At 34.2% G+C, this 72,089-nt stretch overlaps 3 protein-coding genes and 1 long non-coding RNA gene across 5 annotated transcripts; 3 read left to right on the top strand and 1 right to left on the bottom strand.

The window, feature by feature from the left end:
* Nucleotides 1-16,949: 16,949 nt before the first annotated feature.
* On the bottom strand, nt 16,950-20,584 carry LOC132059426 (uncharacterized). 2 transcript variants are annotated; one of them, XM_059452053.1, is made up of 3 exons: nt 20,269-20,584; nt 17,530-17,782; nt 16,950-17,251 (listed from the first exon to the last, which is right to left on the bottom strand). In XM_059452053.1, the coding sequence occupies exons 1-2, from the start codon at nt 20,485-20,487 to the stop codon at nt 17,534-17,536; spliced, it is 468 nt and encodes a 155-aa protein (XP_059308036.1). In that variant the 5' UTR covers nt 20,488-20,584; the 3' UTR covers nt 16,950-17,251; nt 17,530-17,533. The 2 variants fall into 2 exon arrangements, with proteins under 2 accessions (XP_059308036.1, XP_059308037.1); XM_059452054.1 differs by having other exon boundaries at nt 17,654-17,782.
* Nucleotides 20,585-30,642: 10,058 nt separating this feature from the next.
* On the top strand, nt 30,643-31,515 carry LOC132060697 (uncharacterized). The gene is made up of 3 exons (XR_009415982.1): nt 30,643-30,732; nt 30,922-30,980; nt 31,370-31,515. It is a non-coding gene; the product is annotated as an uncharacterized LOC132060697 (long non-coding RNA).
* Nucleotides 31,516-35,192: 3,677 nt separating this feature from the next.
* On the top strand, nt 35,193-36,262 carry LOC132060696 (protein MIZU-KUSSEI 1). Its single transcript, XM_059453662.1, has one exon. It carries the CDS (start codon nt 35,326-35,328, stop codon nt 36,028-36,030), a length of 705 nt encoding a protein of 234 aa, XP_059309645.1. The 5' UTR covers nt 35,193-35,325; the 3' UTR covers nt 36,031-36,262.
* A 29,375-nt stretch (nt 36,263-65,637) lies between these two features.
* Nucleotides 65,638-68,181, top strand: LOC132061165 (secreted RxLR effector protein 161-like). Its single transcript, XM_059454023.1, has 5 exons — nt 65,638-66,179; nt 66,292-66,390; nt 67,316-67,374; nt 67,928-67,998; nt 68,173-68,181. The coding sequence occupies exons 1-5, from the start codon at nt 65,638-65,640 to the stop codon at nt 68,179-68,181; spliced, it is 780 nt and encodes a 259-aa protein (XP_059310006.1).
* Nucleotides 68,182-72,089: the final 3,908 nt, after the last annotated feature.

Raw genomic sequence — 72,089 nt, 5'->3', positions numbered from 1 at the left:
GTTGACAGAGCAGAAATGCGCGTTACGGTCCTTGTGCCCCTACGATGAATGAGCTTTCTACATGAACCGAAGACTCTAAGTCGGTCCAAACCGACTCTAGAGCTCTAGAAAAGGGGTTTTACCCTTATTTTTTTTTTCCATCCAACACGTCTAAAACATTCCTCAACCCTCTAGAATATTTTCCCAACTTCTACCCACGAAATTTCAGCCCAAATCAAGTGGAAACAACCAAATCTTCCATCAAGAAAGTTAGAAACTACAAGAGTAGCAAAACTATGGTGTTGTCTAGTGATTGAGGGTGAAGTTGAACTGATCCAGCCGTGATTCTTGGGTTCTATGCACTGCTTAAGGTATGTATAACACCCCTTTGGTTGTGTGTTAGCTTAAATTGATGTTGGTAAAGTTGTTTGAGGCTAAACGCCGCAAGACTACATCGAAATAAGTTAAGTTAAGCCACTATTTTGTGGGGGCTATTTTGAATGTTTAAATATGACTTCTAATGGTTGTAAATTATGAATTATAACTTGAATATATGATCACTACGATTGTTGGGATTATTCATGTATTAGTGGGAAAAATGAAGAAGAAAATATATGAAATCTACGAATAGAAAGTAAAGGATGAGGCGTAGGAGTATGGATTGTTTTGGAATACATTTAAGGATATTTTGAGCTAACTATGGTATATATATATATATATATATATATATATATATGTGTGTATATATATATATATATATGTATATATATATATATATATATATATGCATGTATGTATATATATATATATATATATATGTATTTATATATATATATATATTGTTATGAAAGGATGAATTATGAAAGGAGAGTTAGGGTTGAATGACGTTTGTTATTCGTTAAACGAGCTTGTCGCTCGATATAATTCTTAAAGTAATCGAAGAGGGTTATATTGGATTATATTGTAGTTGTTGCCATTGTTGAATGTTGTTGTTGTTGTTGTTGGGCTGTTTGATGACCCTTAGTAATCTTTGGGATGTAGTATAAACAGGGGACGAATTTCGGCAGATTCTAAAAGGGGTTTAATTTGAAGGCTTAAGATAAACATATGACGATAAGCCTAACAATAACATGATTTCTCTTGAATGTAGATTTACGAGCTCGAAAAAATAAACATTAAGTAATACAAGACCGAAAAGGTATGTTAAGGCTGCTCCTTCTTTTCTTGGCATGTTTCCATATATGATAAGAGCGTGATAAACCTTATGACTCGAGATTTGTCAAAGTAGAGCTTGTCATATTGTTGTCTAGTCCCGGGTGTTATGTTATTCTTTCTGAGGGGCCACATCCCCTCCATATGTCCTTGAGTTTATAGAGAGATAGAAGAGACATATTACAGTATCAGTGTTTTTAGCATATGCATGATATACTGCATGATATACATATATATTTTTCTTTAGCCTGGCCACTTGGTCAGTGAGACATTTATTTCGCACCTGGCTATGGGTCGGAGCCGAGACAGGTATATGCCCGACGACGGGTCGGTGAGACATATTGCCCCGGCTACTTGGCAGTGAGATTTTATGGTTGCCCGGCCACTTGGTGGCCGAGATACATAGAATATTATTATATTGCATTTCATATGAGATAGGTCTGGAGAGATGTTCAGGGTACGTCTTTGGCCTCTAGATTGTATAGTTTCCAGTTCAGTTTCAGTTATCGTTGCCTTACATATTTGGTACATTATTTCGTATTGACGTCCTTTTTTAAAGTGCGTTCTTGCGTTCATGCTGGTACCGATCGACGAGCGCACCTCTCGAGTAGGTAGTACCGGAGATCAGCTAAGTGGTGAGCTCCCTTTTTGTTCGGAGTTGTCAGGTCCTTGGAGTCTCTCCTTTGATTCTGATTGTATGGTACCGTCACATATATCCCTAGAGGCTTGTAGACGAGTCCTCGTACATACCATGTCGGGTGATAGCCTTGGCGGCTTGTATACGTACGTTGGATGCTTTGTTGGTTTTGTACGATTAAAGCCCCCCCCCTCGGCTTGCTCGCTATATATATTTTGGTGTGCACCCGGGGGCCTCGTATGAAAAAAGTAAGCATTTTTATATATCTCCAGATTGGACATTATCAGTTTAAGTTAGGGGTCACTCGCCAGAGTTTCAGATGTAGAGCGGTTTGCTCGGGCCTAATTTGGCTTCGGGTGCCGGTCACGTCACTCGAATTTGGGGCGTGACATTATTCTTATGTGGATGTGTAGGCGCAATCATTTTACAGTGAGATAATAATTAATGAATAACTGTTTAACCTAAAAGGTTATTCAATACTTGAATGAAATAGATTCATGGAAAAAAATAATATTGAGAACTCGTATAACAAACCCAGCTTATATAACTGAATTCACTAAATTTAAATGTTAATTGAATGACGCAAAACCACCATCATTATAAATATCAGTGCCTTACAATTTACAAATATATAAATCACGTTATAGTTCATTAATCCTTACAACGGGCTTGAAGAGAGTGATACTTAGAGTTGTCAAAACGGGCCAGCCTAGCCTTAGGGGGTCATGAAAGATAACTGGTTAGGACGGACAAACATATCATGCAAGTGAAAGAGCCTTAAAATTCCAGCCCAATCTGACCTTAAATAGATCGCAACCGAGTGTGAAGAGTTACGTTAGGTGGAATGACAGATGAGAAGGAGTAGGTTACATTCCCTCAAATGCGCAGCAAGTTGAGTCCAATAGCTCCCACATTTGTGTCTAGTCATGCCAAGGTAATTCCACCGCTAGCCTCGAGACAACTTATGGCTCAACCGGATGCTCCAAATAGTAATATTATGAATAAAGATCTTCTTAATGAACTGGTAAGTACTCACTCTGTCCAATTTATGTGGTACCCTTTCCTTTTTAGTTTGTCCCAAAAACAATGTCACTTTTCTATCATTCGAAACAAGTTAAACTTAAAAATTCAGCTTTTTACCCTTAATGAAATGATTTATAGCCATACTAAGGTTTGTTTTACACCACAAATTTCAAAAGTCTTCCTTTCTTTCTTTAAAATTGTGCCAAGTCTAACAGTGCCACATAAATTAGGACCGAGGCAAAGAACAATATTGAAAAGTTTAACTCTCGTACTCCTATTAAGACTAGTAAGCAATTACAAGTTGCTGGAAGTAGTTCTTTTTCTCCACATATTCTACAAGATGTAGATATTTTTGTGGAAGGCGAGAAGGATGAAATGCTAGATATCTACTTTGCAAATGCCGGTAGGGACACCGACATCTCTCCTAGGCAACAAAGAAGTGGAACGCGCAAAAGTAAATCTCATGATAGATATCATAGTTGGGTGCTAAAGTGTCTGAGGAGTTTGTCCCAAGACATGACCAATGATAGTGGCAGAGCAGAAGGTGACAAGGTTTAACTACATCAACAAGATTCAACAAATCTAAGAAGAACTAATGTATTTTCAAGAACTCTTGAACATGTTGGAAGAAGGAGACAAGGAGAAGAATCAAATTGATAGAGAGCTACAGATTTTAGAATTTGTGACAAGTAAAAAGAAGAGGGGCGCCACTCTACTTTCTTTCTTATTCTATTTATTACTTTACTAGTATCTTTATTTGTAATATCATCATAGAGTGTGTTTTAAACACTGTGATGATCATAGAGTGTCTAGTTATTTCAAGTTCTTATCTCTTACATGCTTTCTACTAGTAGTAGAGGTGTTTAACCTCATTAAGATTTGTAAGGTAAAGCTTAGCCCTCATTACTTGTACTTATTCTTGTTTGAGGTTCTTTTATTATTAATAAAAAGTTCACTCAAGTTAAATAGCTGAGTGGTCCAATAATCTTTTAGAAAAAATAAGGTCCACATCAAAAGTCGAAGTGAAAGTCGCCCGTAAGTTAAGTTTTCAGAATGCATTTGAACAAGGTCCAACTTCCAGTGACTGTTGCGACCTATGTGTTTGGGTTTTGGGTATGCTTTACCTATCAAATTAAAGGTTTCTGAGTCTAGTTTTCAGTGCGGCAAACTGTTCGTCAATACGACGTCAGAGAAAAAAGTTATATATGTTTTAATACGGACCTGCGCAGTACCCAACTGCATGCGGACATGTGGCAGCTCTAAAGTTAAGTCAGCCAAACTTGTCTTTCTGAGATAAAAAACTTGGGAATTCATTTCATAACTCATTTGGCCGAAATTTAGACAGTTTACTCTCAAATTTTTCTCAAGTTCTCATCATCTTCTTCAATGAAACTTAGGTAAGTTTAAGCTCAGGTTCTTCTTTCCCGTTAATCATGTGGTGTTTGTACTTATTCTTCTCTGATTATATTTGTTCAAAGGTGAAGTAAATTAAGAAAATCATAGGGTTTTGGCAGCCAAGAGATGATCCTTCGTCTACGATTTTCTACGAGCTCGTGCGAGCATCTAAGGTATGTTGTCGGTAGGAACTCACAGGACGGTGATCTGAAGCTGTGGATTCAAGTTATTATAGCTTATAAAAGTGATTAAGAGGTTGTTTCTTGTGCTATGGCGTTTGGGAAGGGTTTGATAGCTCGTGTTTAGCTTGTATGTTGTTAAAAAGTGGTCGGTGTGGAGTTCACCATCGAATTATAGCTTCGAGAGCTCGTCGCTCTTCGATTGCTTGATGATATTGTTGGTATAGTTGTAGTCTATTGTGGGGATGTTGGTACAGTTGTTGTGTGCCATTGAACTATGATTATGTTGATATTAGATGTCTTAAACAAGTTAAGCGTTTATCAGAAGGATTGGCTGGTTGTAGCCATTCGAAGGTTGAATCAAGGTACGCAAAGTTATTCCTTCCTTTGCAGCTACGGTATGACCTGCAATTTATTGATTATCAAAATATGTAATTTCGTGCTAAGTGCTTCACGAGTCAATAAGGATTATGTTACGTACCTGCGAGTCTGTACTTCACTTAGATGTTCCGCTCAAAGGATTGAGTTCTCAGATGATCGATATGTGGTTGTAGTACCTTACCTAGATGAATCCTAACAATAGGCCTTCATATGATTATTATTGGGTTATCGTACCTCCTTAAGATGAATGTATCAATATAGTTCTCCTAAGTCTATCACAAGACCAAGTTTAATTAGAAAATGTTGTGAAACATTCATAGGATGATGTTGTACTTCAGATTACGAATAAGCTTCCAGATTTCACAGGTTCATGATAGTAGCTCCCTTGATGTCCATCTATGTATATATATGTAGCTGAGACCTTATTCCAGGGTTACACTCCTAAACGATTTTCATATGAATCATGTATTCCCTGAAGCTTTGAAATCTTACATATAGACATGGGTGGTCAGTTCCGATATGTTAGGCACATGGGTCATATCTGGCCGATTACAGAAGATAGTCCTAAAGAACTTAAGAAAAGAACTAATGTTCAGATCCCGATAGCATTGAGTGATGGATCATAAGCATAGTAAGTATGAAAGGTCTATTTCCTATTTGCCTCCATTGTCCTGGATCCTATCATATGTTTCCCTCCTAAATAAGGTTCTAACGAGTTAATGTCGTGAATCATCCACTTGAGTCTAGAACTCCTATTTGATGTATATAGAGATTACAGGTAGGTCGGGGCCCTGTCCCGGCAGTATGACAGTTGTACAATACTAGTTATTCATAGGCTTCATAGACATGCATATAGTCACTTGTCTACATTTGTATATCAGTCACAGGGCTTCAGGCCTGATGGCCCACTCATATATATATATATATATATATATATATATATATATATATATATATATATATATCATTTGATTGAAGTTCACAAGTACTTGCATAGTTCACATATAGATGGTTCACTAGGTCAGGTTAAGGCACTAGGTGCCAGTCCGCCTCATCAAGGTTTTGGGGTGTGACATTTAGCCTCCTACATTAAATAAATAAATTTAAGAAAAGAAAAGATATATTATTATATTCCTATTTTACCCTCATGGCTCATGGTAAATATATAGAAATAGTGATTATATTATTTTGCAAGAATATAAATAGATTAGAGTTTAAATCATAAAGAAAAATACGATAGGATGCAAGTCACAAAAGAGAACACACATTCAACAACATACTCAGTGTAATCCTACAAGTGGGCTATGGGAGGGTAGAGTGTATGTAGACCTTACACCAACCTTGACAGGTAGAGAGTCTGTTTCCGATAGACCCTCGACTCAAGTGAAGCAGAAACAACATCAGGATAGAAAGAAAACTAAAGCAGAAGAGACAAAAAGTAGTAATGGAAAACTAAGAATAAGAAATATGCAAATACTAAAACAACAATACAAGAAAATGTTGGAAATAATACTGATCCCACAAGAATGGAAAATAGTACTAATCCTACTACTAGCCTTCTACCTTAATCCTCAATCTTCACATCCTCCTATACAGGGTCATGTCCTTGATAGTAAGCACATATTAAGAGTGCAAAATGCAACGGACTCCATAAAGATCCCTTATTCCTTCTTTCTTCTCTTTTGGTGGAAGCTCTCTCAAAACCCGCTCTTATGTGCTAAAGTCTTTCAACGACAAATATCAATGAGCATAAACACAATTTTCATAGTTATTTTATTTATAGCTAGTGCCTAGTAAGTGGTGCTTTAATTTGTCTTAAAGCCAAAAACTAAATAGGAATAAAAAACGAAATATAATTGCAAATAGAAATGAAAACGCAAAAAGAATAGGATTAGGCCAGTGAGCCTTTGGCTAGTAAGCATAACGGCCCAACACTTACACGATTTTGAGCAATACTCAACTTTTGAGCTAACTTTCAGAGTTGAATTATACTCGAAAGTTCTTTTCTTTACCGAAAGTAGAAGCATGCATGTGGAAAAATGGGGATAACACAATTGACGAAGACAAGACGTCCGTACATAGTTGAGGAGACTAGATTTGTAGTCTTTCATGGCCAAATCACCGACACTTGTATTATCCCAATGCACCTATCTTTATCTTGTTTGGGATTTCAACATTTGGATAGATGTAAAAACAAAGAATTCCCACCGATGGTATATATAATCCCTCTTCTGTTCAAACTCTTGTTCACTTCACACATGCTGACAATTTGATAAGGTGAAAAAGTATAACAGGTGGTAAAATTGAACACTGGCACATGCATAGGTAACTTCTTAAGTTCTTATTAAATTGGAGAAACGATGGAGAAAGAGAAGGGAGGTTGTGAAAATACAGCACAGGATTTCTATGATAAGACTCTCACCAGTAGGAATGGGGGCGCAAATATTTAATCTAGGTCTCAAAGTAAGTATCTAACACTAGATGAAATTTTTTATCCATGTTAACGTGATAATAAAAATGTGTGCAAAACGGATATCCTTAGTATGGGCAATTTGAATGAACGAGAAATAGTGACAGATGAAGCAACATCTTGGACATGAAATATAATTCTATTTCCAACGTAAACATTACCTTGTCTTTGATGTCAAAATCAAGTTGTAACTTTTTGCACATTAAAAATTAAAGGAGCCTCAGTTTAATTTCCTTTTTGAAAAAACATTACCTTGTCTTGTCGATAACCAAATAGGCATTTTCAGAGAATAGAAAGAAGAAAAGTAAGTACGAAAATCAAACTACAAAAGTTCTGTTAAAAATTTGCTTAGTTGGCCCTCTAGTGGTTAGATTAGGCCCTCATAATTATAATCTTAATCATTCAGATCTCATTAAGTCTGTTTGTCTTTTTAGGTCTGATTCATAATTATTCAGATCTTAATCATTAAGTGTATTTATTTTTCTTATTTTACAATCACTTAATGGGTCTGAATAGTTATGAATAATCAAGATATATAACCGTCTTAATATCATTAAGATGTATATTTAAAGATTTCTACAAAGATAACAATTCTTTACTACGCCATCTACTTTCACCCACCATCCTCAGCCATAACTATCACCACCTCCAATTACCAACCACCGTTGATCTACTAGTCATCATTACTATTAGCCACCACCATATATCGCTAACCCACCATCATCATTTACCAGTGCCACTAGTCATCACTGTCTCATCGCCCTAATTATCAGCCGCAACTAACAACCATCATCATTAGTCACTACTGGCATCCACTATTTATACCACACACTGTTACTCACACCATCATCATCAATCAGCACCATTGCCAATTGACATACCTAATCACCGTTACCAACCGCCATATAATTTTCTTAAAATACTTTGTTAATATAGTATTAGATCAATTTAGTATTTTAGTTGAATTTTATATTTATTAAGTTTTAAATAAAGACACATTTTATACAATGTTGAAAAAATAAAAAGAACAATCTTATTTATTTTGTATTCAAAGCTTAATATTTAGGTCTGCATTCAGAATTCAGAATTCAGAAATCTAAATCTTAATGCACATATTAATATTCAAATACGTATTCAGATTTAGACGTCTTAATCTTAATAAATAGAAATAAGGCCAGAATCCACTCATACATGCAAGCTGACAATTCTAATGTTTGTCAGAAAGAGAAAATTATACTTCTCCACCCTAATAACTGCATTCCAAGAATGTAATCTAGTTAATTAACTCCATAAGATTCTCTGGATATATAGAAATATCCCTCTTAGACTAGAAATATTCAACAGAAATACCCCAGATGATTGTTATCTAAAATAACAAAAAGAAATTCAGAAGACTTAAATAAAAGAAAAGAAACAAAAAGATATTCAGAAGACTTAAATAAAAGAAAAGAAAAAAAAGAAACTAGTAAGAAGAATAGTTTGTTTGACCACCTCCTCCAGATTGCACTGGTGGCCTTGGAGGCCTTCTTCCTCGAACTGAGTTATTCACACTTTTCGACCTTGTTGTGATGAACCCTATATCTTCCTGCATCAATAATATTCCCAAAAAAAATAATAAATAAATAAAAAAAAATCAAATAGTAAACTAAAAGAATACTCCCTCCGTTCCACAATTTATGTTATAGTTTAACTAGGCACGGAGTTTAATTTATTTTTTTAAAACTTGTGGTTTAAAACAAATTATAGATATATGTGTGGCTCTAAATCTTTTCGTTAAGGATAAAAGACGAAGTTTTAAGTTAAATTATTTTTTAGATATAGAAACTATATTATTTTTTTTGAGACAAACCTAAAATGAACGTGTATCATATAAATTGGGACGGAGTAAACAATTCACCATTAACAAAAAAAAAATGTTTATGTGTGGGAGCAGTCAGATTAAACCTCTAGACAGTCAAAAGTTCTTATTTTTTTATTATAAGAATACTTATTTAACAGAATTGAGGTGTTTGATAATCTTCTAAGAAAACTAATACGTGCTTTTGAATAGTAGTAGAAATTATTGCCAGAAGCTGGATAAATAGGTTTTACACAAAAAACCCTTTTGGAACTTTAATCAAACACAAATCACTGCTTTAATATCAACTATGTGCTTTTAAATTGATTAGCTAAACACAAATGACTAATACTCAAAAGTATATTCTAAAACAGTTATGACAAAAAAATAAAAATAACGGAATAATAATGAGTAGGAAGAATCGTCAAAACTCTGTAATTTGGTACGAAAAAATAAGTAAAAACTTAAAACACCAAATTTCAATTCTAAATTCACTTTTGGCATATATACCGTGGATCTCATTTCTTCTTCTTCTTGGTGAGAATATGTGGCGACAAAGCTAGAGCTGTGACCATGACCATAACCAAAAAAGTTTAGTGTGGATTTAATCAATCTATCAAAAATATTGCAAGGATTCTTTTCCATATCTTTCTTATTTTTGATGATGATGAGTAGTATATGGTCTTCTTTCTGCACAGTACTGTCTTTATATGGTGGTTAGAGAATCTTGTATTGTTGTAGAAATTGGAAGTACTGTTAGATGAATGACACGTGTGTCTGACTCATGACATACTCTAATTTAGTAGTAGTAGTGTCTAGTCCTCAAATGTTCTTACCTTATTTTACGCTTTATTATAGTTTTGACAATTTTATTGAATTTTGACCAAAAACTTATGTATCCACGTTCATTCGCACGGAGGAGAGAATTCAACATATGTAGTTAGAAAATGGTATTTCTATTTACAGCCTGTCTGGATTAGATGATTGCAAATTGCGATGAATTTTAAGTGCTGAAATTTATTTTATAAATAAGAAGTTATATTTTTGAATAAAAGTGTTAAAACTGATAATAAGCAATTATGTTTGAGAAAAAAATATTAATAAACTATTATTTTGTTAGAATTACTAAAATACTCTTAAAATAGTTTGCAAAAGAATTACAAATTTAAGAATATCCTTGTAAAAAATAGGGAAACGTCGGATACAGAGTGAAAAAGAGGTTAGGAGCTTCGTTTTAGGAGAAGTAGGTTCTTTTTTAAACAGTAACATGATTGAGTGATAGAAAGTGAACGACAAAGGGAAAAAATACTTTGAGAACTAGAAAAAAGATATTGGATAAAATCGTAAAATATTTGATTAAATTATTTATAAGTAGAAAATTATATGTTGGGATGATCATGTTATGATTCTGACTGATTTTTCCCTATAAGTACTTTTGTGTTTACAAAACGCCTAGATAAATTAAAAAGTGCTTATAAATCAATTTGATCAGCTTATAAGCTTAGACACTCTCTCTTAGTCAATTACGTTATAACATGCCTTCTCAAATGCGAGATCAACATTTTTTATCTTGACATATAAACTCCAAAGCATTACAATCATTTGCAACACCATTAAATTCAAATAAATACCAATTTTATAAAACTTGATTCTCGAATTCAAAACTTCGGAGCTTTTTAATGGTTGTCAATAAAAATTTTAATGGAGTTTATAGCTTTGCGTGTTTAACGAGAAAGAGAGAGGGAGAGAAAATGAGGAAATATTAGAGCCTAAAATGTGAAAGATTTGGAGCTTATCCCTTTCTTTTCCTATTATTTTATTATAATTGAAAAATATTATTATATTTTACAATTAAGTATAGTATCCTGGGTCATTTAATTGTTGGTTAGAGTTTATTAGTAATGCAGGGACTAGTTATGTCATTATTAGAAATATAGGTTTTTTCCACCGATAATCAGTGCGAAATTTGTGTTATAAAATATGATTTTCCACCACGCTCCCACCGAACTAGCTCACTGGGAAAATGCATGGTGGGAAACAGGTTCTCATTGAAACGCAGGAAAATTTTCCAACTTTTCAATGTGAAACACTACTACTATTATGTATTTTCTCACTAATTCAATCAAAATATCCGTGGAAGCGTACCACGAACATTTTTCAGTGGGAAACTCATGGGTTTTTTAGTAGTGTGCAGGGATTAATCATGTAGAGTTTAGTTATTCATGTATTAGTTCCACGTTCTACCCTGCATCATGTAATTTATAGATTCTCTCATAAATTATGCAATGTATTAGTTATGCGGAAAAGAAATATATGAACCAAACACTGTATTAGCAATTTGTATTAGCAATAATATATTTTGTTTTAAGAGAGAAAACTAACCAAATATTATATAACTTATTCTAGATTCTATGAGGGTATTACTTTTACTTTTTCTTGTATCCAAATTAATCATTGTAAAATGTTATGCTATTTTCAATACATGAATAATCCTATCTAACCAGCAACCAAACGGGCCCTAAATAATTATAATTAAAACTGAGAAATAACCAATCTGTGTAAAATTCACCCCGGGTTTATATCAACCTTTTGGAAGTATCAGTGAGCCCAAAGCTGATGTTGAGGCGTACAGCCCATAATACCTTATGATCAAGTAGTTGCGCGGTTTGACCTTCAAATAGACTGGTCTTTTGATTTTTGTCCTTCAAATGGACTGGTCTTTAATTTTGCCCTTCAAAATCTAACTTATGCCTAGCGGGACACGCGTTCTTTAAGGACGCTGTTATATTTTGTGAATATGATGATACATAATTTACTATAGGCATAAATTTGATTTTGAAGGACAAAAATTAAAGACCAGACCATTTGAAGAGCAAAAATTAAAGACCACCACAAAATAGGGACAAAAGTGCAAATGATCCCCTGATAATTAATGTAGCGTAATAGTGAGGGTTATTCTCTGTTCACTTTCCGATTATCAATCATGTTAAATTTTAACTGAGATACTTGATTTTCACATGCTTTATTTGAGTCCATGGTCTATCGGGAACAACCTCTCTACCTTCACAAGATATAGGGGTAAAGCCGCGTATACACCATCCTTTCCCAACCCACTTACGGGACTACATTGAGTATGTTGTTGTTGTAATTGCACGATAAAATGTTTCAGCTTCAATGTTTTTTCACATAATTTCTAAGTAATAATTATACTCCTATTAACTAACGAATTAATCCATACTAAATTTTACTCTTACGGTGTGTTCGCATGAAAGGAAAATATTTTCCATAAAAATAGGTGTTTTTTTTTTTTTAATTCAAGTACGCCGGCAAAAAATAATATCCTCAAAGCATTTTGCATATAATCTAGACAAATACTATGAGAGGTGAGTGAGAGGGGTAGCAGTGTGGGGTGGTGCGGATGAGGGCTTAGGGGGTGAGGGTGAAGATGAGGTGTTTTGGAGGTGGAGAGAATACAATCAATGTGGAAATGCTACTAGTGGAACTTGTTTTCCCTACTTCTACTAAGAAAATCATTTTTCTCATTTTCAAGGAACTTGTTTTCTTAAAGAAAATATTTTCTAAAATTTGACCAAACAAACATAGAAAAATCGAAAAATATTTTTCTTCGTGCCGAACACACTAAACACACCCTTAGAGTGTGTCAAGTGACGAGATAGGGTCGTCATGACTCACGAGTATCCAGACACAAAGGTCTTTTTCTTTTTTGGTTCTTTTAACTCACGAAAAACCTTGTTGAAATGTATTTGTAGCGTGTTTGTATCTTCAACAATATCTCAAGGTCCATTTCTCATGTTTTAATTGAAGCAGCTCTATACATTGTTCCAGCTAAAGAGAAAAGCAAATACTACTTTTCTTGGCTGTGTGAAAATGTATTTATGAGAGTGACGTCTGAGTGAATTTATGTGCAGTTTCGACTGTTTCACCAAATACCTGCTACCTCCTGCTATTATGTTTATGATAACTCTGATCATCAAAGCTTTAACATATGAGAATAATACCTAAAACTTTTTGCCTCGTAGGGGGATTTGAATCCTAATCTCCCATTGTTTTATCCCACTTCAATTCCAAATATAATTTGTCCACATCCCGATTAGTTTTTCAGTTACTGAACACTTAATATTAAGTAGTACTAATTGGGGAAAAAAGAGCTTAACATTTTAAGAAGAACAATAATGTAATTGTGGTGGACTAGAATGAAAACTGATCAACTATGTGATATGAATATTGATCGCAAGTTTCTGGTATAGTTTTTATAAGAACATCACATACTCGATATTGTATCATGTGAGATAGTATTGTTGGCAAGCTCATTATTATGAAGAAATTACTTAAATAGACTATGAGGAATCTAATGCCTAAAAAATGTTGGACGGAAAAAGTTCATTTGTTTCAAATCATATACAGTATTGTTATAAGTGTTTTGATACCTATTATGATATGATTGAGTAATACATAAAATTGTGAACAAGATGCTTATTTATGGTTGGCATTTGGTTGGTGGTGACCTTTTAATAATTCACCGACCCAGGCCTCAAGAGATGTCAATCTCCACTTGAGTATTAGATGTTATGTCTATTATTTCTTTATTACGCAAATGTTATATCCTCCGTCTTAATTTATATTGCGTTTTCATTTTGGAAACATTCCAAAAGGTGTCTCCATCATTCAACTAATAATATTATTTCAAACAACTCTCAAGAATTAAAATCCATTTAACTATCTAATTTTCAAACAACTTTATATACCGTTTTCTCGTGTTTCTTTAATATTCTCTTACACAACTACTAATATATTCCTTCCGTCCCAATTTATACGAAGGTTAGACCTATTTGGGGAGTCAATTTTTTTTTTTTTTTTACTACGATTTTTTCCAACTCTTTTCATATACTTGTTAATTACTAGTCTCTGGTAACGTGCGTTGCACGTATATACAAAATAACTATGATATAAAATTTGTATCGCAAATAGTAATTTTAATTGGCACACATATTTTTGAACATTTTTTAGCTTTAAACTAAATATCAAAACATGCAAAAAAGGTGATAACTTTTCTGAAGCTAGAAAATATTGTAAACTTGATATTTACCTTGTAAAAATTACTAACATTTATGCATGAAAAATAAAAATGAAACTAACACATACTTTTAATCCGATCATGATTGACCCAACGCTGTCATAAGCCATATGAATCTTCCTTTGACTGCACATGAATATTAGAAAGAAATAATAAATGTATATATTCTAGTGCCAATTGATAAAATAACTTCTCGGCGAAAGAATAAACTTAACTGTAAATTTGATAGTGCAAGTCATTTAAATGAATAAGAGGTCAGAAAACAAAAGCATAAAGCAAGAATTCAAATGTAATAATACAAATGATGCTTACCTATTTTTCAAACATGCCTAATGTTTACTAGTGATGTTTGTTATGACATTAACTCATGATAAGTTCACTTCGGCTTTCTTCGAGATCTATGAAAATCCAAAACTCGGGAGAGGTACCACATGTAGCATTTTAAATTTGTCCTGGTGAACAATGCTTAGAAAACCCATTTGGCTTAAATTTAAAAAAAAAGGCTTTATATGTTCTTACCACCAAACACTCAACTTATAAGCTAAGCCAAACGGGCTCTTAGACAAGTTCGAAGGCTTATCAAATATCAGGCATAAGCACAAAAGAACATGGAAATAATATAGCAATAGAAAACTTAAAGAATAAAGAAGAACAATCATAGTGATTTATGCTTTTCCGTTTGGTGTTGGCTTTTGTACTTTTTTGAAATGGTAGTCTGGAGGAATAGTCCTCTTAGTACGGGAAGAGAACTTGCTCCTCTTTTAAAAGTGGCAATTTGGGATGGGAATTGAAGGGGTTTAGATTAGAATGTAACGGGTGTTAAGTCTGAAACTGACGTTGTAAATTGAGGTCTAGCAGAGGGTTTACTGAAGTACTTTAATTTAATGCTTTATAATGGAAAGGGAAAAGGCTCAAAATACTGTTAAAAAAGCTCATAAATTTCTATTATCACACCTGTTTGTTTTTTGGCTCAAATATACGTTAAAATTAACTCTTTTAAAAAGCCAAATGGCATTTTGTAATTGGTCAATAATAAAATTTCGTAATTTAAAAAAAAAAAAATCGATTTTTTAAAAATTCCGCTGGTCAATAATAAAATTCCGTAATTTAAAAAAAAATTCCAGATTTAAAAAAAAAATTCCAGATTTTTTTAAAAATTCCGTAATTTAAAAATTCCGTAATTGGTCAAAAAAAAATTCCAGATTTAAAAAAAAAATTCCAGATTTTTTTAAAATTCCGAATTTAGTCAATAATAAAATTCCATGATTTAAAAAAAAATCCAGAAAAAAATTCCAGATTTTTTTTAAATTATTTTATTATTGACCAATTACAAAATGCCATTTGGCTTTTTAAAAGAGTTAATTTTAACTTGTTAGTTTGAGGGGTATATTTGAGCCAAAAACAAACCTTAAGGGTATTTTTTGGACAAATTTATGTCGTTTTGAATAGGTTAGGGGTATTTATGAGCCTTTTCCGTAATGGAAATGAACTGTTGGGTTTCTATTATCACACCTGTTTGCCAACGTTTTTTTTCCCGGTGGTTTGACTTTGTATATGGATTCTTTTAACTGCTGCTAATTCTCTTCATTTGCTCTTAATTTCAGATTATTTGAATTTAGTCATATAATTATTGAAGTGCTTTTATAAGTATCTGTAATGTATTTACCCTTTCGGACAAAATTATTAAAGGAGTAGTATTGAATCAAAGGGCAAAATAGTCGTTAACTTTTGATGGACTTTTTCATAATTCAACTTTTGGCCTAGATTCTTTCTACTTTTAGTATAGTATGATGATTAATTATGCAGATTTATAGTACTTTCTATATAATTTTTAAATATGTAAATTTTATTATAAAATACTCGAAAAATCTATGTTTGAAATAGAGTCAAAGAAAGAACTGTTTGACTCCCCCGATAGGATATAAATTGGGACGGAGGGAGTAATATATTAGCGAATTAACACCTTAAACATCATATCTAGTCAACACACTGTTACACATAAGGTACGGGCATAAATACCGAAAACCGAACCGAACCAAATTAATTTGGTTCGGTGTTTGGTGTCCATCATCAAGAAACCGAAACCGAAATAGCCGAACCGAAGTTTGATAAAACCGAACCGAAAAACCGAACGCGCACCGAAATTTAATACATTACCCAAAAAATTAAAATAGTCTGCGGTAGATTAAGTTTAAAGAAAAAAAAAAACCAATTGTAATAAGTCCTCTTTTGCATTTGTATCCCTAATTTCCACTTCAATTGAAAAAATCAAATATCCTTAACAAAGAAAGGTAACTAGGATGTCTCTTTAGGATTAATGTATGTCCTTTATGTGTTTTCTTAATTATTCTTACGGTATGTATATAACACCTAGTAATCCTATGTCATGATTATAATTTTCTATTCTTGTGTATCCTGTTTGTTTGATTTTGATTTCAATTTATCGCTTTATGTTTTATTGCTTTTGAGAATATGAATTAGTGTCAATGGAATCGCTTATAATATTATATTAAAAAACCGAATTGAAAAAATCGAAACCGAACCGAACTAAACTTTAAAAAACCGAAACCGAAAGAACCAAACCGAACTAGTTTGGTTCGGTGTTTGGTCCACCTTCAAAAAACCGACCCCGAAATAGCCAAACCGAAGTTTGATAAAATCGAACCGAAAAACCGAACGCCCACCCCTAGTTACACATGAAAATGTGACTATGAAAGTAGCAATAGCAAGCTCTTACAATGTCAAGGCAAGAAATAGTCATCAGCTCAGCTCAATATACATGGTAGAAGACAAATCAATGGAGAGTTTAATCTTTGCTTACATGAAAGAGCTACACTACATGTTAAGAAACATTTGTGGGGTTAAAACTACACCTGAACTTAAGTGCACTTTGAAAAAGAGGCTTCAAAGGGTCATGTCACTTACAAAATCTCTAAGGGACAATACACACTTTTAAATGCCTAGCAGCAACTCTTTCAAGGACCTGAATCTTTGTACATTGACTTGACACTTCTGTCTCAAGAACTAAACTATAACATGTTCCCTGCAAAACCACACAGATATCATTAAAACAAAAGCTAGAATCTCAAGATCTAAACAACAAAAAAGGTATAGGACTAGGGGAAGTGTCAATGCTGGGAAAGCTTGAGCGCACCCTAAACTATTCCACCGGCCGCTGAAATTCATACTTTTTCATCTTTAGTGGGATCTTTTTTTTTTTTTTTTTTTTTTTTTTGTGGGTTTTTTGTGTGTGTGTGGTGTGTGTGTGTGGGGGGGGGGGGGGGGGGGGTTGCGGGGGTGAACTGGTGAAGAAGATCATACATTATTAGTCTTCTTTAGCATGTCTTCTGGTGTTACAATTATCACGATCGGAATCAAAGCCCAAGCACTTGAGAAACGCTTGTTTGGCTAGTCCAAAGTAATTGCAAGGGTGCTGCGGACGTACAAGAAGCTTGAAGATGTTTGTGTCCTTTTCTGCAGATCCTTCTTTTTCCTGAAATTCATCTGCCCTTGCAATTTCACGGCTTGTGCTAGCTTCAGTTTCTCCTTTGATATGTTGGTTTTGGTTCCAATGCTGGAAAGAATAATACATTCAGACACAAGCGAATTACACTGAGAAAACAACTGCTAATAATAATCACATTAAGACTCTTTTTAATTCAACAAAAGGAAATAATCGCAATTGCATGTTACATCACTTGAACAAGTTCACATCTTTTCACAAATTATATGTACTCTGAAACACTAAGTTACAGATATATTTAAGTAACAAGTAAGTGTAACTTGTTAGTTTCAATGTTATTCCAACTGAAAACCAAGATTTTTCAGCCCAAAGATTTACTATTCCAAATACCATTTACTTTGGCTCTGATTGTAAGCAATCCAAAGAAATACATAATCTTGGAAAAAACAGCAATAACTACCAAGAGATAAATTGATCATGAATCTTTTGGTTTCCAGTTGGACAACAGTCAATCAGAGAACAATTTTATTCACCAAAAACTGAATATTTGGGTACCCGACATACCACTGTAAAAACATACTACTAACTTAAAATCACGAACAAATGAACGCATTTATTAAGTAGCACCTCGAAACAGAAACGGGCAGAAACTTGTAAAGTAAAGAAAAAGGGTTAATACAATATTATAACAGCTTAATAAAATAGCAGTAAATTTTTTTTCCTTTTTTTTTTTTTAACCACTCGTTTATATTGTCTTTTGTGGGATAAATCTTAGTTGGATCTAACAACATATCGTAAAAAAGAAGAAAGTGCCCTTTCCATACACAGCAAAGTTGTTTTTGGCGATAAAGAAGCCTTATAAAAGAAAAGGTCTCAGAACAAAAAAGAAATATAGTGCAAAAAATCAGTAGATTTATAATTTCATCAAATAAAAAAATTGTGGACATGCTGACCACAAACCAACAAAATATATCCGTGTACATTTGGCAGCCATTGTTGAACAATTATTTATGTAAAGATATTCCAGCTAATGCAAACCAAACTCTGTCTAGTTGATAAGCCAACATGTCAATGCTCTTTTTTTTTTTTTGACAATAAAGCCAACATGTCAATGCTAATTATCATAACAACTAAGATTAAAGTATTGTATGCCAAACTCAAAGTAAATGAACCGACTTTCAGCAAAAATACAACTATCTACTTCATTTTTTTTTTGTTTGATAAGGTAATAATTATTTTGCTTTCCGCTTAATTGATTATATCTAGTGGTCCAGAACAAGAATTGGTCATTATTTTCAACCTTTGCATTTGTAGAAAATATTACTATCAACCTTTGAAACAACCTCCCTACCTTGGTTGGGGTAAGGTTTGCCTACAATTTATCCTCCCCAGACCAATATTGTTGTTGTAGTAGAACTGTTATTATCAACCTTTGCAAAGTGAAAAGTGGAAGTTCAGAATTCCATGCTTTAGCTGATGGCATAAGCAAACCCTGAATAATCAATACCCAATCTACTACTCTAACTTGACAAAGACTTGTTCTTTTCTTTGACAACACCCCAACCCCACCACCCACCATCAAAAAAAAAAAAAAAAAAAGGTTCATTTTTCTGAAAGAGATATAATGGAGCATGATTTTTTTTTCCCATTATCTAATAATTAAGGAAATGGCTTCCAAACACAACAAGATGTACACGCCTGGATTGACTCAAGAAAAAGCCTTTACCTTTCCTTTACAAACAGAAATGGTTTTGTACGCCACTTACAAAATGTTTTTAGTTTTATATTTTTTTCAGAATGTTTTTAGTTTTTACTTTTTTCAGAAGAGATCAGTTAAGAGAACTGAAGAAACCTTTTTTTCTATTCAAATTGTAAGAGGGCATGATATCATTTCATCTTCAAAAATTCTTTATACTATTATCAGAATATATTATTAGAACATTATTACTCCTATATTATCTATCATCGTTTGACCTTTCCCCTTGTACATTATTGTACATTGGGCCCGCATAAAAAATAACAAGCATTTTCCAGCGCCCTATTAACGGTAATATATATATATTTTAATTTCTACAATTAAAATTGACCATCAAAAAGTTAAAAGGTAAATTAGGTAACTATTTCATTTCATTTGCAAAACACACACACACACACACACACACACACACACAAAAAAAAAAAAAAAAAGAAGAAGAAGAAAGAAGAGAAAAGAAACAAATCCTAGATGCAATTAGTTGAAACCCACTAAACTTAGAACAAAAAATAAAATTACTTTAAAATAAGTTACCATTTCCACAAGAAGAAATAAGAGAAAAAAATAATTTCATACCTACTCAAGAAAAGTGAAATTCTTTAGACCCAGAAACAAATTGATTAAAACCAACTTCAGAAAAAAGGTCCCATTGTTAACCCAAAAACAACTCAAACAAATAATCAACTCAATTGGGAAGTGAAATTTTCAAAACCCATAAACAAATTTGATAACAACCAAACAAAAAGAAATAAAAGTTCCCCTTTCCAATTTGATCACAAAATAAAAAGAACAATTACACAAATTAATCAAAACCCAATTGAGAAAAAAGTGAACTTTTTCAAACCTGAAGGGTTGAAGTTGAATTAGAAGGTGTATTTCCATGTGAAACGCCAGTAGGACTTTCAGAAGAAGAAGCAATAGAACTTGAATTATTTGGAAGCTCCAAAATACTAAACCCAAAGAAAAGAAGCAATACAAGAAGAATCATAACAAGTAACTGTATCCAAATTAACCATGGTACTTTGTAACTTTCAATTATCACTTCTTCCCCAAATTCATACATGTTTTTTTTTTTTTTTTTTTTTTTTTAAGAGGTACTGTTAATATCTTGTTTTTTTGAAAGTGGGGTTTGTGGGATTTTAAAGTGGGGTGAATGAAAGAAAATAGGTGACTGTATAAAGACTGTTGTTTTGGAAATTGGGAATGAAGGAATGAAAATTTCAAATGAAGAAATGAATTTTTATTTTTCCAGAACATCCACTAAGGGTATTTTGGTCACTGCGGCTTTCACATATGAGTGGGGTCGGGGGAATGGGGTTGTGGGCGGGCCCCTGGAGGGGGGGCGGGGTTTGTAACTGGGATTGTGATTTTGTGCACAATGACTTATTCACGTTTTTTGTTAATAGTTGGGTATAAAAATGTCACTGTTTTTATCATTTTGGTTAATATATGTCATTATCGGCTAATAGAACTTTACTGCTATCAGATTTTATCACGTAATATTATCTAAATCATTCATTATTTATCAGTTCCTACCTCAAGAAGAATCCTAATAAGTAACTGATAAATAATGAATGATTTAGATAATATTTCATAATAAGTAACTGAATCCAAATTAACCATGGTACTTTATAGCTTTTTTATACTTTATAGCTTTCAATTATCAATTCTTCTCCAAATTCATACATGTTTCTTTTTTCTTCTTTTTTAATTTCTTGTTTCTTGAAAGTGGGGTTTGTGGGATTTTTAAGGTGGAAAAGAGGTGACTATATAAAGACTCTTGTTTTGGGAAATTGGGAATGAAGGAAAGAACTTTTATTCAAGAATCTTCACGGACGCGTTGGGACTTGGGAGGACAATAGAGGACCTGTTTGGCTGTTGTTAGAAATCCACTAAGGGTATTTTTGTAATTGGAGCTTTCACATATGGGGGCAAAGTAGTGCTGCTGCCTGGTAGTTTCTCCCATCAAACAAAAGAAAAAAAAGAGAGGATGAAAGTGGGTATTTTGTTTCGTGGGGTTGGGGGTGTTTCTTTTTTTAACCCCACATTGTAATTGGGATTGTGATTTTTTCCCCATATGTGTTGTCTCTGATAATAATTAAAAAACACGCTTGAATTATTTCTTTTTTGCGAATTTCACATCGACCTATCAATTGTCGAGCAACCCTGTTCGGGTGTGCAAAGGTGTGCACCGGGTAACCCAGAAGGTAAATTCCCTGCTATCGTAGGCAGGGAGTTTTGACTTGAGACCTCTATTATGGAAGCCTCATGCTCAACCAACTGAGCTAATCTTGTGGGTTATTACTTGTTTCTTTTTTCTACCTGAACTATCACTATATATGTTTAAAACATACAAACTAACTAGGCCAAGTATCAGTTGTTCCTTTTCCTAACTGAACTGTCACCATCTACTTAATCAGATGTGTTTTATTATATAGATGATGATAGTTTAGCTAGAAAAAAGAAAACAACTGATAGTTGGGATGAACGGAAAAATAACAATTCAAGTGTTTTTTTTTTTTTTAATCAATCTCTCATAATAACAACTCTAATTGAATTACCAATGAGCAAGTCGAGCTGGGTGTCAAATTATATACAAAGCAAATATACGGGAGAAATGGGCAAATATTCGCTTTTCGAATTGCTAATTACTCCCTTCATCTTAATTTGTATGGTAGTATTTAACTGAGTTTTAAGAATTTTTTTTTAAAAATATAATCTAAAATAAGTCATAGAAATTTAGTGTGACTATAAATTATGATCAAGGTAAAAATGAAAAGTCTAAAGTTAAATTATTCCTAAAGAAGAAAGATATAATATTTTTTTCGGACAAATTATAAAAGAAAGCATGGCGCATAAATTAATACATAAGAAGTAGTGTTTAATCATTTTAGAAATTATTCAATATATAACTTTATTTTATCACGGAAATAAGATTTAGACACAGATGCTCTTAGGAGCCGTTTGGACATGATTTCATCTTATGAAATGAAATCACGAGATGAAATCATGTTTGGACATGCAATTTGGATTTCTTAAGTTGCAGTTTTTTTTTTTTATAAACATAAAAATCTCACAAGTTGTGAAAATCATCAAAATTTTCCCAATTCTTATACAATCTTACCAAATGAGTAAATTATAGTTCATAATAAAATTAATACGTTACTAGAAGGCCTTTCTAAAAAATACAACATCAATTGATCAAACTTTAGTTTAATAAAAAGGAAAATTTAACATGAATAGTAATATAACTACTCTTTAATATAATCCTCCCACATGGTACGAACAATATATCTACCAACTTATGGTTGGTAAACATGATTGGTAAATATATCTACCAACTTATAGGTCTTTTTTTACAAAATATAAACATGTGGGTCAAATTTTACATTTATATTTTTTGAAATCATGATTTCAAATCCCAAATCATGCCTTTTTGGATGATTTGGGATTTCATCTCATGAGATGAAATCAGAGATGAAATCGCATGTCCAAACGCTGATTTCATCTAATAATTTCATCTCATGAGATGAAATCGCATGTCCAAACGCCTACTTAGATAAAGTATCAATACCATCCTAGATAGCCCAAGCTCAAATAACGAGAAGAACACTACGATGATCTCGAATTATCTAGTGGACCATTGACGCGACTCACGTCATGTCCAAGAAGGTCCAAGGAATGCATGCTAGGAGCCCGGAACCAAAATGACAAAAAAAAAAAAAAACCTTTTGAATCAAAATACTTTAATAAAAAAAAATGGAAAAGTGCCAAAACCCTGGACTATTAAGAAAAGGGCCAAATATACCCTCGTTATACTTTGGGTCTAAATATACCCCTGCTGTTATACTATTGGTCTAACTATACCCCTTGTCCATCAAAGTTATCCAAGGTGGATATCCAATCCTACGTGGCACTGGCACTTGATGAGGTGGATGACACGTGGCATGCCACCTCAGCACCCCTAACTCATTTTACCCTCCTCTCTATTTATTCTTCCACCACTAAAATCTCCTTCCCTTCCACAACCATTGCCAACACTACCGCCATATAGTTAAGGCTACGGGAAAAAATGTCCTAAACATTGTCTTACTGATTAAGATTAGCAAATTAATTCTTTTTTGATATCTTATGAATTTAAGTATTGTTCTGAACATTGTCTAATAACTTCATAGAAAAAGGTAATTATTGTGTTCAGAGGGATCAAAATACTCTGATTGATGGTCATTTCAGAACATTGAATCAATTAAGAAAAGAAATTAGAGGGGTTGTAATATCTCAAATTAGGGGGACCTGAACATTTTTCGCTTACAATGAGACTGCATTCGTTTGCTGATTCATTTCTGTGGATAAGCCATTGCTTCCCTCACAACGTGGAAAGAAAAAAAAAGGACAAAAAAATTGAAAAAAGAAGGAATCTGGCCTGAGCAACAAGGATGATTTACTTACTTTAAATGGATGACAAATAAAATATTTGATAAAACTAATATAGTGTGTAAAAAGTTGAACAGTTGTTTCAATTTGCTAGATTCTGTTTGAGTTTCATTTGCTTTTAAATTTTCTAATTTGTTTTCCTGACCATTTATTTGGACCATATTAGATGGGAAATTGCAAAGCTAGCTATTTCTTGGTTAGTTATTTCTGCTTGCTCAGTTAGCGTAGACGAGGAACTCTTGTCTGACTATTGACTTTTGCAATGGATTCTTACTGTTGAATCTATTTATATCACATGAGCAACCTCATTTCTCTTTACGATATATTAGTATATTATAACGTACTATGATTAAGATTTTATATTAGAGCTCCGGATAAACTGAAGTGGAGAACTAGCGCTCTAACTATATGGCGGTAGTGGTGGCAATGGTGGTGGAGGGGAAGGAGATTTTAGTGGCGGAAGAACAAATATAGGGGAGGGGTAAAATGGGAGGTGGCATGCCACGTGACATCCACCTTATCAAATGCCAGTGCCACGTAGAATTGGATGTCCATCTTGGACAACTTTAACGGACGAGGGGTATATTTGGACCAATAGTATAACGGACGAGGGGTATATTTGGACCCAAAATATAACGAGGGGTATATTTGGCAACGAGGGGTATATTTGGCCCTTTTCCAATAGTTCAGGGGTATATTTGGCCCTTTTCCGTAAAAAAAAAAAAAAAAAAAAAAGGTGACATAAGTACTTTGCCTCTTTTTTTTTTTCCTTTCTTTTGGTTAACTCTTCTTTCTTTACACTTTTTAACGTACTTTAGCCATATATTAATCATGCTTCGGGACCCCAGAGCTTCAATATTTTATATAGAACCCTACTTATTTTTGTGCGATTAATAAGGTAGGCTTAATACATCAAGGATAAGCAAAACTTCATATTACCGTTTTAGTGGTTGAAAAGTGCACGAACTCCATTTTTGTTTGAAGACTTGGTGTCATTAGCTTTAAGTTCTTTATGTTTTAGGGTTTAGATTCAAGTGTGCTATTTTTTAGTCAAAATTGCAGCATTGATACCAATCTCAAAATAATTAAATTGCATCATTCATAACAATATGAAAATACTTAAACTTGTTCATTAATAACAAACCAAACTTTTTAATATATAATCATCAAAGGAAGAAAAAAAATTAAAAAACATTTATCAATTCATGCCCTCGAGTTGATCTTCCCCTACCACCGCGAGATGTGCCACCACTAGATCTGTCACCACTACGAAAGTTTCCTCCACCACGAGAGGTACTTCCACCGCGAGATGTAGTTTGACTACCATGCCGTAAGGGACACTTGCGCTTATCATGACCAACATAATTGCAAAATGAGCATTTTCGAGTGTATCTCCCTGGTGGAACATCCATTTCATTAGGAATACGGGAGTATGCTTTCTTTTTGAATTTACGGATAAATATTTTATTTGCAATCATGGAAAATGGATCCGGTGGCCAATAACTCTCACTACCAAGTGGGTAGAACCTTCCAGCATACGTTTTTGCATAATTTTCAAATGTATATTCCTCAGCCATGTACGTGGAGGCGTTCTTTCCCATTGCGATAAAACACTTGAAGGCATGAGAACATGGCATGTGATATGATTGCCACTTGTCACATGTGCATGTTCTTGGAATCTCACAAATTGTGTGGTCGTTGCCTCCTTCACCTTGGTGCACACTTGTTGTGAGTTCAAATATGCGCTTTGCATAGTTGTACTTCATCCGGTCATGTTGTTGAGCCTTAAATTTGTGATACTCGAACACTTTTGACGGTTTTGGCATCTATCTTAGATCGTCTGCCGCAAGTGCTCTGGCCTTTTTTGATCTATTGACGAACCGCTTCATAACCTGCTTAAAAGTCATTCTCACCATTGCGGTAACGGGTAGTCCCCGTGCAGATTTTAACAAGCCATTGAATAACTCAGAGTTGTTTGTTGTCAGCATCCCCCATCGCCTACCTTCATCCTGGTGTAATGTCCATTTGTCTTTATCAATTACATTCAACCAGTGGAAGACTTCCTCATCCGCCCGCCTAATAATCTCCATCTGTCGGTGAAACTTCTTCTCGCCTACATCCAATTGCAAAGTGCTGGGCTTCGATATGCCTTTTGGAAGTTTGCCTTCAAATGCCTAAAACAATAACGATGGTAGGCAAAGGGCGGCTGCCACCCATGCAAATTAAACATATTGTGCAATATGCCAGCATTTCTGTCTGATATAACACATATGCCCATGCGATCCTTAATTACGTGTTGCCTCAAGTAGTCCAAAAACATACCTCACATACTAATGCTCTCATTAGCTGCAAATGCAAAAGCTAGAGGGAATATAGCTCCATTTGGATCCATTCCAACTGCAATTAGCAGCTTTATGTCGTATACCCCGTACACATATGTTCCATCTATTGATATTACAGGCTGACAATGAGCAAAACCATCAATGCATGGTTTGAATGCCCAAAACACAAACTCAAAAATATTACCGGCACACCAAGCCGATTTGAGCTTCCATTCAACAACGGTACCGGGATCGAAGTGTTGTGGCAGCCGCCAATGTATCTCTCGGCAACTTCTTGAAAGAGTCCTCCCAATTATCATACACTAGCTCATGTGCATGCCTACGCCCCGAATACGTCTTTTTTTTTTGCCTACTAATAGTTTTGCGATATATAAGCTTTCGGGATTTTTTTTTTCGAGCTTATTTTAATACAATCTTTAATAGGGTACAACTTATAAGATAAGTTGAAATATCGGCATATAGCAACGAGGAACATCGTATTAACATCAAAATTAAAATAAACTTAGGCCAAGGGGATACCTTGGGCTTTTTCCTATGTCGCTAACTAACACACGAGCAATCATATTGGTATATAGATTGCAATGATCATCTGGGAGGTCACCCATATCACAAGTGTGCTTTGTGTTGAACTTTGAAATAGTCCACATCTTTTCAGCAGTCTCCTTACCACGGAGCATCTATTCGCAACCTTGATATTTTCGCTTGCAGACCAATCTCCAAAGTTTTCGAGTGGAATCGTCAACTTTGAACTCCCTCATCCCTTGGATGCAATAAATCTTAACAGCCCTTTGCAATAATTTTTTTGAGTTGAAAATCATGCCTTTTTCAATAAGAGCCTTTTGTTTTACAAGATCCACTGGCTATTTCCACAAACTTCGCCGAATATGATCATCATCCCTAGTAAAGACAAAGGCATCTGCGCGATCTTGAAGATGATCAAGATAGGGGATCTCATCGGAATGCCAACGAACCAAGGTCGACTCTTCTTTGTTGAAATTGGCTTTGCGGGCGAACACAGGTCGACTCTTGTTGTTCAAATGGGTGCTGTGAATTCAGTTCTTCCTAGTGTGCAAGACTATTCATCATGTCGTGCAACAGTTCTACTTGATGTTGAGGATTTGTTCCAACCTCAACCTCATCCTCACTTTCTTCATCTTCACTTTTCTCCGCATTAGGTATTTCCTCACTATCACTCAATGATGTCACTATATAATTAGGATAATCCGGACTATCCATAGCAGGTCTTTGCCTATAATTTGGTGCAACCACCACATTCTCCCTACATAAGAAAGTAGAGTATTTTAACTACTACACATCAAATAATACTATTGATGTTAAAAAAATAGATGTACCGATAGTAATCAACTGCACCGAAACTTGAGGAAGGACCATCGTTTTGAGTAGTTGGATAGGCTGAGGATGTTCCAACTTAATTCATCCATCCCGATTGAGAGGACTGTCCGATATGATCCATATCAGATATATAACCCCTAAAAAATATAACCAACATCATTAGTAGCATTCAAGTAATAAATATATGCCACTACACATAATAATAATGATGTAAATAATGAATATTTATCACTGCCCATCAAATTGCTGACTTAAACTTTCCAGAGGCATTTGACTCGTCAAAATTTCTTCATAAGTACTCATGTCAGGGTAATTGTGTTCATAAGTAGGTTTCCCCTGAGTGACTTCGGCCTGAATTCTAGACGAGGCTTCCCGACGAGGTCACTTTCGGGCTTCCCGAGGAGCTGTAGCCATGAATTCAAGTCGATTAATGGAGACCTTCTCTACGTACATTTCAAGGACGTTTAAAGTTATGCATTCCCTATAATCATAAGGCGCTTTCAAATAATCCGTCAAAGAACCATCGTCTTGAATGTACCACTGTCCATAACTAGTTACACCTTGCGGCGTAAATGACATTAGATATTTTCCAATTATATTTAAATCAAAATCACTCCTACTAACTTGTAGTCTATTATACAAGGCTTGGAGTAGTTTTGAGAATTTTAAGTTAAGCGGAAACTTAACATAGCATTTTGGGGGAGAATCATAACGCAAATTATTTTTCTCGAATATAATTTCTCCGTCCCCGAATAAAGAAATTCTAATTTTTGGAACATCTTCCATCTTTTGACTAATTTAGGAGTACAAAATGTAAAAGTTGGATGAAACTTAGAATTTGTGTTAAAAAATTGGATGAAAGTTAGAAATTGAGTTTTTTCTTTCATACTAAATCTGTATTAATAAGGTTTGAAGTTTGAATATTCAACCAACGCATGCATGCAATTAGTGTGTCTTGCAGTGTTACGTCAAGTCAAATTAAGTACGGAGTGTTGCATAACGCATGAATTAGCCGCGCTATGTCAGTGTGTGCCAGTATAACACAGTAAATTACTGCGTTATGTCAGGATAACGCGAAATTCTTTCTATACATGTATAGCGCGATGATTCTCTAACATAACGCAGATATATTCTTTATCTATGTATGATTGTTGTGTTGTCACCCTCAGTTGTCATACAGAAAAACGTCATAATTTGAATCCAAAATTTGTGTTTCATGCAGCAAGTGTTATATAACGTAATTTGTCGAATAACTACCAACCACACAAAATTGAGTTAGTATGTCATTTTTTAACCAATTTGGAGATATTAGTCGTGTTCTATCGTTCTCTCCAAGAGACATATTCGACGCAATGGGTAGGACACGGGAATTGGATGAAGATTTTGAATACTCGAACAACCCGAACGAGAGATACAACCAACGTTACAACAATATGATGACAGACGAGTGGAATTGGCGTGTTTCGGAAGCTGCAAAGACTGGAACAAAACTTGAGGTCACTAGGGCTTAAACGCCCAAAAAGATGTGCTATGTCAATGCCTCGCGGCACTCCACGAGAGTTGAATTTTGCTCTTAACTGTTTTCGCGAAGATAATAATCGGATGAAAATGCGTTGCCTCAGGGTAGAATATGGTCAACATAGTTACATCAGATTCAGATCCAAGTGGGATTCAGACTGTGAGATGTCCGATGAAGATGATTCCCCTTGATATTATTAATAGTTGTACTGTATTAAATAAAGTTGGTGGGGTCATAGTCATGATCCCACAACCTATTGAGTTTGATTCCTATATAGAGAGCTTTTTGCTACTTATTATCTACTTAAAATTCAATACCTTTTGCTACTTAGTATCTACTTAAAATTCAATGTCGAATAGTAGAAATATAGACTGGTCGGTAATTTTTCCACAGGATTCGAATAGCAGTGGTGATGACAACTCAAATCAAAGCAACTATTCCGGTGATTCCTCAACCGATAACAGTGAATTCGTGCTGGACTATTTCAAGCCCCACCTTTTAATAGAGCGTAATAACGATTTTCGCGAGCTGAAATATACAAATCCACGTGAATATTATTGTGGTTTATGTCGCGAATGGGCATATCGGTACGCCGAATCACAACGTCTTGTTCGTGACTTGCAAAATATCAACGCTCAAATCCCAACAAGGTACTTAATAACCATGCCTCGAGTAGGTCCAGAAACTTGCGAGGCTGCTGTACAAAGGATTAGAAAAGAAAACAACAGAATGCTAGCAAGACGTTGTAGATTTTACATGCTAAAGTTGGCCGAAGAACAAGCATCATCAACCGGTAGGGAATTAACATCTATAGAAAAAAGATATGTCTTAAGAAACCCAAAATATTGTTCTGAGGACGATATTGAGGACTTCTATTCTGATGATGATTAAGAATATTGTGATTTTAGTTTTATGTTTAATTTATGATGATGTTGCTATTTTGAAGAATATTAGTATGTTTAGTTTTTCATCAACTCAAGGGCATGAATTGATGAATGTATCTTAAGTTTTTTTTTTTTTTTTTTTTTTTTTGATGATTGTATTTTTACTACTTTCTGTTTGTTATTAATGAACAAGTTTAAGTATTTTCATATTGTTGTAACTTAAAGCTAATGACACCAAGTCTTCAAACAAAAATGGAGTTCGAGCACTTTTCAACCACTAAAACGGCAATCCGAAGTTTTGCTTATCCTTGATGTATTGAGCCTAACTTATTAATCGTACAAAAATAAGTACGGTTCTATATAAATTATTGAAGTTTCGGGGTCCCGAAGCATGATTAATCTATGGCTAAAGTACGTTAACAAGTGTAAAGAAAGAGGAGTTAACCAAAAGAAAGGAAAAAAAAAAAGGAAAAACAAAAAAAGGGGGACCCTTTAACGCAAAGAATTTACTGTGCTAAAGGAGTTAACGTCGCCGTTACAGTTAACTTCTTTAGCGCAGTAAATTACTGCGCTAAAAGTACTTATGTCACTTTTTTTTTGTTGGGGTATTTTGGTTCAAAAGGTCTTTTTTGAGGTCATTTTGGTTCCGAACTCTGCATGTTAGGGAGTTGCATGATCTTCAACAAGATCTGTTATAAATTTTGGGTGCTTTTTTCCCCTATTTGAATCTCATTCTTTTTCTTGCGGATCTCACTCTTTGTCACTATATTTTTTTTGTTACTTTTTTTTCATTCCTCTTTATTGTTTTTAATGTACAGTTCAACTTTCATTTGTAACTTATGTTGGACTCAGTAGAAGCATTTTTATTCTTCTTCTTAGTTAATAGAGAAGACAAAAAGTTTGAAACTTTATGTTCATTTGTTAGATTAGTACATTAATAATATTCTATTCATTTTTGGTTTAAGCTTTTGATAAGTGATTCAGGAGATGCTTTTGATGGAATTAATCTTGCTCTTTTTTCAAAGTAGCTGGTTATTGATTTTCCTACTTAATATTTGCAGTTTATTGAGTTGAATGAACTCTCTTGCTATTTCTTAGGGATGTTGTTTTTCATGTTAATATTTTTGTGTTTCACTGTTATCCATCTATAAATCATTCATGAAATGCTTGTTTCTTAATTGAGGTTTTGTTAGAAGAACCTCTTAGTGTAAAAAAATGAAATGTCTGTATATGAAATAATTGGAGTTTTGATATCCCTTTTAAGATTACTTAGAGTTTCTTTATGAAGATTTGTAAAGATTTTTCATGAGAATTTAATCGATATAATTTCTCATAATATATGATCAACTGTTAGATATATTTATATAGTCATTTGTTATATTTCTGATGTTTTTACTTTATCAAAATTAACAGGAAAATTTATGGAATCACTAGAGCAGCAATGACAAACTGGGGCGGATATTGATCAAATTAAGATGCAATTGGAGGTTGCGTGGGAGGAGAGAAATCAGAAAATCGTGCGGGTTCGAGCCTCAAGCAAGATACTGCTATTGTAATTGGTTTCATAGATGAATTATATATTGTGAATGTTTGAAAATTTAGATATGTAACAATGTGTAACTTGAGACCTATTTTGGAATCCAAAAATTTTGATTCGTATAGAAGAATTATTCTGATTAGCAATGCTTTGTGGCATATTCTTCAATTTGTAGCAATAATATTTTAGAATTCGTAGCTAATTGTATACATAATTGCCAAAAATAAGGTTACGCATTTCACTTCTCGTAGCAAATGAAGAAATTTTTTAGCTATAATTTTATATATTTTATGGCTAAAAGAATCGATTATTAGTTATGTACAAAAATATTTGTGGCAAATAATTTAACTCATTGCTATAGATTTTTGAACTTGTAGCTAAATGTAATTTTGTTTCCACGAGACTGAACTATAAAACTAGCCACCAAATTTGTATTTTGTGGCAAATAAATTAAACTTTTTGCTACCAAAGAACACACTGTAGCTACAATATAAAGATTGCTACAAGTTTTATTTGTCGTGGCAAAGGAATAAAATTATTTGCTATAAATATATTTTTCGTGGCAAGAACATTTTACCGTCACAGCTACAACACAAAAAAATTCGTAGCAATAAGTATTAGTCCCTAGCCACGGACTATGTAAAGTTTGTAGCTAACTTTTAGCTACGCTACATATTGCTTCAGAAAGAAATATTGTAGCTAAAGTGTTTAGCCACAGAAGTTTTCATATTTAGCTACAATGTATTTCGTAACTATATATGCATTTTGTTGTAGTGAATTGACTAGAAGATTAGAGGCATGTTGGATAATTTTGACAGTTTTAAAGTACTTCACTGTTTTAGAGAAGGTAATAAAGTTGCTGATAAACTGTCAAATTGTGATTTAGACTATAACCAAACTACTTGGTTCACAAATTTCCTACGGTTTATTAGAGATGTTAAAGGAGAATTCAACATGGACAAGCTTCAGTTTCCTTCATTCAGACATAAACACAACAAGAACAAAGTCATTCTGGATACTCAAGTTCTTAGAAACTACACTTTTGATGTTCCTTAAATTCTGCAATTTACAGGGAAGACTCTAGCAAAGAGTCGCTTATTCCCAACCCATTTTTTGAGAGCTAAAATGTGTACCTACTCTTGTAATGATTGGAGCATGTTCCAACCATGTAGGAATCTGGATTTTTGGATTACCAATCCAACTTATGTAAAGTTCTTGATTATGAAATAAAGTGAACATCCAGTCTCAATCAGATGTATGATCTTTGATTTAAAATAAATAAATAATAAAAAAAAACCCTAAAGGCGGGAGGGGGGGTTAGGTATAGATCCTAACCTGTTGATTTCATAATAAATTTGAGATTAAAAGAGGTGACTTTTTGGCCAGTCCTCTTTGAGATACATTTAGGATGAGAAGTTCATCAAAGTGAAGGAAGTGACCATGAAACATCCTCATTCATTAAGCTTTAATAGTTGAATGAAAGCGCAAAGACTGAAAGTGAACAACATGTTCTTATTTGCTTTGAAATTGAGAAGTATATGGATGAAATGTCATGTGATGCTTTACCTATGTATTTTTGCGATCTATTTTTTGGGAGACCAGGATAATATTATAATGTGTTAAATGAAGGGAGGAGTATTGCCTCAAAAAAGAGGGGTTGGGTTGTTATACAAACACTACAAACGTCCTCTACCCACCCTCTTGCCACCACAAAAAAGGAGCAAATTTCATTTAACTCCCTTAACCTTTAAGAGCTCGTTTGGTAGGTCTTAGATAAAATAGTCATGGTAGTATATGTGGTATTATTTTGTACAATATTTGGTTGGTATTTTGAGACATGTATAACTAATACATGGATTATTTAATACATCAAAGGGTGTATTATTTTATACCACCACCATCACGGGATAACTTATTCATGGATAGCTTATACATGGATAAAAAGTTAAAACGACAAACTAGCCTTGTTTTGTTAGAAATCTATAGAGGTCAAGCATTCAAGGGTATAATTGTAACAATTTTTTTTTAAATTTTAAAAATAAATAAATATTCAAATGGTTTTTTTTTATGTCCAATTTTAGTGCAATGAACCAAACGCTAACCAAAAATTATTCCTATGTTATTGATTCATGTATTACTGATCCCTACAGTAGTAATCCATGCATTACTAATTCATGTATAATTTGTCTTTGAACCAAATGACCCCTTAATGGTGTGTAAATAATATATCCTTCATCTTTTTAATGAGATTAATGATAACCCCTTTGAACAAAACAAAAATTGTAAAGTTTTTCTCTTTCTTCGAAAATAAGAAATGTTAATACACACGTGTGAAGCATTCACTTAGGCATTTTGATAGCTGGGTCCACTACCACATTGAAGTACCCTAAAAATAGGGTATATTTGAATACTCTGCCAGTGTAGTATCATTATATGTCTTGAAAGTATAACAGATAATAAACGTAGACATTGGCTAAAATAATGGAGTTTTAGCTAAGTTTTGAAGATTTGGCTGGAAAAAGAGTAATACACAATTGGAACAAATAGTCGTTGTATCTAAAGAAGAAAAAAATTCAATTGAGATAAAATATGTAATGTATATTAAGAAGAAACCTGCAAAGGTGACCGAGTTGGTTGAGAAGGGGATCTCCCAAATTAGAGGTCTCAGGTTTGAAATCCCCTGCATATATGCTTTATCGGTCGAGCTCATCGCACAATGCTTGTCTAGTGCGATTTACCTCTCCTTTACTTCACTGGAGCGATCGAGGCTTACCCTGTGCACACCTAAAGGATAGTGGCGTGGGTTCCCTTGTCATTAAATAAATGTACATTAAGAAGAAAAAGGAAAGTTGGAAAATATCCCATTTGGAAACTGAATTTCTTTATTTTGTTTTCTTGAATCCCACATGTCTAATTAAAGAGAGTGTATCTTTGCCACATCATCGTCCATGGGGATCGAAGCTATTAAATTACAAAGTTCAGAAGAGTAATTAGGTCAACGTGAAGTTTAAGAGTGCAGTGAATAAACATTGTCAAATTCAAGGGGTCCCGATCTATTCTGCTAAGAGAAAACGATAATTTGGGCTTTTAGTTAAAACTTCATTTGATTTGTGTTCCATCATCTGACCTAAATATTTTTATAGTACAAAAACATCATTTTCTGATATTTGAGCTACCAAAAGTGAAATTTCTCCTCCAAATCAGTGAGGTGAACTCCACGATTATTTTTACCGTACAATAGGCCCTTTTCCCTACCCACTTCGCATAAGGGAGAACTTTGTAGCTTGAAATTCCTTTTTTTTTAACCAACATTTGAATATCCATCCTAGCCGCACTAAAAAAATAGGGAATTTACAACGACGTTTTATCAACAACTATATTGTTGTTGGCAAAAATCGATAAATGACAATAACTTAATAAAATTGTTGCTATATCATATAAATTTTTACCACAAAATCATTTTTGTTGGCAAACACTTTAATGTTGTCATATTCTACGGTTAAGACGATAACTTTTAAATCTAAAAAATTGGCCAACATGATAACGTAGAATCTCTATGTTTTTTATCCAAAGAAAAACGAGTAATCATTATTCTATCCAACTCCGCAAATTCAGGTCCCGAATGCTATGGATCATGGAAGTAAACTCAACCCAAGAAAGCAAAAGGCAAATATACATCATTTTCAAACATCAAACCTCATTTTATCCTTTATACAAACTTAATATCCTTGCAGATTCAAACAACCCTAATAATCTTTCTTTAATGGCCATTCTTCCATTGCTGGTTCTACATCTCCAACCTTAATTAAAAAGGTGGATTAATTAACCAGCAATGGAAGAGCCACAATCAAGACCACCACCACCACCACCAACTCCACCTACAACTCCGTTATCCCTCGTCAAGCCTTCTTCGAAAAATAATAAAAAACGACCCGTAAAAATATTTAGAGCCTTCCGAAATGTGTTCCGGTCCTTCCCTATCATAACGCCCGCATGCAAACTCCCTTCCCTCCCCGGTGGCCGTATACCCGAAGCCAAAATCGGCGTCACTGGTACGTTATTCGGGTACAGGAAAGGTCGTGTCTGTCTCTCGATACAAGAAAACCCAGGAACTCTGCCTACCCTGGTCATTGACCTGGCCATGCAAACCAACGCGTTGCAAAAGGAAATGAGCCTTGGGATGGTGAGAATCGCGTTGGAATGCGAGAAAAGTCACGATAGTAATAAAGAGAAAACGAAGCTTCTAGAAGAGCCATGTTGGACTATGTTTGTAAATGGGAAAAAAAGTGGTTATTGTGCAAAGAGAGATGCCACAGAGGAAGATCTCCACCTCATGGAGGTGCTTAAGGCTGTGTCTATGGGGGCGGGCGTCCTGCCCCCAAAATCTGACGTGGAAGGACACGTGGACGATGAGATGGCGTACATGAGGGCACATTTTGAAAGAGTAGTGGGATCAAAGGACTCAGAAACCCTATATATGTTGAGCCCAGATGGGAATAGTGAACCTGAATTGAGTATTTTCTTTGTGAGGATATGAATAAGATAATATCAAGATTATGGGGTTTTTCCAAAATTAAATTAATAACAATTTGTAAAATGATTTGTTAGGGTTTAGATATATTTGTATCTTTGTAGGTGTGGGAATTGAAGGATTTGGTGTACAGGATTAAAGCATTGAAAGGTTCTTAGGACTATCCAATTTTGATTTTTTTTTTCTTTAATTTTCCTGTTGTGGTTGTTTATCGGTTATTCATTCAAAGTTTGAAGAATTTTGTTTTGTTGAGAATTTTATCAGCTCTAAATTGTTCTTCCTTTTAATTTGATAGCTTGCCAGATATTTTTTAACTCTAAAGGAATTCATTGGATGATTTTTCCTGGATTTGAGTTGTGTTTTTCCTAAATTCAAGTTTTTTTTCCAGATAAATGCGAATGAAAGCATATTGCAATATTCTTGAGTCTGTTAACACTTTTTGTTATTGAAATTTCCACAAAATTGAAAATAAATAATAAAGAAATGACATGACACAAAATTAAGAATGCAGATATATACCCTTCAATGTGTAGTTAATTAGGTTGCAATTCCTGCAGTTGCATATAAAAACCCTAGGCATTCGATGGGTTGCCTTTTAATTTGCTCCTCGCGTTTCATTTATAGTTTTATACAGTGAACCAAATATGTACCCCACATCTTTGTCGCAGTATTATCGTGAGACAGCATGGTTAATGACCAGTTACGTTGCTTGAACTTTCAAATTGAGTAATTAATTCTATGTGCATGCGGTGATCTTTGTTGCTCATTACGAATCTTATAAGTGGACTTGATCGTGCCCTTGGGCTGGTCAGACTCATGCAATGACGACGTTATTGAGTTAATGCTTCTTGTTTGTAATAAAGTACTTGAGTAGCGAGATAATGATTCCTAAATGAGAAATCCACTTTAGTACTTAGTGGAATCGGCTCCCCTCTAGTACGTACTGCACTTCCCACTTCGAATTTGTGGCATGCATCATGTATAATATTAAATGGTTAAGATTATTTCTCCTTAATTTTAATTCTAAGCACACCCCTCAGAGAAATAAACCGACTTAAAATCTCTCTTCCTCTATATTGCCACTGTCTCACGCAATGAAAGTCTTCAATATATCACACAGAACAAAAATCCATTTCTCTTCTTCTGTGAGTTCCCTTCATTTTTTATTCTCCTATTCCAGAGTGCTTATAAGTTATAACTGCTGCATGCAATCTTCTTTCAGTTTAACTCCATTTCAAATTAGTACTCCTATATGTATGTATTTTCCGACCTTCAGCTATTGCCATGGCTTCTGAATGTTACGGCCAATTTTTGACACATCAAAAATAAATAAAAACTGCACAGAATTTATTTAGTGTTTAAAATATTACACCAAAATTAGACACATCAATAGTAGATAAAAACTACACCGAATTCATTCGTTGTTTTAAATATTACACCAAGATTTGACACATGATCAATAATAAATGAAAAACTACACCAAATTTATTTAAAATTTTAAATATCACACTAAGAAGCAGAAGACAAATTTAAGAATGATCCATGATCTTTTAGTGTTTGGGCATATTATTGTAAATTTTACATAGACTGGCATTGCGTGGTACAGTGGTATTGGGAATATGGAGGAAGAGTGATTTAAGTGGATTTATTTCTATGAAGGATGTGCTTAGAATCAAAATTTGGGATAAAGAAACTGAGCCATTTAATATTATACATGACACGTCATAAATCCAAGAGGAGATTAAGTACACCGGGCCGCAGCTTGTTACCGTACTTCCTTTTTTATTCCAAATTGGTGTTCCGTGACATTGACATATTTCAGAGCAGGAACAGAGAGAAATTTTATTCTGTGAGTCACGTAACAAACACTACTTGTATGAGACTCTTTTAAAATCTGCCAAGTGGGATGCCGGTCCCACTACCAAGATTAGCTTATCTTCCTCTTTCTTCCCTGTCTAAAACCCAAAAACTACTATATACCAATTGTCATTCTGCCATTTATGGACTACAATCGACCTATCGAGAAGTCATCTTTAGAAAGAAAAGAAAAAAAAAGGCATCAAACTTTAACCGAAAAAAGTGATTCTTCTAAATTCAGTTGCAGATTATAATTAATTAAGGCGTGAAGATTCACTATCAAATTGAATAATCAACGAAGAGAATAGAAAGAAACACTTCTACCTTCATGAGACTCGAGTAGTAGTGATTACATTAATTCGTACGTAGAATTGAGCGTGGGAAACTATATTTCGATTATAAAAGAATCTCAAGATGCATTCCAAAATGTTAGTTTCATGAGTAGGGTAATATTATCCCTGAAAATCTACGAAGGTTATTCATGTAGAGGAGAAAAATGGATTTTTATGGGTTAGCGAGATGAAGAAATTAAAGCAGCAAATGTGAGAAGGTAACCCCATCATCTAGGTCTGATAATTGCAGGTCATGGTTTGAATTAGAGAGGGAGGAAGGAAGAGATGAAGAAGATAAGTTAATTTTGGTAAAATTATGCAACATTAATGTAGTGGGACCGGTATTTATTTGTGTTTGTTATGTTTGTTACGGGATTGGGCTCTTCTCTATTTCTCTTCTCTCCATTTTCCTCGTTTCAAGCACCAGTGACATTACACAACAAGTTAAAATTAATTGCTAAGATTTAATTTACTAAAATAAGGCTCTAACTATGATTTAGATAATTAATAACATGTCCATAAATATATTAAAAAAAATTTCTCTCTCTTTCTACTTTTTTTCCAGACGATACTAGTGTTGGAACTTTTTAATATTAAGTATTCTGGAATTTAATATAATATCATAAAAATAAAAAATAAAAACTATTACGGTAATACCTATGTACACTAATAGTTATCGAATTTTTGTTTGCAATATTTCATAAGTAAATACTTTCTCAATTTCGTTTAGTATTTTAAAAGTAATAGTTTTTCTCATTTTTTCATTAGAGTTAGACCTTAATCCAAAAAATTTCAAAGCACCAAAGAGAGGAAGAGAACGCAAAAAAAGAAAAAAAAGAAAAAAAAGGGAATAATACAAAGAAACTAATAAAATAAAAATACAAATAAATCCGTGTGTTAGATTTTTCTATGTGTATTATTCTTGAATTAATTTGATTATTCTCCTCTGCAATATGTTTATAGGAAATGAGACAGATTAGTATCGTCTGGAAAAAAGTCGGAAGAGAGAGAAAAACTTTTAATATATTTATGGACAAGTTATTAATTATCTAAATCATGGTTGGGGCCTTACTTTAGTAAATTAAATCTTAGCCATTAATTTTAACCTATGCCATATGTCCCTAATCCAAGCTAAAACTTGGGGAAAATGGAGAGAAGAGAAATGGAGAGGAGCCTAATCCGTTTGTTACGTGCCTCACAAAAGGATATTTATTCTAAAGCATATCAAGCTATATAAAGCGTGAATAAGGATTCAAATGATATACAACATATTTATTTCATTAGAAAAGTGTTGAAACCTAATTTTTGACCTTCCGTAAGTCATTTCAATCACTCGGGGTCCCTGGGAAATGAGTGAATAAGCTGAATATCTCTAATAGCCTTAAATGATTTTGCAAAAATGCTTGTGTCCATATTTCTTCCTTTTAAATCAGTAAAAAGATTTTTCATGCATCATGTTTTGTTTAGAGAATGATAAATGATTTTCAAAGATATTTGATTGAATTATTTTTAAAAAGGAAAAAGAGAAAGAAGAGGAATCCTTGTTTAATCATTTAAAATTATTTTGTTTAACATTTCTCTTTTATTTTCCACCTCTAAAATTTGGATAATTTAAATAGTTTAAGTAATTACTTATTTACCTTTTATTTATTACTCCTGATTATTATTTTTTACAAAAATAAGTATAATCGCCCTTTAATGATATGATTAGGCTAGTTAACTAATTAAATAATAATTATTTGTAAAATTGAACCCCTTATCAAATATATATTTCCCTTTTTGATTTTTTGCCCTGGATACAATCAATTGAATTGTTCTTCCATTTAAAGGAATTTGCTTATATTTTTGTTTAGAAATTAGTTTGTTGGTATTTAACTTAAAATCATATGTTTGTCATAACTTTCAAAATTAGAAGGCCATAATTGAAATAAGTGCGTTGGGCCAATTAATTAAATTTTTAGGCCCATCAACGTTTTAACCGTCCTCTAATTTTTTTTTTTTGTCTTTTCTTTATTATTATAAAATACGTGGCAACCTATTTTTCCCCCGTGGTTTAAGTTTTCTTTAATTATAACTAGTTAATAACTAGATATACACCAAGTATACACACATATATATTTATATATGTGTATACACTGTGTATACACGTAAAAGAGGCCCATTTTACTCCTTAGAATCGGACCGAGTCCAAACCCAACAGGGTGGTCGACTCCCCAAGGCAAGTAATAAAAGGGGTTAATTACCCCTTGATTTTTCATTTTCAGAAAAAGCAAAGGGCCAAACACCCCCCTCCCCCTTCTCTCATTCCTCTTCCATGCTTAACCCTAGCGCCGCCTATGCTCGCCTTTCTCTCTCATTGCCAAAAATGGCAAACAATGCAAAGGTCTCAGACTTGAACAACTTTTGTGTATTCAAATGCATGCAACAATTAATGGTTCGTACATTTTTCACTCAAAAATTGTTCCAAACACTGTATAGGTCACTTTCACCTTCGATTTTCCTTTTAGTTTTGAATTTGTTACACGTTTTCTGTATTTGTTCTTTATTTTCACTATTACATTGTTGTATTCTTGTTCGATTCGTATAGGTTGAGTACAAATGAGCCAGATCGAGTAGAATCGCGCTCAGATATGGCCATACGTTTTTGAATCTATCAATTTCCATCGTAGATCTTCATTTGCAAGAGTAGTTTGGACGAAACTCGTTTATCCCATATCATTATTCTTAAGTTTTCTCATAGCCTTGGGGTTCTATTATAGAACCCCAACCTTCAGACAAAAGAGAGTTTTTTTTATGGGAGCATTAAAAAATAGATAAGCTAGAATTTTGAGTCAAAAACTTGAAATTTAAGCAAAAGTATGATTTTAGACTCAAAACCTCTTTGTCAGGTCTGAGTCCCTTAGTCCAAAATTTTATTTATTTTCCTTCTTTGTGGTTGAGTTTGAGGGTGGAAGCACAAGGAGCTTTTGAGTCCATTTCTTGACAAAAGGCTGCATCGAAAAAAGGTAATATCCAGCCCCTCTTTTATGTTCTTTGTCATTTTATAAGTTAATGATTAGAATGTATTGTAAAAATGCTCTTAGTGGCTGGTTTTGTAGCATAATTGTTAAATTATGTATTATTTAGCAGGCTTAGAGTAAGTTCTTTACAAACATGATACTTTACTTGTGATTATTTGGTTTAAGGTGAGAACCCTAGATCAGTGTTATAACTTAGCAAAGATACTTCGAGGTCGTTGGAATCTCTGGAAATGGTTTGTGTGATTTTGAATTCGATAAGGGTCACAATACTCTATTAACATGTATTTTATTGAAATGAAAGAGTCTAGTTTAATAAGAAATACCTAAATTGTTGTAAGTTTGCTTAGGATATTAGTTTGGTTTACTATTTTGGTGACACTACTAAGGTGAGAAAATCATCTTGACATGTTCTCGATCAACCTTGTAATATTTGTATCATGACATGCTAATACCTGTCTCAAAAGGAATTCATGACTTAAGTATTTTTAGTTGTGTGTGAGGACCTCTTGATTTGCTTTGTTTGAACCTATCTGTGATTGTCACTAGTTTGATTTGTGAGAGTTCTTTACTAAGTAAGACTACTCCACTCCTATCCTACCATGCTTAAGTGAGAATCACCTTAAAGTTGACTTTTAAGAATCTGGGTGCAAGTATGTTATATCTTCCATGGTTGAGGCTACACTACTATATAAATGCAATAATTTGACCCTCTATGTGATTTATTCTTATTCCTTATTAAGTTTGCCAAATTTTGTAATGTGCATGGACTGTTTTGACTATGGTAATTTAAAATGGAAGCCTTTTTTTTTTTTTTTTTTTTTTTAACTAAGTAAGGAACCACTTTTTTTTTTCTAAGAAAACAGCTTGGCTTACTGTCTCTTTTGAAAAAAGCAAGCAAGATTAAAATAGGGATAACAGCTTAGAATTTGTTCCCTTTCTCCTCTACTGAGGGTTGGTGTGCTTGGAACTCTATCTAATTGTGCCTTCTTGATCAGGTCTGACTAATGAAAGTAATTAGTTGTTGTTGACAAATAAGTGTAGTGCCAGAGGGGTTGTTGAGTAGACTTAGTCTCACTAATTAATCAATATCAAGAATAGAAGTTTGAATAGGCAAATCAGGGATAGAATTATAATGAGAATAAGTCTAGGAGGGTATTAAAACAAGACTGTGTAGAGGGAAGGAAAGGCTAGATTAACAATAAACCATTGGTCTGATGAAATGTCATTACCTTATTAATCCAACTTGCTAAAACATGACTAAGGAAAATAAGGTAAGACTATTTAGACTAGATTGAATCATGTGTAGGTTAAGTGAGATTCTAATTGGAGAATGGGCTGACAAGGAAGGGAGTTTAAGTAAATCTCTTGCTAGCTAGCTAGCCTCTTAAGAATTGGATTAGAAGCCTAAAGTGTATGTCAGGGGACCGATTCATGAATTGTCACTTGTTTCTTTACACTTGTATGATATTTTCAAAATGTGCTTCACTTGCCAGATAATGCATGCCTCCCCTCTTCCTCTTATTTTCCACTTCTGTGAATCTTGTTATGTCTAAAAGCTTAAGAATCTGATCCTGTAGAAAATGGAGGAGTTTGGCCTAAAAAACACATAAATGCTTGGTTCATGGCCATTTGGTAGATGGTAGCTTGAGTTTCTTTTGTGCTCCATTTAGAGATTCTGAATGTTATCTTCTTAAAAAGAGAGTGATTGCTCCCATATCTAAGTGCAAGTTGCCCTCCTTTTGATCAGTGTTGATAGAATATGAAATGTTTGTATGGATTCTATTGGAATATGGCAAGGTTAAGTTAAAGAGGGGAGTTATCTACTGTCCAATGCCTGAGGGATTTATGTTCAGACTTGACTTTCAATACCCTGCCAAGATGTTTGATTGTATTTATCTCCTTAATTGCCTCATGTACACTTTCTATGGTCTGTCTAAGTATGGTTTGTGATACAACTCAACATTAAATACATTCCTGAGTTAATCTAGGGTTGTTCTGCAGAATGACCTAAGAAACTTGCTTATGACATTTGACTTGTCTTGTGAACCTGTATGAATTTTTTGGCCTCTAATATTGAAATTATCTAGACTCTAGCCTAAATAACCCCATCCATTTATACATTTTGGTTGTTGAACCAATTAACACACTTGGCTGTAAAGAAAGATTCATGGGAGCAAATAGCCTTCATAATTGGAAGGGTTTGAAGGCAAACTAAAAACCCCATGGCCAGGGAGAGTCTTGTCAAAAACAGGTGCTTTGAGAAGGGATCTAAAGAATGGGTGATCATACCACTGTTGGATCCACCACATCTTCCCTTTGTATACAAGGCACCATGGCATTTTCCTGGGCCTATGGTGGTGCATGTTAGCTATATGCATCCCTCTAAAATCATGTAAACTTGGCTGCTAGAACTAAAGAAAATAGGGTAAGTTAGACACACATTGATAAATGTTTAGTAAAGGCTTACTGAAGAACTAGAACATTTTTGCATGGTGTTACACCTCGTAAATTTTCGCGTCATCGTAAGCAAACTAATGTGAGTCCAGAGAGGCTATGATACTGCTAAAAGGTTAAGGAAGACTTTTAATAAGTGTTAGACAAGTATTTAAAGGTTTTGGGATCAAGCGAATCGAAAAAATTAGGTTCGTTGAAAACTTGGAAAAACTTGGCGGAATTTTGGACAGAAATTTTGGTCCAACTTGAGAGGGACGTATCTCCTAGAATACGAAGAGTTACGGAATCCATAACCTATGTAAATTGAAGTTCAGCGAGTCTTCTTTCCAATGCAACTGACAGATCGCATTTCTGTGAAGTACGGAGGAAAGTACGGCCCGTACAATAAAGTACGTCCCGCACTTTTTGGGCGTATTTTGCCAAAAATTTCCAGGAAGTTAAAATTTTTGCCTCCAAAGTACGGGATGAACAGTATCACGTAGTTTGAAGTACGTGATGAACAGTAACCCGTACTTTGCCCAAAATTTCCAGAAATTGAGTCGGTGGAATTTTTTTTTCCCAAGCTTTTAAATTCCATTTCCACGACCTGGGCCTCATTTTTCACCCAAAATCAATTCTTAATTTCTCTCTAAGCTCCTCTTAACACCCATAAACACATCAAGTCAAGAGAAGATCAACCTTGAAAACCTAGTTTAATTTATGGAAGTTGGATGTTCTTGCGGAGTTTGTGGGGATTAAGTATTGGAGCAAGTTGTGTGAGTTGAAATTCTTCAACTACAAGGTATGTTCTTCATCTCATCTCTTGTGTTAAGTGGATGTAAAGGTTTAGCAAGTCTTAAAAAGTGGAAAGCGTTATGGGAAAAAGTTCAAATATGAATTTGATGATAGTTTGAGTTGTAAATTAATTTGAGCTATAATTGCTGGCATGTTATGATTATAATCTTGTTATGAGGGATAATAATGATGTTGAGAAGGTGTTGTATACAAGAGTACAAGGGGAAGTATTGAATTTATTGTTTATGAAAAGAAGTTTTGGGGATGGAATTGAGTATAATTTGAATATAATCTTTTGATTATGGAATTGTTGATATTGTGATTTTGGGAGTTGTTTTTGAGTTGGAGAAAATAGAAGATATAAGGGGAAATGCTGCCCAATTTTCGTTAGCTCATTTATTAATTTAGTTTGACCATATAAGTGTTTCAATGACTTACCTTTAGCGCGAATCATCTTGAATGTAGATTTACAAGCTTGGAAGGATGAACGTTGAGTAGTTAAGGAGAAGATAAGGTATGTTAAGGCTAGTCCCCTTCTTTCAAAGGCATGACTCCTATGTTATGATTTCTTTTCTATGCTTCCATGATCTTCTTACATTCCAAAGTTAAAACTCTAAGATTATTAAGAGTCCCTTATGAGCTAGAGACAAGATATATTCCACGATAATGATGATGATAATGATGCTATGATGAGCTTGATATTCTTATCTTTATGATTTCATTGATGTTACTTCTTGTTGTTATCTCACCTCATGATATTAGTTCCTTCAAGGTGAGACATAGTGATGATGAATGTTCCATAATACAATCGGAGGTCACCACCTTACGTCACTCCGATATGATTGTAGCTTTGATTAGGCTCGCATGCATGCTTATTTTTATATATGATTATACCGGGCCTAGTTGGCCGGGCAGACAACACAACGTTGGGCATAAGTGGGCGGCTTATGGATGATGATAGTTACACCGGGCCTAATTGGTCGGGCAGTCACCACTAGTGGGCAGCATGAGATAACTATCCCGGACGCGGGCTAGTAATGATATATGACTCAGACAGCTTACTTATATATATGTGTTATGATATGGTTTTAAAAGTAAAAGTTAGCATGCATGGTATCCGCCTTAAGAGGCAATCCTATGGGCAGGTTATTTCTTTACCTCGGGTTCCTTGTCTCTTTATTACATCATTATTCATGCCTTACATACTCAGTACATTATGCGTACTGACGTCCTTTCTTTTGTGGACACTGCGTTCATGCCCGTAGGTAGACAGGGAGACGGTCCAGATCCCTAGAAGCATTATCAGCAGATACACAGGAGCACTCCACTTCTCCGGAGTTGTCGTTTATTGGTATATTCTTTTGTATTTATATTTGGGCATGGCGGGGTCTGTCCGTCCTCGCTTTCAGTACTCTAGTAGAGGCTCGTAGACATATGTGGGTAGTAGATATCTCGTGACTTCTTTAGTGCATGTCTTGTATATCATTTTGTCGCCTCCTGGGCGTAGACATTATACATATATGTATATTTTGAGGAGTGATTGAAGATCATTTCATGGTAAGCTTTGTTTGAGAATTGTGTTGATCTAAGTTGAATATGACGATGAGTATGATGAGTGGTGCTTGGTAGGTTAGCTCCGGGTACCTATCATGGCCCTTTAGCTGGGTCATGACACATGGTCTTATTGAGCACCAAGGGAAGGACTTTAAAAGAAGGTGAAAAACTTGAACAATTAAAGGCTAAAACTAAAATAGGGTTGTTGAGATTGTGGAAGATCATACAGTTTCTTTTTTCACCCAAAGAGGCAAACGATGTTATGTATGCCCCTTTTATATCATAAGTGTAGCCTGCACATCCTTGCATGATGTTCTCATCTTGTTTGATCCAATTGGGACCTGGACTTCACCCACCTACCTGCCATGATTCTTGTATTTCAAGCTTGAATTAAAGTTACTCCCTCTTTAGGAGGGTACCTGTCTGCTCAGTCTATACTTGACCTTTGTAAACTATAACTTAGGATGCATTTCTTTATTTACTAGGGTTTTTGTAGTTCACTATCCATGTGCAATTTGTAATTGAGCTTCGCATCTATATTTGCTATAACTGTGCATTTTATATATATGGGAACTGATAAGTTTACTTGGTATAAACCACTCCTAGCCTAAATACCATACATGATGTGATGAATCTACTCCTGTTTCCTTGATGATTAAAGGGCGGTGATGAATGTGGGAATGAAGTAGCGTCTTGTTTTTTTTTTTTCAAGAGTTATATCCGTACTTCGTCTTAGAATGAAAGGTAAAACTATTTAGTGATATCGGATCTTAGCTATGCACTTTTGCTTGATTGTGGTAAGGCTGAGGATCACTTGGGGTTGTGAACCTTCCCCCAGTGCCTGCCATGCCTGGGGTTCGATCAAACCCCTTGGATCATGTGCGACACTGGGAACAAGAAGGGTGGAAACCACCCTAGTACCACTCCAATACACCCAGCCCACACATCACTATAATGCATCATGGAAAAAATATCACGCTAGGACAGCTTGGCCATTCCTATCTCAATGTTATCGTTATATGTGTATATTTTCAGTGTATATTGTGTGAATTTTCATAGGATTCAGTCTAACCTCTTTCCTTGTTCTTTCCTCCCTACCCCCCTGACCCCCCCCCCCCCTTTACTCTTCGCATGGCCGCTTGGGTCGGGGAAACAGCCTCCCTATTGGGCCTAAGGCCCAATAGGACAATTCTTTCAAAATCTGCCGAATATGAGAAATAAAGGGAAGCTAATATATATGTCCATAAAGGCCCAACCATGGGCGAAAATGGTTAAAGGGCTTGGTACATCCCAAGCTTTACTTGCTTTATTTTTTGCGATATCATATGTATTATCTTCACAATTGTATTTGTAAAACTCACAACATTATTGGAAACCAAATGGTTGGAACTAGACATTTTAGGCAAACGGTACGTAAGCCATTTAGTTTGACCTTAGGCCCCCTTTGCGAATTTTCAAAACCTATTTTTATTCTTCTCACTTTCAAAAAGAATTGCTGAAAACAATAGGCAAAACAGGTGTTTTTCATATAGAAATAAACTGGAAATAAAAATGTGGGTAGACGCTAGCACTTAAACGATTCTCTATTGAAGTTATTCATCAATGTTTTAGCAGTAAAAGGGACATGACTCTTTTTTTAAAATAAACCCAGTTTGTAAAAAAACAGCGATAAAAAGGCTCTTAGTATTGTGGTAAACTAGAAGACAAATAAAAAATGTGTATTGTGCTTTGCTCTTGAAACTGCCATGATTTTGATAAAACCAATAAAGAATCGGATTTTGGACCATGGTCCATGGTCCATTAAACTAGACAAGACCAGATTTCAATTTCATAGTTAGTCTTGAGATCATTTTTTTGAAAATAAAGAGTTAAGTTTGAGCTAGAATTCGTCAACCTTACATCAAAGAAGTCATTATCCTTCCTCTTTTCTTAAACTTATAAAGATTTTTTTTTCTAGTTCAAAACGTATGGTGAGTGATTATCCTTCATCAATTCGACTTGTTTTATGGCCCAATGCCAAATTAAAATAATCTCCTTCAAACTTTTTTAAACATCCTTCAATAGAACTAATAGGTGAGGGGTTCTAAGCGTACGCGTTTGACCCGAACCCAGTGTGGAACAAAGCATGAACTAAGAAAATATATATACTTCATTATAACACATTTTTCTCTTGGCAAAATATTATCCACCCTCATATATAAGAGGAAACGTATTCTTTATGTATGATAGATTCAAACTAAATTAGCCCATATATAAGGGAACTGCACTAAAAAACTTTCAAGAAAAGAACTTGATATGTAAATAAAAAGACAGATTTTTGCGGGAAATGACACTAAATAAATATTTCATGCAAATACCCACACATTGGAATTCAAAGGTCACCCGTATAGTACGGCTCCTTAATACTAGGGTGCCTAACACCTTCCCTAGGGGATCGCCAGAACCCTTACTTAGAACTTTGGATTAAGAAGGATTTTTCATGGCGAATGAATAAACCCTTCAAAACCGGTTTTCCTAATTTCCTAAAAATTAAGTGGCGACTCTTTTAAAAGAAAGTCCAAAAGAGCACGAACGATTTCGAAGTAACTTTTTTTTCGAGTGCTCACCCCGCCCGCAAAAAATGCAAACCGTTACAAGAAGCAGATAAATTACTCAACAAGTTGTTCATGAAATGTTTCAGAGATATGCATACATCAGAAACAAACCTCCATATAATTATTATGACGGGGTCACAATTGTTTTTTAAGAGGAATAATAATGTTTTTATAACTAAGAAAAATAGAAAAGTCACAGATGAATTTACGTGAGTTGGTTACTATAGCTAATAAAATCTCCCCATTACATCACCAGAGCTACAAATTCTTCTGGAATCAAATTAGCTCTATCCAGTTTAAAATTTGTACCTTTCAATTGTAAAGGAATTTGTATGATATATGTTTCTCCCATATTTGAAAGATATTGATTAATTAGTAGATTGTATCTCACGCATATATCTTTAATAATTCATATCATATTCAAAACTTTTCTAGACACATATTTCCCTAAAATCCATAAATATAATTTGTCTCCAAACGCACCAGTTACTGTAATCAAGGATTTCTAATAGGTATTCCACAATTCTGAGATTTTCAGTTTTAACATCAAATGCTAATATGAACATGCCTGATCGCACTAAATTCAACTTATACATAACTCATAACTCCAATATCTGTTTTTAACCCAAAGTCATAACTAGTGATACTTTTAGTCTCGCTCATAACAATATGGATCTATGGAAAGAAGAATGGGAGAAACAGATCATTCAATTAACAATATATATAATGGGAGAAACAGATCATTCAATTAACAACGTCATAATGGATCATTCAATTAACAACATTTCTTACCTGTATTTATTTATAACCCTTTTTCAGGTATGGTAGCAATGCCTCCTGTAATTTTGCAACTAAAATCAACGAAGTCGTAACTGATAAACACAACGAAACTAAAAACAACAAATGTCACTTAACTAAACAACACAAAGCTATGATAAAATCTCAGTCTCCTCTGTCGTTGTCTCAGCTAGATGGATGGATGGATGGGAAATGAAAAATCGATGGAGTCCTCTTTGCAACTGAATTCAGTTAACAAGTATTAGGGATGGAATGATTTTTTTTTTTTTTTTAAAAAAAAACATTAATCAAAGCTAAATCAATTGTACCTTCTTTTTTCATCCTCTAAAGTAATTTCTTACAAGCTACAACTTCTCCTGACAATAGAAGTGAATCCTCATACACACGTTTCATTTCATCTTGAAGCTCTTGAACCTCATCAACAAGTTTTCCTTTCAGTCCGAATATGATATCAATTGTGAGTGCATTACAGATCGACTGGAGAAGCTTTTATTTCTAACTAGTGTAGCATTTACTATCTCAATATCCTCAAACATGATTTTCATATTCTGAAGATGATTTTCAATAATGTCAATATTTTTTTTTCGTCCTCGGAAATAGGAGGAGGCAACTTTGGAATTGTAATGAGCTTACCTCGTGATTCCAGTAAATCTAGTCAATTTTCTGGGGTACTTCTCCCTATCATTACTAGCTCTCTCCAGATCTTTGATTTCTTCTTCATATTGACTAAGCAAATCTTTAGCTCACTTACAACTTTTACGCCTCAATCTTTCAATAGCACCATATAGGTAATTCAATTGAGGAGTATTGTCTTCTCTATCATAGAGATTGTAATTATCATCATCTATTTCCTTAATGGCTATCGCAAGGTGTAAAATAATATCTAGGTTTATTGAGAGTACTGAATTAGAGGTCATTTTGGAGTTCTCATATATTTGAAAAAAAGAGTGCAAGATTTGAATGAGCCCGACTTCAACTATTTCAAATGTTTTAAATAACAGTTTTAGTCCTTATATTATTGCATATTTGTAATTTCTCCATTATCATGTTTGAAAAGGCGGGGCATTTTATATTAGTGAGGATCAATTCAAGTCAATAAGATATTAGCCATGTATTTTAAAGACATTACCTAGGATGTTATTGTAAAAAATTATTTAATAATATGAAGATTTGAGTAGTTTAGTTCAAAGTTTTGAAATATTGCTCTTAAAACATAGATAGTGTTTTTTCTTTCTTTTGTTATATATATTTTGTACTTCTTTTTACAATCTTCTATATTATCCAAAAGAAACTTAAACCATAAAATTCATTGGTAAAAATTTGGGGCCTAAAGCAAAAGCTTTACTAGCCTCACCCTCTAGCCACTGCTGCTTACGACTTGTAATATATAACATAATTTTACAAGTATAAACAATACAATGAAATAAAATATATTATGGGATACAAATCAACTTTAACATCTTAATTTTCAAACAATGAAAAATCTTAATTTCTTAAAACAATATTACTATCATACTGTTCATTTTATATCAATAAACTTTATTAGTATTATAATTAAAATGTAACTCCTTCATGAATAAAAATAATTACATTCAAATAGCGATATAATAAAATATGATAATTTTGATAGATAAGGACAAAAGACCAATGACAACTGAAGATGTACAAATTGGCTATGTATTTTTAAAAGAAATGTTAAGTGATATTCACCCTCACGATGTTCTCAAATAGTAAATATGCAATACTAAGACTTGTTATTTGAGTTACACTTAATCTTCTTATTTATGTAGATGAAAAATAATTAAGTATCATTCATTTGTTAAAGAATTATGAGGGTCTACGATTATAATTAATGAATTTAATATATAATTTGTGTAAGAACTATTAGGAGAGCACCGAGCATTGGGCGGTTGGCTTGTTTAGGGCGTACAGTCGGGCGCTTAGAGCGTAAGCCTCACTGGAACTAAGCCCCGACGTGAGCCTCAGGGTGTTTTGTTAGTGCCTCGCCCCTAGGCGAGTCCTGAAACTGCCTTTAAAAACACTGATTTAGCCTACATAACTCAACTCAAAACTATAGCTTGCAGATTTGCTCACAAAGGGTCTAGGAGTTGGTCAACATCATTTCTTATTATCCAAGCTGTGGGTTCTTGATGTGTTTCACCCACCAGCTTGAAGGGGAGTGTCAAATTATGATGTATATTTGAGCAAATATCAGTGTATATCGAGTGTAGTGTATATCCCGTGTATATCTCAGTGTATGAGAATGATTAAGTGTTAGTCGAGTTAGTTAGATGATTCACGTGTAGATACACCTGACCTTTTAGTTACAACTACATATACACAACATGCTTGTAATCATCATTGGATCAATAAAAAAATATCTTCTCTGTTCCTTCTAACTGTTTTTCCCTCCAAATCCTCGACTCACCCTGGATGAGCTTAGAGCTCATTTCATGGATCTAATTCAATAATTTCATAGATGTAATGTGATGTAATCAGTTTATTGAGTGGATTTTTTTTTTTTAACATAACATATGCCTAGGCTTGGTTAGTAAATTAAATTCTTATTTGGTTCTTATAATCTGCATTGGTTGTTTTGGTTATAATTTGAATTTTAAGACTAAATTTGAATTTTAATGTTGTCAATTATGTCATCTAACTTTTTCTTGATTTACATTTTCTAGACTGTTAGAGATATTGTGTCATATTGTTATAAGTCAAATTCTGATGAATCAGTCACTAGCTAGAAGCAAACATCTTAGTTGTGCTTTACAATTGTATTGTTTTTGGCTAGAATATTTTGGTTAAGCAAACAAGAGACACATACAAATTAGTAGAGGTCCCATGAATATTAGATAAATCTTTAAGAATATTTCTTAATTTCCCCACACACGCAATATCTGTATCAGAAAAATTATAGTATGAATCGGGCTTTTATGGAATTAGTTTGAAGTAAGATTATTTGATGTTGGAAAGAAATACAATTTCTGCTTCAGCTGTTCTTTTCTAGCATATAATGCTTATTTTCTGATAGATGTGGCCAAAGCATAGGTTGAGGGTGGTGGACAAAGTTGACACAGTGTTCAACATAAGAAAATACGAGAATAATTTTGTTAGAAGAGACGTTTGGACTGGATTGGTGTATGTCAGGGGCTATGGAATATTATCCTTTTTTAAATTTTATTTTGTCATTACACATTGACATCGTATATATTTACCTAAGAAAATATAGTTGTTTACACAACTTCATACTATTTGTTACCATTTCATGTTCAAGTGCCAAGTCAGTCGGATAAGCTCATGATTCATGAATTTTAGCTTATATATTTTCCTTTAAATTGTGTGTTCGCAAATATACTTAAATTATATTTATTCCATTTTGAAAAGCTTGTACTGATGACGAGGGATACACGTGCAACGCACGTTGTCCAAAACTAGTATTAGTATAAGACAGAGGGACAAAATATTTACGAGGTCGATTTTCATAGTTACAAAATTGCTTAACAACAAGGTCATTGTAGTATAGTGGTGAGTCTTATATTCACTTCCTCAATTTTCCAATCAAAGCATTGTTTATGCAGTGTCTTTAGATGAGCTAAAAGAAGCCACATTGCCTATTGAACGGTCGTTAATTAGGTCTCTGTTCTTGCAATAAAAATGACCTGCGCAGCCAAATTTTTTCGTGAAAGATTTATTATTGTTATTTTAAACTTATAATTGTCACTCTTTTACTATTACTGTCTTGTTGTTTTTCCTTTTCTTGCCATGGTAGGTAGCGTCATTGCTGATGTAATGCGATTATTATACAATCATCATGGATTATCTTGATTGTTATTTACATCATACTGCTATTATTCACATTAATTCTTCTCTTCTCTTGAGTTGAGGGTCTATGGAAACCACCTCTCTCTCACACAAAGGTAGGGGTAAGGTCTGCTTACATCCTACTCTCCTCGCAACCTTACGATGTGAGACTACACTGGGTATGTTGTTGTTGTTGTAATTTCTTCTCTTATCTTACTTCATTTAAAACCTCATCTTCGACTTGCATATATCGTCAAAACCCAAAACTACATAAATTAGGAAATGGGTTTCTTCTTACAATCCGTGATTAAGAGAACCCCGGACTTGTGGAGAGACAGAAGTGGCCCTTAAGAATTGCTGAAAAAATTGAAGCCATGCTGTCTAAACAAAATCATAGTGAAAGAACTTCTTAAGTACTTGTACAACTATTGATAAACTGCCTTAAGAGCATAGCCCATGCTAATTCTTGCATCAGGTGTCACTGAGGTGCAACTCAAAGCTAATTCCATGATATATAACAAAGACTGCATCTTCAAGCCGATTTGTTCTTCTCCTGGCTGTACCAGATTAGCATCCACCACTTTATGAATTTCACTTGGAAAAGAATCACTAATCCAACATCGTATGCTCAAGTCTCCGATAAATATTTCATCGCTTGGTCTCATTATTGTAAATGTTTTCATCATCAGGATGCCAAAACTATAAACCTCGCAGCTCATGGATACCCTTCTGTCTTGTCCATACTCTACAATTATGGCTAAAAGTGATCAGAAAAAGCTTCCTAGTTATCGAGGCATATGCTAACATTGAGAGTTCCAGTCTATATATAGGGGAAAGAATTATTATAGGAATTCTAAGAGTTGGAAGCGTTAGAAATTCTATTACCTGGAGCAATATATCCAATGGTCCCGATTGTCCCTGTTTGAACAAAAGCCTCTCCTGCGCCCAATAAGTTTGCAATGCCAAAATCACTTACATGGCCAACCATTTCTTGATCTAGTAACACATTGTTTGGCATCAAATCACAATGCACCACAGGTGTTGAAAAGCCAGAGTGGAGATAGTCTAATGCATAAGCTATCATTATAGCTAATCTCTACAGTAAGTCCAAGAACAAGTAAGTTGTGAGAGTATAACCATTTATCAAGTGTTTCATTGGGCATGTATTCCAGCACCAGTGCTTTGAAATGAAGGTTGGAGCAGCTAGTGATGACTTTGGTCAAATTGAGATGGCGAAGATTTCGAAGTGCCTCACATTCAAAGGTCAGAACTCTTAAGTGCACCATCTAGCTGCGTATTGAATATCTTTGCTGCTATAAGAGTGCCATCTTTAAGTTTCCCTTTGTAAACCACGCTAAAACTCCCATACCCAAGCAAATTGCTCTCATCAAATCCAGTTGTTGCCTATTCAAGTACATCATGGGATATTCTTTCATGTCTTTTCTCCACAAACAGATCTATTTGACCTGAATTCTTCTTTATTCCTCTTGGTCTTAAGAATACATATGTAAGGACTAATGCAAGAAATAGACCCACTCCCAAAAGGATGTGCAAGACCAAGATTGCCTTTTTCCTCTTTGATCTCTTGGGAGATTTGATGAAGTGGCGGCCCAAATTAATAAAGAGCGAGCTACGAAAGATTATATAGGGGACATTTCGAACCCCTTTTCTCTCAGACCCCGTATTTGTATTAGAAAAATTAATAAATATAGATAATATTTACTTGCGAACCCCATACATAAGCAAGCAAACGGTTCGGAAAATTTGATCAATTTAGTGCCTAGCGAAGTACTATCCCACTCGTAAATGCAGTTCGAATCCCGCTAGCACCCATTGCTTTCTTTTTTGTTTTCTTTGATATAAAGCGTCTCATTCTTTTTTCCCTTCTTTTTTTTTTTTTTTTTTAAATAAGGCCCCAAAAGGGGCTGATTTTATTAATATTAAAACAAAGGGTCCACAAGACAAAAAAACACAACGAGAAAGCAAAAAAAACAAATTTGGGAAAGTGCGGTTCAACGAACCACAAAAAAATGGAAATCAAAATCTATAGAAATTCTCCCATCTAAGCTGGACTATTTGAGTTTCTTTCTTCAAGCTACTCCGGATCGGTACCCATTTAGCTCGAATGTTGCGCTAAGAACCCATTTTGCGTTTGTGAAATCATCCAGGTGTGCAAATATCCAATATTTTCGTATCCATTGTTATCTTGATTTCCTCTTATTTCCCTTTGAAATTGTTGTCTTATCCAGCAATTGTTGTTCCCTTATTGTTTGTTGTAGCTCCGAATTCCTGAATTTGACTTGCATGATATTTATCTGCATATAAATTGTACCAACATAGAGTGCAATATGTTTCTCTTTAAATATGAGACCAAGCTTAAGATATTTTTTTGCAAAATAAATTACTTTAAGATTGTGAACTATGATTAATTAAAGAAGTGCAAATGCTATGAGTCTACACTAAGATTATTTGATTGTTAAATGTTAATAGCCTTTGAAAGCTATGGTGAACTACAACAGATTTATATTGCTTTTGTATGCTCTCCAAAATTTGAAGTGTAATTTGTGTTTTCTTGACTTTTAGGATCTTTAAGCAAAAGTCAAAATGATCACGAATTTCTTCAAAAACCCTCTCCTTCAAATACTATTCCTGAGCTCTCTTTTCCATTTCTCATTAAAATGCCAAGTTCTTCGTCGGTCCAATCAATCTTTTCAATGCATCGGATAATGACAAAGTGTTGGGTGATTTGGATCTTAAATCAGATCTATTTTGTTAGAAAACAAATGTTTTTGAAATTTTCTCCTAATATACGATCACCAGAGTGAGGAGATATTACATACTAAAAAACCTTTGCCATTTGAATTTCCAAGTAGAGATATTGGAGGAGAATTGCGTCGTTTTAATCCCGATTGGTTTGACGATCCATATTCTCAATGGTTAGAATATAGTGTTAAAAAAGATTGTATTTATTTTGCTTATGTTGTTACTTGTTTAAAAATGAGCTTGGAGGATATGGAAGAAAAGTAAGTGATGCTTTCACAACGAAAGGTTTTCGAAATTGGAATAAAGGTATAGGAGGGTAAAGTTATTGAGCGTTTTCTTGGTCTTGTTAAATGAAAGATACATCCGTGAAGTCATTGAAAGAATTTGATCTATTCTTTGCTTTTAGACCATTCTTTGAGTCGATCTCAAATTTCGGGGGATAAGGTTATGATGGAGCTAGTAACATGCAAGGAGAAATTAATGGTCTTAAAACTCGATTCGAAAGATAATTCTTCGGCAATTGCGTACATTGCTTTGCTCATCAAGTAATTGACTCTTGTATTTGCAAAAAAACATCATGATGTGAATAATTTTTTTGACATTCTTGCCAATGTTTTAAATATAGTTGGAGGTTCTTTTAAAAGCGTAGGAGATGCTTCGAGATGATCAAAATTTGAAAAATTAGAGGAATTACTAGTACTCGGTGAAGTTCAAAATAAAAGTGGATTAAATCAAGAACTTGGACTTCAAAGGCATGTTCAAAATATACCCGTTGGGGATCTCATTTTAAGCAAGTTTACGTAATGTTAATTATTTCATCAATTGTGCATGTACTTGGCTTGTTAAAACGGTTAATGAGGTGCAAATTATCATGAGAAAGCAATGGCAAAAAGTCTAGTGGAAGACATTAGATCTTATGAGTTTATCTTAATATTGCATTTGATGTTGAAAATTTTGGCGATTACATATGATTTGAATATGGCTTTTTTATGTTAATTAGCATGAAAAGATCAAGATATTGTTAGTGCTATGAAGCTTGTTGATTTCACAAAAAGAAAATTGCAATCAATGAGGGAATCTGAATGGAATTCTTTGGTAGAAGACGTCTCCTTATTTTGTGAAAAGAATGGTATTATGATCCACGGAAATGAATGAGAAGTATGGTCTTGGAAAGTCAAGCGTAAAAGCTCAAGTGTTATATATTCTCATCATTTGCGTGTGGAAGTTTTTATCTTGTTATTGATTTGCAACTTTCGAGCTTAACAATCGTTTTAGTGAAGTGAATCTTGACTCTACTTTTGGCATGGCTAGTTTGAGTCCCGAGAATTCTTTTGCAAATTATGATAAAAACGGGATCATGAAGCTTGCTACTTATTATCCAAATGAGTTCGGTGCTTCCAAGCTTGATGATCTTAGTTTTGATCTTGACAATTATATTTACTATGTGAGAGAAGTGGACAAAGCTTTTCAAATTTGAAAGGACTTGGAGATCTTTCGATGGCGTTGGTTAAATCAAATATGCACAAGACATGGGGACTTGTTTATTTGCTTTGTGAAGTTAAGCTTGATATTACTGCTCTTTTGGAAAGAGCTTTTCCTCAATGAAGTTTATTAAAAATGACTTGCGAAGTAGAATTAGTGATGGCTTTTTGAATGATTGTTTAGTTTGTTATATAGAGGATGAAGTATTTGAAAGTGTACCTAATGATGCGATCATTGATCGTTTTCAAAAGATGACAACTCGTCAGTGCAATTGTAATGATAATGCTTATATTTATGTAGTGTATAAGTAGTTTGTCGCCTTTTTGAATATATTAAATACCGATACTTGTTCGTTAGTTTAACGGTTGTTATACGTTAGCTTGAGATCGTTGTCTCGTCTTATGATTGAACCCCGGACTTGAAATCCATGGCTCATACGTACTGCGATGGCGGCACTTGAAATTTAGAATCAACACAGAGTGCGTCATTGGACATGAAAGATTGATTGGTGACATTTGCAGAAGAACCACCGGTGGGAATCTCTCCACTGAGATTATTGCATGATATGTTAAGGTATTTTAGATATACAAGAGCTTCTAATGACTTTGGAATACTACTGCTAATATTATTATAGCACAAATCCAAGAATTCTAAGCTCAACATTTTGCTAAATGAATCGGGAGTAGGCCCATCTAGTCTATTTTGTGCTAGAGAAGATTTGATCAATTTATCTAGACCCCCTATAGTGATAGGAATCTTACCAGAAAAATCATTTTTTGATAGATCAATGAGTGATACAGCTTTTAAATTTCCAATCTCCAGAGGAATTATCCCACTTGATAAATTGGATGTAAATTGAATTCTATGAGATTTTGAAGGCTCCACAAGATAATCTTGAATTCAATCTATTATAAGCAGATAAAGATTCCTCAAACTGGTAACATTCCCTACGCATGATGGCACTGAACCAGAAAATCGATTTTCTGACAAGTCCAATGCACCATGATTCTTTAAATTGCAGATGGCATCTGATATTGTTCCTTTTATCTTGTTTCCTTGTAGGTAAAGTTCTTGAAGGTTTAGCATGCCTTCGACAGTTTTTAGATATATCCTGTCAACTCATTGTTAAACAGACTCATATTTGCCACTCCAGTTAGATTACCAATTTCTTCAGGAATGATGCCCTTCAGTTTACAATCCTGTCCTTCACAAATTTGTAGAGATTCGAAGAAATTTGCAACCGATGTAGGAAAAACCCCATCCAATATATTCTTAGAAAAATTCAGTTCAATTAGTTTCCTAAAGTTTATTAAAGATGTAAGGAAGTTCAAAGCTGAATCACTGAAAAAACTATTCTCCTGCAAGTCTAGAAGTGTAAGGTATTTTAAGTTACCGAATGATTCAGGAATAGAACCTGTAAAACTGTTGTTTGAGAGATCAAGTCTTGTGAGTCTTGAAGAATTTGAGATAGCAGCAGAGATGACACCACTCAAATTGTTCATTCCACAATAAAACTTGTAGGAAATTTGGGTCCACCCATAAGGGGTGCTTAAGGCCCACTAGGGTAATTAAATTTAGCCATAATATTTTCTATAGAATAACACTTACGGTGTAAAATAAAAATATACTTTTGTAATATTTTTCTGCTCTTCTCTTGTCTACAATATATTATTAGGCTTTAGACTGTGGTTTAGGAGTTGCTCCAGTATAACGTGACAACCACCATCGACCAATAATTCCAGCCGCACTTCGACTTCCGCTTCCGCTACACGAAGAACACGTAAGTACTCCTTTTATGGTTTACTCGCTATCTAACTAGTATAGATTAATGTGTTATATGTATTCCTACATTGGTATCAAGAGCCATAGGCTGGTTTTCTGGTCTGAAAAAATATATAGAATTATTCTATTATTTTTGTGTAAATTAGAACCATGTTTCTATATTTTAATACAGTGCAGTTAGGGATAGTAAATTAATTTTTTGATCTAATTTAAAATAAAGTTTTGAATTAGTCTTTAATGATTTTAAATATGAAATTAAACTATATGAGTTTTTGCGGAATTTGTTTGTAAAGGATGAAAAGACTAGTTCTTTTTTTTTTCCTGCTTCTCAATCTGTCCTCTGTAATGCAACCTCGGACCACCGTATACCACTGTCAAACGGAAGGTGGCTACCGCCAGTAATGGCAGATCTGTTAAAAAAATGAAACTTTGTGCTCCAATAATGGTGATGGTGGCAGCAGTGAAGAAAGAGAAAGAAGAGAAGAGAAAATACGTTTTCTCCCTTTTATTAAGAAATGAGGTATAATAATAAAAAATAAAAAATAAAAATGGAGCTCAACAGCTGCAAATTTTTTTCTTGAGGAAGAAGAGAAACAAGTCTTTTCATAACCCTAGTGATAGCCTTTTGTTTTTTTTCACTGAAATAGAAACTTGGGCTTACGGCCCATTTCAATTTTCTAATGACATTAAAAAATAAAAGAGGGCTATAGATCTAGTAAATGGGCTAAAGGTCCAGTTTAACTATTGTTTTTTTTTTTTGGGAAATTAACTTATCATAGCTATTTCTAAGACTTATTTATGAATAATAACTATCTTTTATTTTGTTAATTATTAATAACTATAAATCATTTTTGCTTACATATTATAGCTACAATTACTAAGATATGATCAAGACGTGATTTATGGGATGTGTTATGATGTCTTCCATTTTTAAAAGATTCCATCCAGAATGTGGCACTATAATTACGCCCAAAAAAATAGGAACAACAAAAAATACATGTATTGATAAAAACAAAATACAATAAGGTTCATTAAAATACAACCTTATTGTATTTTAATGATTCCACTAAAAATACATGTGAATACTTAAATTGATTTGTGTATTATCTTCATATGTGCATATGTGGTATATTTGAGATACACTTGTATTTATTTATTTCAGTAAATACAAATGTATATTTCTGTATTTATATATGTAATTATCAGAAAAAATACATATGTATGTATATGTATTTAAAGGATTCCAGTACAAATACATGTGAATACTTAAGTTGATATGTGTATTGTCTTCATATGTCCATGTGTGTATATTTGAGATACACTTGTACTTATTTGTTTCAGTAAATACAAATATATTTTTCTGTATTTGTATATGTAATTATCAAAAAAATACATATGTATGTGTATGTATTTAAATGATTCATCCCTATTTGTTCTACAAATACATGTGAAAACTTAAGTGGATAAGTAGTTTATTTCTCATTCTTTTGATTATATTTATTTGTTTCAGTGTCATATAATTTTGATCTAATTATAATTATAAACATTATCATGAATATATATGTATTTTGTATTGCAATTTATTAACATAATAATCAAGATATTCTATATGTTACCTTTGCAGGAAAGAGTTATATATACAAATATTATGGAAGATATGATCAAGACGTGATTTATGGGATGGGTTGTGATGTCTTCCATTTTTAAAAGGTTCCATCCAGAATGTGCCACTATAATTACGTCTAAAAAAATAGGAACAACAAAAATTACATGTATTGATAAAAATGAAATACAACCGTAAAAAACTAAAAGTAGCTATAAATGGTAAATATGAAAAAGTAGCTATAATTTGTTAGAATCTTCCAAAATATGATGGTTTATGTAAGGTTTTTTTTTTTTTTTGGGTTGGTGGTTGGGGGGGGGGGGGGGGGGAGTGGCTGGCTAATGGCCTAATAAAAAGTTACAAAGGTTCCTATTTTTAAATTTCAGATTGTGAAAAGTAGTCATACAGACTTAATTTTCAGAATATAAATTTAATATTTATATTCCAAAAATTAATTTATTATCCCAGTTGCTTAAAATAAATAATGTTAATTAGTTTAACATTAGATGTATTTGTCAAATTTGTTTAACATGTTCAAAATATTAATTTGTTTAACATGAGATTTATCTGCTAATTTGTTTAGCAAGTTTAAAATGTTAATTAGTTTAACATTAGATTTATTTGATTATTTTTTTTGGCTTGCTTAAAAGGTTAATTTGTTTAACATATGGTTTTTTTTGTTGATGCATTCAACATGCACGAAATGTAAATTAACTTAACAATAGATTTATTTGTTATTTTTTTTTTCTCATGTTTGAAAATGTTAACTAGTTTAACATTAATTATTCATGTTAATTTGTTTAATGTGTGCTAAATGTTAATTAGTTTAACCTCATAATGGTAAAGCCTGTGTTAATATTTCCGGCATGTATAATATGTTAATTAGGTTAATACATTTTATGTTAATTAGCATGAAATAGATGTTAATTGTTTTAATGTTAATCGTCTTAACATCAATCTTTCTTGTTAATTTATTTAACATGTGTACTATGTTCATTAGTTTGACATTAAGATTTTCATGTGAATTATTCAAAGATGTAATGGATGTTTATAAGCGTAACATTAATTTTATAAAGTTAATTTGTTTAACTGATAATCTATATGGGATTATAAAATCATGATAGACAATTATGTTGCCTAAATATGATTAAGATGCTAAGCTAGGTAATTGACTAGGCTAATTTTCATAATATTTTAATTTCTGGACGATGATTGAGAACAGAGTGAAATTTTGACTCCATGATTAATATATGCGTTTATTACCTTAGTCAATTGATGCTTAGTTTCATAATATATATGTGTGTTGAACATAGTGCCTTGCGTTTTATTATTTTAATGATTCTCATTACTTTTTTTTTTTTTTTTGTGTGTGAAAGAATGACTACTGCTTCAAAAAACATTGTTGTTGAGCTTAACAAACGGTTGAAACTCAATGGTGACAACTACGAAACTTGGAGTTTGAAAGTTCAGTATGTGCTGGAAGAGCAAGAGGCTCTGGAGGCCATTAACAATGTCATGAATGAGCCTGAGGATGGCAACATGGTTCAGCATAGGCGTGACCGTGAAGCGTATTATGCTTGGAAGAGAAAGGACTCCACTGCTCGCATTACGTTGCTAAGCACCTTAGATGATGACATCCTCAGGGAGTTCAAGGATCACCAAAGAGTTATGGAACTTTGGATTGCTTTGAAGAATAGGTTTGGTACTTGTTCTACTGCAAGGCTAAGATCCTTGACGATCAAGTTTGACTCATACAAGAAACGCCCAAAGCATTCAATAAAAAAGCATCTGAGGCAAATGACAAACATGATCGGGGAGTTAAAAGACAATGGTCATGTGTTGACCGATGAACAACAAATTCAACCTATCATACGCTCTTTGCCTAATTAGTGGGATCATATGAAGATGCACTTGACTCATAATGAAAGAATCACAATTCTGGAAGATATCCGGAGGCATCTTGAGTTAGAGAAGGAATGACTTAAGGCTGCAAACTCAATAACTGAGTTGCACATGGAAACAACCTCCAAAAACAAAGGTGATCCAAAGCGAAAGAACTGGGGATAGAAGAGAGGGCCACCTTAGACTCAGCCAGCTCAGCCTGCTAAGCGAGCAAAGACTGAAAAAGGAAAGAACATACGTCCCAAACGTGTCAATGTTGCTAAAGTGAAGTGCTATAATTGTGATAAGAAGGGTCAATATGCCAAGGATTGCTCTGAGCCTCCTAGAAAGGTATTTCATAAAATTCGAATTAGTGAACTTTATGTTTCTAGTTCTGTTTTACTAACTGAATCTAATCCTTTGTGGATTGTAGATTCGGGAGCAACGGACCACATAGCTTGCGAACGCAAATGCCTTTGTTGAATTTCGGTGAGTTTCACGTGGAGCAAAGTGGATATATGTAGGAAACAACAATAAAGTTGTTGTTGAAGGGTTCGGTACATGTAAGTTAGTCCTGCGTGGCAGTCGAGACCTAATTCTACATCATGTCCTATATGCACCAACAATTCATCAGAATTTTATTTCGATCTGTTTTGCTTAGGCTAGGATTTAGCTTATTTTTTCATGACACTTATCGCAAGTTGACTTATGATTCAACATTATTTGGTTTTGGTCATGTGACCGGAGGTTTATTTATTATGAATTTGGATTATGGTTCATTCAATAATAATGCTAGTTTTTCTATGTTTGCTTCAACAAATAAATATGATACTGATGTAAACATATGGCATGCTAGACTTGGTCATATTGGACCAAAAAGAATGCAAAGGCTAGTGAACCAAGGTTTTCTTGCCGACATTGAACATGTGGAATTGTCCACTTGTGAAAATTGTCTAGCGGGAAAATCTGCACGAAAACCTTTCGGTAAAGTGACTAAAGCTGAATTTCCTTTGCAATTAGTCCATTCTGATATCTGTGGGCCTATGAATATTAGAGCTAGGCATGGAGCAAGTTATTTCATTACATTTATTGATGGTTTTACCCATTTCAGTTATATTGATGGTTTTACCCATTTCAGTTATGTCTATTTAATTTCCCACAAATATGAAGCAATAATTGTTTCAAATGCTATATGAGCTTAGTGGAACATCAATTAGACAAGAAGATAAAAGTTGTTCGAACAAATCATGGCCGGGAATACTTATCAACTCAATTTAATGGGTTATGTGATGAAAAGGGAATAGTTCATCAGTTGACTATCCCAAATACTCCACAACAAAATGGTGCTCTGGAGAGAAGAAATAGAATGCTCCTAGAAATGGTTGTCAATGATGGCACAAGCCAACCTCCCAATTAACTTTTGGGATGATACTTTGCTTACTGCCACCTATGTACTTAACCGCGTGCCTACAAAATTAGTTGCAACCATTCCATATGAGTTATGGACTGGAAGGCATCCTGACCTGAGTGTATTAAGACCTTGGGATTGTGCTGCACATACACATGATTCCTCTCACAAATATGGAAAATTGGGCTCGAGAGGACAGAAAAGTATCTTTATAAGGTACTCTAAAACCTTAAAGGGTTATGGTTTATAGGTTAGCAAAACAGTGGGAGTGTAACTGAATTTGAATCACAAGATGTCACATTCTTAGAGAATGAGTTTCCTAAGAAGGGAGAGGTAGGTCAAGACCTATCATTGTTTGAGGGATCAACACGTACAAGGATCTCTTTATTCGAGTGGGAATATTTTAGCAGATGATGAATTATTTTCTCATCAGCAACCTCTTCCACCATCAGGTGCGAATGAAAGTAATCCTTCTACACTTAATGAAAGTGACTAAATGGATCTTGTTCCAAGTGAGAGCGAGATGGTCACCGATCTTGTTTCAAGTGGGAGCAGGTTGAGTGTTCTTGATCAGAGTGGGAGCAATTTTAATCCAACAGGGAACAATGATGAATCACAAACTGGATGTGGTTCTCGTAAAAAGACTCCCCGCCAACGATTTGACATTGAAGGCGGTGAATTATTTATGATGCTCCTGCAAGATGAAAATGAATCTAAAAATGTTAAAGAGGCTCTCTCATGCCCTTCTAAGCACAAATGGACAAAAGCAATGGAAGATGAGTTGGAGTCTATGAGAGTCAACAAAGTTTAGAAACTAGTTGACCTCCCTCAGGGACGCAAAACTATTAGGAGAAAATGGGTTGTCAAAATAAAGCTCAAGGCTGATGCCACAGTTGAAACATATAAGGCTCGACTGGTGGCAAAAGGGTATACACAGCAGAAAGGAATAGACTATGACTAGACTTTCTCGCCTACTGTTAGGTTTACCTCTGTTCGTCACGTTCTAGATATAGTGGCAAGCTTGGATCTTGAGTTACATCAAATGAATGTAAAGACTGCTTTTCTCAATGGAGAATTAGATGAAGAAATTTCTATGGAACAACTTGAATGTTTCATTGAAAAGGGCCAAGGACAAAAGGTTTGTAGACTTTTGAAGTCTATTTATGGCCTTAAACAATCTTCAAAAAAAAGTCAGTGGCATATACGTTTTCAGAATGTGTTCGTACCCAATGATTTTATCATGATGGATGAAGACCATTATGTTTATACCAAAAGATCAAGAAACAAGTTTGTGATTTTAACATTGTATGTAGATAACATAATTATAGCTGGAAATGATAAGGAGTTCATTACTGAGATAAAGTCATGGTTATCATCCCAATTTGAGATGAAAAATATGGGTCAAGCTGCATATATTCTTGGAGTTAAGATTTCAATAGATCGTCCAAACAAATTGTTGTATCTCTCCTAAGAGAATTACATTAGAAAAGTTCTTGAACGATTCAATATGCAAAATAGTAGCCCTGTTGATACTCCTATCAGTAAAAGCCATGCCTTGGGTAGTCAAATATGTCCTAAGACTCCTAAAGAGAAAGAAAAAATGAGTCGAGTTCCTTATAGGAGTGCAGTTGGAGGTCTAATGTATGCTATGATGTGTACTAGACTTGATAGCTATCAAGCAGTTGGCTTGGTAAGTAGATATCAAACCAACCCAGGTTTAGCACATTGGCAAGCAGTAAAGAGAATCATGAGATATCTGAAGGGAATTGCTGATTATGCACTTTGTTACCAAGGCAACAAAGATCTGCGATTAGTTGGATACAATGATGCTGATCATGGAGGAGATCTAGACGAGAGGAAGTCTACCTCAGGATATGTTTTCTTACTCAGTGATGGCGCTATATCATGGAGTAGTGAGAAACAATCATGTATATCACTATCTACTATGGAAGCAGAATATGTGGCTCATGCATCAACAGCACAAGAAGCTGTTTGGTTGAAAAGGTTTTTGGAACACTTGTTGGATATCGCAGAAGCTGCTGAACCAGCGTTAGTCTATTGTGACAAAGGATGCTGCAATTTCCTCTACCAAGGATCCTAAGTTTCATTGCAAAACCAAACACATAGATATCAAATATAACTATGAGAGATATATGGTTAGGTGCAAGGTAGTGAACGTGAAGTATGTGTCTACAAAAGATATGTTAGCAGATCCATTGACCAAGCTTGTGTCTAAAGATGCATTTGTGAGACATACCAGGTCTCAAGGCTTGCGTAGATTCTAAGATACTTCATTTTGTTGTTTTATTTCCCCATGTTCACAAGACTGATGTTCTTTAATTATCAATAAAGTTTATTTACATACATACATATTTAATTGTTGAATGTTATGTGCATTCATTACTTATTTGTTTTTTTTTTTTTTTTTAAGTATGTCGCGTAGACAAGAGGTTGACCTTCTCACACAGGTAACCGCCTCTTTCTCTTCGTGATGAGATGAGACTAGATTTTAAGAAAAAATATCAAATGGATAATTTGAGAGCTATCAACTTAAAATCATGAACGTCGCATAAATAATGACATAAGGTCGTTAAGGTGAAAAACTTCACCTAGTCTACTTAGTGAGCCAGATGTGAGTTAAAAACGATATAATAGATCAAGGAACTCAAATTTAGATAATTATGGTGTCTAAATATCATCTATACAACATTCTTTACTAGATAAAGACATACGTTCCCTGGGAAAGAAGAAAATATTGTAGCATGTTTTTCATACTATGTGTGCTAATGTCGACCAATTGGGTTAACATAAGTCCATTCTTAACTTATTATTATGTGAGACCCAGAGCCTTTATGGTGGCTCAAGATTTGTACCCTTTGTGACTCGGATCAGATACTTGAGACTTAGTTTGATGTTAGCTATCTTAGTGTGCTTCCAAAAAACCATGCACACATATTCGGTCTGGCGGAGTATACCTAGAAAAGCAGTTAACCTAATGTTACGAGGATTATGATAAGAGGAAGATCATTGATGGAATCTCATTAATTTGTATTTAATGGTGGACCAATTACAACTTATGAGTTACAATTGTGAATACAAGAAATAATGATATATGAAATTTTGAGATTATATCAAAGGTGATTCATATGATCTGGAATACTGCATACTTTATGATCTACTTGCAGGTTTGCACTCGACAAGAGGCTATATACTCCTAAAAGATATATAGCAGTTAGCTCTCACAGTATGCTGGTCACACGGTCTACTTCCCTGTATAAATGATTGCGGAGATGAGTTGAGAACATGTTTCTCAAATTAGATGAGCACTTCCGTTATGTGTGAGTGGGAGATGTAGGAAATTTGGGTCCACCCATAAGGGGTGCTTAAGACCCATTAGGGTAATTAAACTTAGCCCTAATATTTCCTATATAATAACACTTACGGTGTAAAATAAAATATACTTCTGCAATATTTTTCTACTCTTCTCTTCTCTAAAATGTATTATTAGGGTTTAGACTGTGGTTTAGGGGGTTGCTCCAATATAACGTGACAACCACCATCGGCCAGTAATTCCAGCTGCTCTTCGACTTCCGCTTCCGCTACACGAAGAACACGTAAGTTCTCCTTTTATGATTTACGTGGTATCTAATTAGTTTAGATTAATGTGTTATATGTAATCCTACAAAACTCTTCTAAGCCGGGAATTCCACGGCCAAAATCAGATGGTAGATGACCTGAAAGCTTGTTTCCTTCCAGAGTTAGGATCTGCAATGTTGACATGTTGAAAATGCTTGCAGGTACAGAGCCAACAAAGTTATTTCGAGCTAATCCCAGCTTCTGTATTTCTCAAGATTACCTAGATCCTCTGGTATCTCTCCTATCAATTTGGGGGAAATATATAAGTACCAATTTGGTTGGAAGTTATGAAAAGGGAGGAAAGTTTCATTTTTCTTGTGAGCGAAATATCATTTTACCTTCCAAATGCTAAGCTCCAAGATATAATATTGTAAGTTCTGTTAAGTTGGCTAACTTCTTGGTACAGTTCCAATAAACTCATTGCCTAACAATGACAAGATTTTTATTTTTGTGCATTTTTCTAAGTTTGGTGGAATAACACCATCCAGGTAGTTGCTTGACATGTAAAGCCCCTCCATGTTAGGAAGATGATCACATATATCTTTTGGAAGCTTACCTGTAAGATCGTTATGGGTAAGAGCAATGATTTGCATTGTTGCAATGTTAAAGATTGGCAAGGAAATAGAACACGTAAGCTGGTTGCCTTCCAGGTTTAAAAACGTCAAGTAAAGAAGGTCGCCAATTTCAAGAGGGATTTTTCCTCGAAGAAAATTTCTTTGCATTCTCAACCCTTCCAGCTTTGTTAGATTAGAAAGGGAAGGTGGGATTTCTCCAGAAATTTGGTTCCTTGAGAGTTACACAAAGCGAAGGTTGAGTAACAAACTTAAAAATGATAGTATGACACCAGTTAAGTTATTTCTTGAGCAATCGAGCAATTTAACCTCTGCAAAGGAGCCAACTCTTAACTTCCCATGGAAAGTGTTGTTACTGATATCCAGGGAAACAAGAAAGGAGAGGTTTCCAAGGTGTGAGTAATGGTACCATGAAGTTGCATGCTAGAAATATTTAAACTTGTGACTCGACGGTGGTGAGCGCAGCAAGTAATGTGAATCCAGCTACAAATTAGGCTGGATGAAGACTAGTTGCTTGCTAAGATGTTGTTTGGATCAGAAGAAATGTTTTATTTTTCAAGGCAAGAAGAGTAACTTCATCAGTGTTAATGTTGGGTAAAGTAGCCAATGAAGTATTGGAATATTAAAGCAGAATGAAAACTGCAAGGGCAAAGAGATGATTGCTACTTTTTCCCATAAATATAACATGCAGGTATTTCTTGTTCCTAATTAAAACAAGATTGGATATGGAAAAGTATTGATCTTAGATTGTCTATTTAATGATATCAAATTTCATTGGATATCAATATACTGTTGTTAGTCTCTTAGGACTGCTTTCTGTTTATTAGTCAAAGTCAACTTACCCTTTAAACCTGGCACTAACTGATCTGTCTTTCTTTTATTTCATGGGTATTTCGGGGAAGGAGAGTGATTTGGAATAAATACTGTTGTTTCTAAGAGGGATAGAGGCTGGAAGCAAGGAGGATGGCAGTTTCTTACTGCTAATGGAAATAAACACTAACATCGTAAATAAAGAAAGATTTTGAGCAGTTAGTTTCTTACCACAGTTTAACAGCAGGATGAAAGCTGCCCATTCTTTTTATAATTTAAGTAGGTTTTTTGTTCACATGCATAATTCAAGGATGTAATGTAAGTTATATGTATAGTTTGGAAATGTTTTTGGCCAAAAACTCGAATTATCGAGGTAAGCAAGGACAGAAAAAACGAAAGATGGCATTGGCGACCCTATAGGCAACAAATCTCTTTTGCCTGCCTAAAACGTCAACCTGGATGACTTGGTCATTCTCTACTGTTGGCATTGTTGTCTCTTGGAAAAGCCCAAAATAGTCCCTTATATTCAGACTTAGACTCAAAAATCATCCATTGAATATGCATATTGAGCACTGATAGTCCCTATAGTATTTGATAGTGGTGTTGAATGAAACAGTAGGAAAACAAAGAAAACAAAAGGATACCACGTGGATGGGTCCAAATAGTTATGTTAGTTGTTAACAGATCATTTCATCTACTAGGACCAAAAGTACACCACTTTTGAGAATTAGAAGGAACTTTTGAGAATTATTAGGACTATTAGTGCTCTAATTTATATTTTAGGACCATTTTTGTCATGACCCAATTTTACTAAGTCGTGCAGGCACCTACCATTCCCCACCTCGATAGGCGAACCTTTCCTTAACTAGCATAAAACTAGAAATGCGGAACAACAATGTAAATAACTATAAATCTCAATATCATTTAAAAATGCATAAGTGCGGAAGACATTACAATCCCCAAAAAACTGGTCTGACACGTACAAGAGCAACTATAAGAATGTTTAATACACAAGTCCAAAAGTCAAATAAAAAGCTGTCTGAATGATGGAATATAAAGACAGGATAGATGAGCATCCAGGCAGCAACTCGTTAGATGCTCATCCTAGATACTCGAAAGCCAGGCCTAGGAACTCAGCCTCGAGAAGTAGGAGCGGAACCTGTCTCAAACCCTACACCCCAAAAAGAAGTGTAGCAAGGTAGCATCAGTACAAACAACATGTACCGAGTAGGCATCATAGGCCGACAACAGTTACTGAACATATATAAGGAAAGAGACTATAGAATAGACATACTCGCAATTAGATATAAGGCATAAACACATATCCAAGAATAACAGTTCAGGTATCGAAACATCCAAGAAGCCCTCAGTGAGTTATATCCAGATCAAGCCTATAGTGAAGCATCTAAACTGAGGTCCTGCCAAGTTTTCCACAATTTCTCAGAATAATCAAACACTAATACTACCTACAATATTATTCGAAACCTCAAATCTTATCCTAGGAGAAAGTCTCTACTCCTCGAATCCATCATTCCTCAAGTATATACTAATCAGGCCCAAGACGATCTCAAATCAGGAACAAAACAGGAATTTAATATTCACTAATACCACACAGTACAAATAATAATCACAACAAGAAATCAGGGGTATGAGTGGATGGAATATGAATGCAATGAATGCAATTCAATGAAATGATACACACATGCTTCGGGAGGACGATGTCCACTATCCGACAGTCATGACCGCTAAGTCCATGTACCGTCATTCGGCACACGCGACCTAGTAATGACTCATCCATCCGATACACACGTGCTTCGGGGGATGCCCGCCGTCCAATAGTCAGCGACCCCGTGGGAACAAGGCTAAGTCCGTGTATCGTGCTATTCCGTGTCACACAAAAGAATGACTCCTCCACTGAACTCCCCGCTAGCCACTCTGCATCACACAGCATAGAGATGGCTACACGATATCATAATGTCATAAGAATCATAATTACTTCCCTTCTTATTTATCACTATCGCACCAATATCAAGATCACAACATTATAGCATGGGTATGAAAATGTATATCATGTAATGACAATATCGAATGCAACATATTCATTTCAGTCGTGCCACACAAGTACACTTATCACAACAACAACATTAACAATATCATATCTTTCCTTACCCTTCCAATGATATCAACATATGATAAAATACGGTCTCCAACTTCAGGTGTCAACCACTAACCATCCGGTCCTAGAGTCATTCAATGTTCCATCTTCTCTTTTAACATCATCGGGACCCGATTATGGCTCAATATCAATAACATATGAAATGAAGATGCATACCATGCATGAAGTTATCATCAACAGTAAGTCATAAGTTAAGTTTCCATTCAACTAGTCTCCCATGATACATAGAATCCTCCAAATCATATATGAATTGTTAAGCATGATTCATAGAGTTTCTAACAGTCCACAAGCCCGAACACATAAAGACACAATATAAATAGAACGTAACAAGGCAACAAGCCACAATCAATCAGCAACCAACTTAGTAGAATTCCATCCTAACTCCAAACCTGAGGGCATACATGATGTCTCCGGCAATCACTAACTCTACATATACTTTACTAACTGAAGTCTAACCATAAGGTAAGTCGTAATCTACCTGGAAAGCCGAACAACAATCTTGAACCGTCAAACTTGAGCCTGGCCCTTCCTTTGTGCTTCAAAGTAATAGAAGTGTAGTAATATCCAAATACGGTATTAGAATCAAGAAGGACAACACCCATAAGCCTTACTTCTATTCAAGTCCCAAATCCAAACTCATGTAATGGGAAAACGAACCCTTAAGGATAAAATGGTCAACTCGAAGGCTAAATATGAAATTCATACTCTAGGTGATCAATTCCTATCAAACAATGGCTAGATTACCTCATGGATTAGGCTAATTGG

Source organism: Lycium ferocissimum, chromosome 6, assembly GCF_029784015.1.
Source record: "Lycium ferocissimum isolate CSIRO_LF1 chromosome 6, AGI_CSIRO_Lferr_CH_V1, whole genome shotgun sequence".
NCBI lineage: Eukaryota > Viridiplantae > Streptophyta > Magnoliopsida > Solanales > Solanaceae > Lycium > Lycium ferocissimum.
The sequence above is the reverse complement of the archived record's forward strand: the minus strand, read 5'-3'. Positions and strand labels throughout refer to the sequence as shown.

Excerpts from the sequence above, each read along its gene's own strand:
- LOC132059426 (XM_059452053.1), bottom strand. The coding sequence starts at position 20,487 with ATGTATGAATTTGGGGAAGAAGTGATAATTGAAAGTTACAAAGTACCA. Across the intron at positions 17,783-20,268 it reads ATTCAACTTCAACCCTTCAG|CATTGGAACCAAAACCAACA; the intron begins GTTTGAAAAAGT and ends TATTCTTTCCAG.
- LOC132060696 (XM_059453662.1), top strand. The coding sequence starts at position 35,326 with ATGGAAGAGCCACAATCAAGACCACCACCACCACCACCAACTCCACCT.
- LOC132061165 (XM_059454023.1), top strand. The coding sequence starts at position 65,638 with ATGCAAAATAGTAGCCCTGTTGATACTCCTATCAGTAAAAGCCATGCC. Across the intron at positions 66,180-66,291 it reads GCAGAAGCTGCTGAACCAGC|GTGCAAGGTAGTGAACGTGA; the intron begins GTTAGTCTATTG and ends ATATATGGTTAG. Across the intron at positions 66,391-67,315 it reads GCATTTGTGAGACATACCAG|GTTTGCACTCGACAAGAGGC; the intron begins GTCTCAAGGCTT and ends ATCTACTTGCAG.